Raw genomic sequence first — 72,089 nt, 5'->3', positions numbered from 1 at the left:
AAATTTGCTCTGATAACTTCACGCACGGGCGTGTTAAACCTGTTAGATACTTGTGCGGATGAATTCAGGGCAAATGGGTATTTGAACTTTATCTCAGTCTTTCTCCTTTTTTTTGGTTGTGATACCCTTTGATCATGCTACAAATAAGACAAATAATCAGACAAATACAGAAAAAATGCGACAGGCGATAGAGTATCTAGTTTGTCGTACCTTTTGTATTTTCAAAAAATGTGACAGACTAGTCTGTCGTACCTGTCGTATTTTTAAAAAATGCGACAGGCTAGTCTGTCGTACCTGTCGTATTTTCAAAAAATGCGACAGACGACAGATTATATAGTCTGTCGTACCTATCGTATTTTTAAAAATACGACGGGCAACATAGTATATTTTCAAATTTGCACCATCATAGTCTGTCCATCTATCATTAATGTCCATCTATTTGTATCATATAATCATCAAAATTGAGATCAATCTTTAATATTCATCTACTTGTATCATATAATCATCAAAATTGTTCCTACACTTAAATTGTTCCTACATCCATCCTCTTCGAAGAAAAACATTCATATAAATGTGTATTTCATATCATAACAAAATGAGATTAATGCACTTTTGACAGAATGTTGCAACAAAGCTTCTAAGGATATCACATCAAATGAGATTGGTCACTTTAAACAAGTTAAGGGGGTTAATAGACCTTTAGCCAAAAAAATGTAATTTCTACTTATATGGCTGTCACGTGGGACACACCCGACTGCTATGTCATATGTAAAATTAAGTCTTTTTGTTAAGCCCAAAATATACCTAAAATATCATTAATATTTACATCATTTTTATTACGAATTCGTGTTATTTATATCTGTTTAGATTACTTTTACTTTCGAATATCTTTCTTTCTTGCAAGGTACCAAAATATTTGGTAAAATCCAAATAGGAACGAAAAAGGATCAAAAACAGAAGAAAAACCCTTCAAAAGGAGTCAAAGACGACGTAAATCGAAAGCACCAAGTCGAAGACACGAACGAAAGCAAAGAACAAAGGAAGCCTGCCGGGCCGCGACAGAGGATCCCAAACCCGCGGCCGCGACACGCGCGGTACAACCAATTCTCCCCTTCGTCCGTTGCTCAAGCTCAGTGCTACGTCATTCACGGCCGCGGATACCTATCCTTGGTAAGTGCAGAAATTCACAAACAAGCATTTAACACATGCTGAAAATCCAAGAAACGCGTTCGTTCAAATGGATAAAGACGTCCTTTCACAGCGGAAACGACTCTTAACCAACAGACACGTCACTTCAAACTCAACCCTTCATAAAGAGTTGATGTTGAGAAGAAAAAATATTATGTTATGTAGTGTGTGTGAAATGTTATAATCAGAGCGTAGAACTTATGTCGAAGTTCTAAGTAAACACATTTCGAGAGTTAGAAATTAGATTCTGTACAAAAACAAGATGAGGTACACATATTGTTTATAGTTAAAAATGCAACTCAGTAGCGTTTAGACATTGTTCCAGTTTTAGTTTGCATCATGGTAGTGGCCGACCGAATCCCTATTACGAAGTTACAGCGAGAAGATTGAGTAAAGTGTTCGCCCCCGAGCCTGACAACCTCCTAAGGAAACCCAAGGAAGCGGAACCGATCAAGCCCTTCACTTGCACGCCCTCGAAGAACTCGATGCTCCTTATTCTCTGTAAACTTGTATCAATTTATTTTTCATCTAATAAAGTCCGTTCTATTCGAAAAATCATAATGCAGCACTTATGGTAACCAATCCAATATAAGTGAGGCTGGTGTTTTCATTAAAATGCACTTGAATTCAAAATCTTTACAAGGAAACTTTGTTGAACACTTAGGCAAATTATCATCTCGAAAGAGTTTTAATTTGAGTAAGGGCAACTATCCCGAAAGGGTTTTGTCGCGTTCAAAGCCAATTAATTAGAGGTTCTGTCATTTATTTCATCATCATAATCGATACAAAGTTTAAGTTGTTTTCTTTGCTTAATGCAAATGAACAAATTCATTCCTTTTTTCTAATAAGTTCTAAATGTTCCTGTTTTGTAAAATTCATCCTTAAAATCAGAAGATCTTTCTAACAATCGATTTATTCTAAATATAAAATCTTATTCCAGCATTTTCAAATACTCAAAGTTCACAAATTCAATCAAATAAATTTCATAAATTCAATTAATCCAATTTTCACTTTTCATTTATATTTTATAAATCTAACAAGTTCGAAATTAAAGATTCAAAAATAAGTTTTTTCGTTAAAAAACGTATCTCTGTGGGATCGATATTTTTATTACTACAAGTGAAACCGTGCACTTGCGGAAATCGCTCAACAAGTTTTTGGCGCCGTTGCCGGGGATACGCCAAAATTTTTGTCAAAATTTTTATTTTTCGCATTTTATTTTCGAATATAGGTTTATACATTATTTTTTATACAACTTTGATATTTTATTTATTTTCAGTTATCTAACATATTTGCTTTCAATTATTGTTTTGAAGGTAGTTTGGCTCGTGTTACAATTTCAAGTTGATGCGCAGTTCATGAAATTCGGGCACGCCACCAGACCCTTTTGATCCAAAAATTGAGAGAACACTTAAGAAAAACAAGAAAAACAACAAAAAAGACAAAACACCCTTAAAAACAAAAGTAGACCAGCCAGAAATTATGGCCGATCCACCGACACTTATGGATTATGCCAGGCCAGGAATGGCCGGTGTAACTAATAGTGTAGTTAGACCCCGTATAAACGCGAATCAATTTGAAATTAAGCCTGCTTTGCTTAATATGTTACAAAACAATGTAACGTTTTACGGATTGCCTAACGAAAACCCTAATGCACATTTGAAAAATTTCTTAGAAATTTGTGACACTTTTAAAATTACTGATGTAATAGCCGAAGCAATCAAACTTCGCCTCTTTCCTTTCACTTTGAAGGATAAGGCAAAAATTTGGTTAACTTCTATGCCTGCTGCAACATTTGAAACTTGGGACCAATTAGCCCAAGCATTTTTACAAAAATATTTTCCTTTAGCAAAAACCGCAAAGAGTCATCAAAGAGTTGACATCTTTTACACAAAATGATAATGAAACTCTTTATGAAGCTTGGGAACGTTTTAAAGAACTTCAACGTTTATGCCCACACCACCAATTGCCAGATGCACTTTTAATGCAGACATTCTATAATGGATTAAATCCTACGACTAGAGGTTCATTAGATGCCATGTCTGGAGGGTTATTTATGAAAAAGACATCCGCCCAAGCAAGAGAACTTTTGGAGGAAATGGCAATCAACAGCAGTATGTGGCCCGCAGAGCGTGGACATATACCAACGGCGAAACCATCATCCTCAGGTACATCACCGGTTAAAGGTATAATGAATCTTGATCCTGTAGCAATGTTACAAGCCCAATTTTCTGCCTTATCGCACAAAATTGATAAATTTATGGCACCGTGCGATTCTAATGATCCGATCCAGAGAGACATTGACTACGAAGGTATGAATGAGATTGAACAGGTAAATTTTGTCCAAGGACAAAACCAAACTAATAATCCATATTCTAATACTTATAATCCTGGATGGAGAAATCATCCTAACTTTAGCTGGAAAGATGGTAATAATAATAATAATGCAAATGCTAATCAGTATCGTGTAAATAATTATCAAAATCAAACAAGAGATACGATTAGCACTTTATCTTCAAAAATCGACAAATTTATTGATGTTATGAATGGAAAGGTAAGTAATCAAGACGATGGTTTTAAACGGATCGAAAATAAATTCGATCAGCTTATCAAAAACCAATCATCTAGCATCCATAATTTGGAGGTTCAAATTGGACAACTTGCTAAATCAATTCCATCCCGCAAAGAGATAAGTCTTCCCAGCCAAACGGAAGAAAATCCGAAAGAGCATGTTAAGGCTATCACTCTTCGTTCGGGGAAAAACTACTTAGGTCCGGAAATGCCCGGAAATTCAACTTTACCTGGAAATGATTTGCCAAAATCCAAAGAAGATACATTAAAACAAAAAGATACACCAATTGACTCTAATCCGAAACCTTTTGTACCAAAACCACCTTTTCCACACAGGGTCCGAAATAAGGACCATGATAAACAACTGTTATCATTTTTGGACAAACTTAAAAATTTGCATATAAATTTAACATTCATGGATGCAATTACGCAAATCCCTAACTATGGAAAATTCTTGAAAGATTTAATTTCAAAAAAGATTAGTTGGGAAGGAATTTCATCCATTTCTCTTTCTGAAGAATGTAGTTCGATAGTATCAAGCAAATTACCTACTAAACTCAAAGATCCCGGATGCTTTACCATTCCGTGTACATTGGGAAATATGGAATTCCCAAGTTGTCTTTGTGATTTAGGAGCTAGTATAAACTTGATGCCATTGTCTATTTTTGAAAAATTAGGTTTAGAAGAAGACATCAAATGTACCAATATGGTTTTGCAATTAGCGGATCAATCCACTAAAAGACCATATGGTATAATTGAAGACGTTTTGGTAAAAGTTGACAAATTTATTTTTCCTACTGATTTTGTTATCTTAGATTTTGTTTATGATGCTAATTGTCCGCTAATCTTTGGTAGACCGTTCATGAATACGGGACGTGCTCTAGTTGATGTGTCGGAAGGAAAAGTAGTTTTAAGAATAGGTGATGATAAGATCGAGTTCGATATGAATCAAGCAATGAAATATCCTATGGAGGATTTTTCTTGCATGAAACTTGATTTAATTGAGGAATGTGTTAATGACATTGTTCAAAGAGAAGAAATAATAGAACCTATAATGGGTGAAGAATTAGAAGATAAAGACCCAGAGCCTTTGATTCGAGAAGATGGACCAGTTCCGCCTTCAGTAATAGTTCCACCTAAATTAGAACTTAAAGAATTACCAAACCATTTGAGATACACTTTCCTAGGCGGAAGTGATACTCTACCTTTAATCATCTCTAAAAAATTAACAGAAAATCAAGAAGAAAAATTGAAAGAAGTTGTTAGAAATAGAATAGGAAGTATGGGATGGCAGATTTCAGATTAAAAAGGAATTAATCCTAGTATTGTAATGCATAGGATTCACTTAGAAGAAGATAAGCCACGTAAAGCGGATAGACAAAGACGTTTAAATCCGAACATGAAAGAAGTAGTCAAAAATGAGATTACTAAACTTTTAGACAATGGAATCATTTATCCTATTTCGGATAGTGAATGGGTTAGTCCAATCCATTGTGTACCCAAAAAGGGAGGTATAACTGTAGTAAGGAATGATGAAGGTGAATTAATACCTACACGAACCACCACCGGTTGGAGGGTTTGTATAGACTATAGGAACCTAAATAAGGCAACTAGGAAAGATCATTTTCCTTTACCTTTCATCGATCAAATGATCGAAAGGATAGCCGGTCATGCATTTTATTATTTTCTCGATGGTTATTCCGGATTCTTTCAAATATATATTTACCCGGATGACCAAGATAAAACAACCTTCACATGTCCTTATGGAACATTTGCATATAGAAGAATGCCTTTTGGTTTATGTAATGCACCCGCAACTTTTCAACGTTGCATGACTGCAATATTTAATGATTTCATCGAAGATATCATGGAAGTATTCATGTATGATTTTTCAGTTTATGGAGATTCTTTTGATGCATGTTTAAAAAACTTAGATAAAGTTCTTTCTCGATGCGAAGAAACGAATTTAGTCTTAAATTGGGAAAAATGTCATTTCATGGTCGACGAAGGAATTGTCTTAGGTCATAAAATATCTGAAAAAGGATTAGAAGTGGATAGAGCAAAAACTTCTGTAATAGAAAAATTACCCCCACCGACAACTGTCAAGGGAGTAAGATCTTTTCTAGGACATGCAGGTTTTTACAGAAGATTTATAAAAAACTTCTCTGTGATTTCCAAACCACTTACTAATTTACTTATGAAGGATTCAACCTTCGATTTTAATGAAGATTGCATTAAAGCTTTTGAAACATTGAAAACAGCCTTAGTCAGTGCACCCATAATTGCTAAACCCGATTGGGATTTACCTTTTGAAATTATGTGTGATGCAAGTGACCTAACAGTAGGATGTGTTTTAGGTCAAAGAAAAGATAAAAGATTACATGTTATTTATTATGCAAGTCACACATTGTCCGGTGCACAATTAAATTACACAACAACAGAAAAAGAGATGTTAGCCGTAGTATTTGCATGTGATAAGTTTAGGTCATACTTGTTAGGATCTAAAGTTATTATCTATACAGATCACGCAGCTTTACGTTATCTGTTTGCTAAGAAAGATGTAAAACCGCGTCTGATTAGATGGGTTTTGTTGTTACAAGAATTTGATATAGAAATTAGAGACAAAAAGGGAGTAGAAAACCTTATCGCCGATCATCTATCGAGACTAGAAGATGAAAACGGTCCTATAGGTGAAACTGTCGGTATACGAGATGATTTCCCCGATGAACATCTCTATCAAGTAGAAAGTATCATGTCACCATGGTATGCAGATTTTGCTAATTGTCTTGCAACCGATATTGTTCCGGAAGGATTATCTCCCCAACAGAGGAAGAAATTTTTCTTCGATATTAAACAATATTATTGGGAAGATCCCTTTCTATTTAAATCATGTGGTGACGGGATAATTAGGAGATGTGTTGGAGAAAATGAATATGAATCTATAATAACAGAATGTCATTCCAGCTCATATGGAGGACATAATGGAGTTAATAAAACGGTAGCTAAAATATTGGAATCTGGTTTCTATTGGCCGACAATGTTTAAAGACGTTGGTTCCTTTATTACTCGTTGTGATAAATGCCAAAGAACGGGTAACTTAGGAAGGAAAGATGAGATGCCCCTCACAAACGTGTTGGAAGTTGAAATCTTCGACATGTGGGGAATTGATTTCATGGGACCTTTTCCACCTTCCAATGGCAAAACTTACATATTAGTAGCCGTTGATTATGTTTCAAAGTGGGTTGAAGCAATTGCAACCCCTACGAATGATTCTAAAGTAGTTATTACTTTTCTTGACGATATATTTTGTAGATTCGGTTGTCCTAGGTACGTTGTTAGTGATGGCGGTACCCATTTCATAAATCGGAATTTCGATATGCTTATGAAAAAATATGGAGTACGCCACCGCGTGTCAACGCCATACCATCCTCAGTCGAATGGTCAGGCGGAGATCTCAAATAGAGAACTCAAATGGATTCTAGAGAAAACTGTTTCGTCATCAAGAAAAGATTGGTCACAAAAACTCAATAATGCGCTATGGGCATACCGTACTGCATTTAAATCACCAATAGGAATGACTCCATACCGCTTGGTGTATGGAAAAGCGTGTCATTTACCAGTTGAATTAGAACATAAAGCCTATTGGGCTATTAGAAAACTTAATTTTGATTTACAACAAGCAGGAAAGAAACGTTTGCTCGATTTGAATGAGTTAGATGAGTTACGTCATCTATCGTATGAAAATGCGAGGATTTATAAAGAAAAAGTGAAAAAATGGCACGATGCCAAGATTAAAGTCAAACACTTTAATGTTGGAGATAAGGTGCTGTTATTCAATTCACGGCTTCGTATATTTCCGAGAAAACTTAAGTCTAGATGGGACGGACCGTATTTAGTTGTTAAAACATTCGACTATGGTTCTTTGGAACTTGAGGAAACTAATGGTAAGCGTTTCAAAGTTAACGGTAATCGATGTAAAATCTATTACGAAAATATTTCCGAAATAGGAACTAGTTTCGTAACAAGATTTCCTGACATTTAAAATCATTTCATTTTTCTAAATATTAGTTTTATTATTTTTATTTTATTTTATTTTTATTATTGTTATTTTTATTTTTATTTTTGTTTTGTTTTAGATTATATCATTTTAGAATTTTAGATATAGAAATATATATTCGAGTCATGATTAATTTTTAGGAATTTCATAAAAATTAGAAAATTCAGTGATTCTCAGTTGAGAATTTGAGATTCTCAGTTGAGAATTCACATATATGAAACTCTTAATGAGGTAGAAATATTTCTGGACTTATAGAGAATTTCAAATTCTCAGTTGAGAATTTGGGTATGTTTAGCAGTCAGGAAAATTTCTGGACTTATAGAGGATTTCAGATTCTCAGTTGAGAATTCTGAATAAAACTTGAAAGGGAAATTTCTGAACTTACCGAGGATGAGGATTCTCGGTAGAGGATCAGGAGTTTAGAGTTTTGACAACTGATTTTCGCAGGAAAATCAGCGTGTCGCGACCGCGGGTCAGCATCCTCGGTCGCGACACGGGGAAATTTTGCCCAGATTGAACCTTTTCTCAGCAGTTGTAACTATTCAGAATGAAACACTAAGTTTCTTCAATTCTAAAAGGTTTGTTTCATGCCTTTTCACTTCGAAACAACACCTCTTTTCGTCCTAGGATCTTATAAATAGGTACTAGAGGTCCAGTTTTCTGTCACTTTCTTTTCATATCTATCAGAACTATCTCTGATTTTCTTACCATTCATAAAATCCAAACACTAAGTTCAAAACTTTTCTTCCTTACTCTTTCCAAACATCATGGTTTCCTCAAACACTTCATCTAAGAAAGTTATTGCTTCACGCAATAAACATGTGGATATATCAGAGCGTTATGGATGTAACTTTCCCATCTTCAATCACGATGAGGGAAGGCGCTTCCTGAAACTTCGATACACATTCTTTGTCGGAATGCTGTACATGGACGATTTTCTTAATGATCAATTAGGAATTAAGGAAGATATGAGTCGCTACATGGAGCGACTAGGATGGACCAGATTTGTCGATATGAAGTTTCCTATAATTGGAGACTGGGTATTAGAGTTTTTCTGCACGGTGCGTTTTGTTAACAAGCGTCGTGTGCGTCTCAGTTTTCGTCGGGATGGCAAAACTTTCACTTTTGGATATCCAGAACTACATGCTTGGTTTGGTTTTCCTTTGAAGGATGCTACCAAACGCCATCATGGAAGAGATATGACGTCCACTGATATTTGGCGAATGCTCACCGGCATCTGGCCTTTCAACAAAAACTTGCCTATAATAAGTCTTTCTATTCCAACTCTATGCTATATTTGCATAAGTTTCTGAGTCGCAGCCTGTTCGGTCGCACGTTCAGTAGTGTCGTCCAAGAATCTGATCTTTATGTCCTTGGCGATATATTTCAAGACAATGTGGTTGATTCTTCAAAAATTCTGATGGAGGGTCTTGTTGCCGCATCTAGATCCAAGGCTAAGAAGGTTGGGTTTGGGAATATCATTTGCGGAATAATTCTAGGGACCAAGGGCACTATTTCTGTTCCTTGGAGTGATGCTGAATCTTTCCCTATGCTAGACTACGAATTTTTAGAATTTGAGGGTCTAGTCAAGCGAGTTTTTCGATCCGAACCAAATTTTCTTTCTGCACCCGAACGACAAGCCTTCGTGCAGTTGAAAATAGATCGATTTAGGGCTAAGAAAATCCCGATTAAAAGGGACGAATTTTTAGCATAGTTTGTGTTTTATATTGTTTGTAAATATATGTACATAAATGTTAATAAATAAAAATTTCTCTTTGCATTATACTTTGTTTTTAGTTATGTGCTTACATTTTAATTTCGTAATTCTAGACCAATGAATCAATTAAATACAAACTTAATCCATTAATGACTAATTAAATGTTCATAATTAAATTTCAAATTCATTAAATAAAATTCATTTAACTTAAATTAATAAATGCACATAATTGCTTCAATTAATTTCAGTTCCAAACCTTTCATATTCATAACTTTAACATTCATTAATTGATACAATTTTTATTTTTATTTTTCCATTAATAAGGATAAACCTTTGGTTTTCCTTATCATTTAATGATTTTCATTTATTTTTTTAAGTTCAGATATCATTTTAAAGGAGTACAGGTTCCAAACTATCAAGAAATTAAATGAATTGAAGTTAGTATGCTGATTTTGGATAGCAACGAGAGGATCCGCGGCCGAGAATAAGAGGATTCTCGGTAACTTCAGCGAATTTGCTCCAATTTCAGGCAAAAATTCGCTGCCCAACTTGCCCCGCGGCCGCGAATGGTGAGATCCTCGGTAACTTCAGAAAAAATTACTCCAAATTCAGGCACAAAATTCGCTGCCCAGCGCGTTTCGCGACCGCGAATAGAGGATTCTCGGTAACTTCAGAATTTTCTTCGACAAATTTCAGAGATACAATTGGTTGAAAAACGCGATCCGCGACCGCGGATACCAATCCACGACCGCGACACGCGTACTTCAGGCACTCCAGGTCCGATTTTAGACCTATTTTTCCATTTTTCCTATACCTTTTCCTTTTCTATTTAACCTATACCTATTCTTCTTCCTACTCATCCTCTATTTACACCTTTTCATATTCAACCTCTAACTATATTAATTACTCTTCCTATTTCAACTCTACCTATTCCAATTCCTATTCCTACTCTAACTATTTAACTTGTTATTCCAACCCTATATATACCTATTACCTACACAATCCTTACATCACCTCCAATTTACCCAATCCCCTACTCTTGCCTCTTCCCAATACCTTACTTTTACTCTTCCCAATTTCATCATTACCCTTTTCACTCACCTACACCTTTCAACCTCAAGAATCCACAACACTTATACTTCATCTTCAACCTCAAGCTTTTCTCTCTTTTCATCTTTTTCATCTTTTTCTCTAAACCCTAACATTCATAACACATAAACACCACAACCATGCCTAGAGCAAAGCGTGTTGGACACAAGCCGGCTGTCACTGAGGCTAATCGCCTTCGGATTAGTTGCGGAGCTTATTTTGACATTCATTCTGAGGAAGAAGTTAGCCGTTTCAAGCACTTTTCAAACCCCAATCGTAAATTCGTGGATATGCAGTTTCTTGACTTTGATTCGGTAAGAAAGTTGAACTTCACTACACAAATTACTGCTTTTATTGAGACTTTGGGTTGGGAAACTTTTGCTTCTATGCGTTTTCCACAAATTGAAGAGTATGTGGTTGAGTTTTTGGTTACTTTAACAATGAACAAGAAGAGGACTGAAATTTCTTTTCGGAATAAGGGTATTACCTATACTGTTGATTATGAGGCTATGGGTAACATGTTTGGTTTCCCTATTAGTGACTTTTATGATAAGCCTCGGGATTTTGATAATAACTCTTTTTGGTAAACTCTGTCTGACCAAACTTCTTTTGATTCTAAGAACACTTCGAGCAAGTTGATTAAGGACAATTGTGTGTTCTTCTTTCACAAGTATTTGAGCTTTTCACTTTTTGGTCGTGTTGAGAGTTCCAAGATTCAAGTCCGGGATTTGTTTGTTTGGGATTGTTTGTTCAAGGGTTTGCGGGTGGATAGCATTGGAATGCTTTTTGATAATTTGTATCGTGCTTCGAGGGCTCATACCACTCAAGTCCCTCTCGGTAATTTGATCACCGCTATTGTTTTGGGAGCACGGGATGAATTGACTGATTTTGATATGTCCACCTACCATGGATATGTTCCGGTTTTGGACATTGCGGCTCTTGAGCGGGCTCATTTGTTGGTTTCTGCGGCTCCTCCTGTTTTTGTTTCGTATGCTACCCGTATTGCACATCTTCGTGGCACTATGGGTGGAGGTGCTTCTAGTTCTCATAATGTAGGTACCGATGAAGAAAGAGCGGAGGAAGGTGGAGAAGCTGCCCCACAAGCCCAAGCAACTCGAGACACTGATCCGGTAGATTTAAGGCGGATTTTGAACCAAATCAACGCAAATAATCGTCAAATGAATTTGAGAATTGATGATTTGGTGGAGAACAATATGGTGATGAATGACAACCTCAATACTTTGAGGTGTGAGCATCGTTCGACTCGGCATCGGATGCTTTCATTTTTCCGACGCCGGAACGTGGAGACATCACCAACACCTCCGGATTCCCCGCCGCATGTCTAGGTTTTATCTTTTATTTTTCTTATCTTATTTCAATTTCAGTTTCGTACATTTTTATATTTATTATGTTTCGTACAATTTAAGTTTTATTTTAATTTTATGATGAATGTTTTTGCTATATCTTTCGTTTATATCCGTTTGTTTTATCTTTAATGTTTTATCTCCATTTTGCACCAATGAGGACATGGTCCAATTTAAGTGTGGGAGGAGATATATACATATATCATTTTATGCAAACGAATGAATGAATGAATGTATGCAAATGAATGAATGTATGCATCACTTGTTTTTCACAAAACAAATGCAACACATATTGCAACACTTTTTCAACTATATTGCAACAATTGTTTTTATACATCCTATAAATTTTTTATAAATTAAACATAAGTTATACATTTTTCTTTTATGATTATTTTTACGTCATCATTATCAATAGAAATAATATTTCTATACGGGTAATATATTTTCAAATTTTTCACAAATCTTCGACACGATTTTAAGTAAAAATTGTCTCGAGTAAATGTATTTAAGTAAAAAAATTCTTTATTTTTAATCTCTATTTCATATCATGAAATTCATGATACAATAAATCTTATTTTAAATTTTCAATTAGGTTTATAGGCATTAAATTGAATTAACAATTTTTAACTCGGTTTTGATTTTGTCTTACATTAACACCAATTGAAGTTTTTAAGGAAACTATAGCAATAATACATGTTGAATTTTAAGTCAATATAGGATGAATGTGCTAATTTTTTTTTCCCAAGTTATAATCAATAAATCGTATTCTTAACTTTTGGCCACGATTGAGACCAACCTTATCACAGTGGAGGTATGAAAGGGAAGAAATAAAATAAGTAAAGCGTACTTTTGGCCACGGTTGCGACCACCCTTATCACAATCGAGGTATGAAAGGAACGTTTAAAATAAAAATTAAAGCGTGTTTAAAGTTTAAAGTAACGATTGCGTCCACCCATGGCATGGTCGGTACCTTTTAAGCGAACACAAAAACAATTGCATATAAAGTTACGATCGAGATCACCCTTATCACGGGCGTAACTAAGCAAATAAATTAAACTTAATACTTATATATAATAATTCAAGTTTGGGAAAGGAAATTTGGTGCTTTGAAATGCCTTGAGATGAAAGACTCAATAACATGTGTGCTTACATCGTCCCGAATACTTCAATTTAAAAATTGAAATACAAGACGAATGATTTATCGTATTTTTACTAAGTTAGTTTGATATTTTGCGTATAAATTTGCCATGCGAAGTTAGTCTTTTCAGCTTAACTAATTTAAAAGGTAAACACAAAGATATATGCTTTATTTTCATAAAGAGATTAGTTAAGGAATAAATTCAGTGAAATTTTGCTCGGGACTAGCAAAAGATTAAGTGTGGAGATTTGTTAAGCCCAAAATATACCTAAAATATCATTAATATTTACATCATTTTTATTACGAATTCGTGTTATTTATATCTGTTTAGATTACTTTTACTTTCGAATATCTTTCTTTCTTGCAAGGTACCAAAATATTTGGTAAAATCCAAATAGGAACGAAAAAGGATCAAAAACAAAAGAAAAACCCTTCAAAAGGAGTCAAAGACGACGTAAATCGAAAGCACCAAGTCGAAGACATGAAAGAAAGCAAAGAACAAAGGAAGCCTGCCGGGCCGCGACAGAGGATCCCAGACCCGCGGCCGCGACACGCGCGGTACAACCAATTCTCCCCTTCGTCCGTCGCTCAAGCTCAGTGCTACGTCATTCACGACCGCGGATACCTATCCTCGGTAAGTGCAGAAATTCACAAACAAGCATTTAACACATGCTGAAAATCCAAGAAACGCGTTCGTTCAAATGGATAAAGACGTCCTTTCACAGCGGACACGACTCTTAACCAACTGACACGTCACTTCAAACTCAACCCTTCATCACCTATAAATAAAGAGTTGATGTTGAGAAGAAAAAATATTATGTTATGTAGTGTGTGTGAAATGTTATAATCAGAGCGTAGAACTTATGTCGAAGTTCTAAGTAAACACATTTCGAGAGTTAGAAATTAGATTCTGTACAAAAACAAGATGAGGTACACATATTGTTTATAGTTAAAAATGCAACTCAGTAGCGTTTAGACATTGTTCCAGTTTTAGTTTGCATCATGGTAGTGGCCGACCGAATCCCTATTACGAAGTTACAGCGAGAAGATTGAGTAAAGTGTTCGCCCCCGAGCCTGACAACCTCCTAAGGAAACCCAAGGAAGCGGAACCGATCAAGCCCTTCACTTGCACGCCCTCGAAGAACTCGATGCTCCTTATTCTCTGTAAACTTGTATCAATTTATTTTTCATCTAATAAAGTCTGTTCTATTCGACAAATCATAATGCAACACTTATGGTAACCAATCCAATATAAGTGAGGCTGGTGTTTTCATTAAAATGCAGTTGAATTCAAAATCTTTACAAGGAAACTTTGTTGAACACTTAGGCAAATTATCATCTCGAAAGAGTTTTAATTTGAGTAAGGGCAACTATCCCGAAAGGGTTTTGTCGCGTTCAAAGCCAATTAATTAGAGGTTCCGTCATTTATTTCATCATCATAATCGATACAAAGTTTAAGTTGTTTTCTTTGCTTAATGCAAATGAACAAATTCATTCCTTTTTTCTAATAAGTTCTAAATGTTCCTGTTTTGTAAAATTCATCCTTAAAATCAGAAGATCTTTCTAACAATCGATTTATTCTAAATATAAAATCTTATTCCAGCATTTTCAAATACTCAAAGTTCACAAATTCAATCAAATAAATTTCATAAATTCAATTAATCCAATTTTCACTTTTCATTTACATTTTATAAATCTAACAAGTTCGAAATTAAAGATTCAAAAATAAGTTTTTTCGTTAAAAAACGTATCTCTGTGGGATCGATATTTTTATTACTACAAGCGAAACCGTACACTTGCGGAAATCGCTCAACACTTTTCCAATGCGATTGTCATGTTACTATTTCGGTGACTTTTTCTTTCTGAATTGACCATAATGACTTTAATGAAATAAAAGAAAAGTTCAATGACTTCATTGAAAGAAAATAAAGTTCAATGAGCTTTATGAAACAAAGTCCAAGCTTTAGTAACCATTGATACAATATATAGGGAATAAAACAGTAAGCAAAAGCCATTAGAAAAAGCATGAAAACAGTGTAATTGAAATAAGATATTCATGTAAGGTTAAATTTTCTTGTGTTGTGCTGAAATTGAAAGCCAAAAGACACAGGTTATTTTGAAATTGTTCTAAGAATTCCATTGTTCTATGCTCGTCTTGTTATATGCCTACTTGAAACATGACATTAATGATTCCAAACTTACTTCTTTTTTCCCCTGTACCTTTCACACTATAGGAATTAAATACTTAGCTTAGCCTTGCAATCTACAATATATACCCATTCGGTGATGAAATCTCGGGTTATAAATATCTCTTCTACTGCAATTGGGTGTTCCAGAATTCAGTTATTGCATAAATATGTTTGATTTAGTAGAAAAAGATATTATGCCTTCTGCTATATATATGCAATCTGAATTCTGCAGAGCCGATGATAGAAGTCATGGAAAAATATTACAACAAGTATAGGAACTACAGGCAAAGCAAGTGTGCTAATCACATTGAGAACAGTGAAGATACCTCAAATATGAAACCCAGGAATGCACATGATATCTAATATTCCAGCCAGAAGGCAAAAAAAAAACATAATGCACAGGTATCAAACATTCAAAAAGGTATTAAAAGAACAATGTGGTCAAATTTATAGCTTCATATATCTATTTGAGTGTCCAAAATCATCAGTTCAAAATCTAACCCTAAGATTGTGCCTATCATGAATCTTAAAAGTTGAAAAGAAATGAAAGATTTAAGATTGTTTACCTTTCGTTTGCTCCGAGATTCCTTTTTACCCTTACCCATGGTGGAAGGAGATTGCCGGAAAGAGGTTTGCCTTCTTCCTCCTCTTCCTTTCATCGTTCGACTTCTTCCTCCGCTTATGATTGCTTCTCCTCATCGATCGTCATCGTTCGATATGTTTAGGGCAATGATTTTAAAACCGGACCGGACCGGTTGAACCAGTTCAACCGTGAATCGGACAGGCAGCCGATCCAGTTATAACTATTTCGGGTCAATGATATTAACCCCTCAAAAACCAGAGCAAACCGGTGAACCGTTATCAAACCAACGAACCGGAATGACTCCGGTTTTTTTTATTTCTTGATGATTTAAGGGAACCAATTTATAGGAGACTAGTCCTTTGCTGTTTCTACAAACTTCCGATGTGGGATGTTGTTTTCCCCACATTCACGCGCATGGTTGTGAAGAATTGGGAAGTCTCCTCACTATGAAATGCATTTATTAATTAATTTAATAACCCTAACAAAATTATCTCATGGGCTGGGCCAAAGTAGTCTATAAATCTGTGTTTATATATATCTATTTTTTTAACAGTAATTATAACTCCCTTATGCTGATATTTATATAATAAACTGTTGCTATATTTACCTTTTTTTTTTTTTTTTTAGAAACTGTCAAACCATTTAATTTCAATGTAGGCAAATATATCCACGGATTGTTTTATTCAAGCAATTTAATTTTGCTTTATCAGTTTTATTATCTATTATTTTGCTAATCCAAAAACTAATAATTGAAGAACATTTATATATACTTTTAAGTATAAATATATTAATATTATACACATAACAGTGTACGTTAATAATTGGATACTAGTTTTTGACCCGTGCGATGCACGGATTCATCTTAATATATAAATATTAACAAATAATGAAGTGACACCTCAGCTCCATCGTTAATGTTTTATATTATATATAGATATGCACAAAATTAGAGAGATTTTAGGAATTAATTTAAATTATGTAGAACTTTTAGATATAGATATGCAGAGAATTAGAGAGATTTTATGGATTAATTTAAATTATGTAGAACTCTTAGATATAGTACGGATAAAATAATCTTTTTATAAATAAATATAATAATATAACTAAAATTAATATATTATATTCTATATTATATTTTTTATCAGTAAAAAAGGAGAAAGTGACACCTCAGCTCCATCGTTACTGTTTTATATTATATATAGATATGTAGAGAATTAGAGAGATTTTAGGGATTAATTTAAATTATGTAGAACTTTTAGATATAGTTATGCAGAGAATTAGAGAGATTTTAGGGATTAATTTAAATTATGTAGAACTCTTAGATATAGTATGGATAAAATAATCTTTTTATAAATAAATATAATAATATAATTAAAATTAATATATTATATATTATATTATGTTTTTTATCAGTAAAAAAGGAGGAAGTGACACATCAGCTTCATCGTTACTGTTTTATATTATATATAGATATGCAGAGAATTAGAGAGATTTTAGGGATTAATTTAGATTCTGTAGAACTTTTAGATATAGATATGTAGAGAATTAGAGAGATTTTAGAGATTAATTTAAATTCTATAGAACTCTTAGATATAGTACTGATAAAATAATCTTTTTATAAATAAATATAATAATATAACTAAAGTTAATATATTATATTCTATATTATATTTTTTATCAGTAAAAAAGGAGGAAGTGACACATCAGCTTCATCGTTACTGTTTTATATTATATATAGATATGCAGAGAATTAGAGAGATTTTAGGGATTAATTTAGATTCTGTAGAACTTTTAGATATAGATATGTAGAGAATTAGAGAGATTTTATGGATTAATTTAAATTCTGTAGAACTCTTAGATATAGTACTGATAAAATAATCTTTTTATAAATAAATATAATAATATAACTAAAGTTAATATATTATATTCTATATTATATTTTTTATCAGTAAAAAAGGAGGAAGTGACACCTCAGCTCCATCGTTACTGTTTTATATTATATATAGATATGCAGAGAATTAGAGAGATTTTAGGGATTAATTTAGATTCTGTAGAACTTTTAGATATAGATATGTAGAGAATTAGAGAGGTTTTAGGGATTAATTTAAATTCTGTAGAACTCTTAGATATAGTACTGATAAAATAATCTTTTTATAAATAAATATAATAATATAACTAAAGTTAATATATTATATTCTATATTATATTTTTTATCAGTAAAAAAGGAGGAATTGACACATCAGCTCCATCGTTACTGTTTTATATTATATATATAGAATATAGATATGTAGAGAATTAGAGAGATTTTAGGGATTAATTTAAATTATGTAGAACTTTTAGATATAGTTATGCAGAGAATTAGAGAGATTTTAGGGATTAATTTAAATTCTGTAGAACTCTTAGATATAGTACGGATAAAATAATCTTTTTATAAATAAATATAATAATATAATTAAAATCAATATATTATATATTATATTATATTATGTTTTTTATCAGTAAAAAAGGAGGAAGTGACACATCAGCTTCATCGTTACTGTTTTATATTATATATAGATATGCAGAGAATTAGAGAGATTTTAGGGATTAATTTAGATTCTGTAGAACTTTTAGATATAGATATATAGAGAATTAGAGAGATTTTAGGGATTAATTTAAATTCTGTAGAACTCTTAGATATAGTACTGATAAAATAATCTTTTTATAAAATAAATATAATAATATAACTAAAGTTAATATATTATATTCTATATTATATTTTTTATCAGTAAAAAAGGAGGAAGTGACACCTTAGCTCCATCGTTACTGTTTTATATTATATATAGATATGTAGAGAATTAGAGAGATTTTAGGGATTAATTTAAATTATGTAGAACTTTTAGATATAGTTATGTAGAGAATTAGAGAGATTTTAGGGATTAATTTAAATTCTGTAGAACTCTTAGATATAGTACGGATAAAATAATCTTTTTATAAATAAATATAATAATATAATTGCGGGTTTGGCAGTTCTTGGGCCATGGGTGCTCACCCCGCCCTAGTTCTGTCTCGTCCCAATTTCTATCAAAAAAAATATAATAATATAATTAAAATTAATATATTATATATTATATTATGTTTTTTATCAGTAAAAAAGGAGGACGTGACACATCAGCTTCATCGTTACTATTTTATATTATATATAGATATAGATATGCAGAGAATTAGAGAGATTTTAGGGATTAATTTTTTTTTTTTTTGGTAAGAAAGGAAAGGAAAAAAAACAAAACCAACAAAAAACCTACACCGGGATCAGTCTAGGAAGGCTGACTCCAATCCTATCCTCTAGGAGAGAAGGCAAAAGAAAAGAAGGAGGAACAGATAGGGTAGAAACACCTAACATTCTCCCATGCCCAGCAGCTGCTAAGCGATCCGCCACGCGGTTTTGCTCCCTAAAAATATGGGAGAAATTAAGATACTCAAAGGCAGGACGAAGCCTCAAAATAGCTTTGATGAGATTCTGGCTCTTCAGACAAACAGCCTGGCTATCTGAAATCCTGTTAATAGCCTCCAGATTATCAGATTCCACCGAGAGCTTTTTAACACCCATGCGAATGGCGAGTTTAATACCTGACAAGATACCCCAGAGCTCCGCAGAAAAGGAGGAGCCCGTCCCCAAGTTATGGGTAAACCCCGCCATCCAATTGCCACCAGCATCCCGAAGAACTCCTCCAGCAGCAATTCTGCCATTGCTAAGGCAGGAGCCATCAGTATTCAACTTAGCAAACCCTTCTCTAGGCTTACTCCAGCCAACTAGCAGGATCTCTTTGTCCGGGGAGGGGCGAACAAGAGAATCTCTTTCAAAGCTTTTAGTAATAACAAAGAGCTTCTTCGAGAAGAAAAACAGTAAATCAGGAATAAGGACAGCCTTACCCGCAAATAATTCTTCATTCCTCCACTTCCAGATTTGGTGACAAGTAATAGCAAAGAGGATGGCACCGTGCTCCATGTTGGCCAGCAAGTTCCCCTTGGCTCCTTGAGAGAACCAGTCCCCTTCAGAAAAGGCCATGAAGGAAGGGAGGATGTGATGAGGGAGGATCCCTTCCCAGATCTTCTTACTATTTGGGCAATCCCTCAAGGCATGGCACAAGGTTTCCACATTGCCTCTGCATCTACTACAGGCACTAGACTCAGTCAAGTGCCTTCTGTGCCTATCCGCATTCGTAAGGAGCCTGTCTTTGATACCCAGCCAAAGGAAGCTCCTGATACGGTAAGGGATCTTGAGGGACCATATGGACTTCCAAATCTCCAAGGGAGGATCAGCCCTATTAGGGGTAAAAGCTTCATAGGCCGATTTACAAGAATAAGTACCATTATTCGTCAAGGCCCAACAATGTCTATCCTTATCCTCCTCTTGATTGCTAATCTTCACTCCTCTAATGTTAAGAAGGGTCTCCAGACTAAAGAAAGAGTCGAACTTTGACCAGATCCAGTCTCCCTCCGAGTCCACCACATCAGCAATTTTCCAGGAAAGGAGATCAGCCGACGGAGGGGCATTACACACATCAATCAGCGGTTTATCACCAATCCAGGTGTCATACCAGAAGCTAATAGATCTACCATTACCCACCTCCAGGCCAATCCCCGTACAGAATTCAGCAAACACGGCACTGAGCCCTTTCCAGAGGAAGGAACAGCTAACAACCCTCTCCTTCGGGCCACCAAAGATTCTATCTTTCCGATACTTCCCGCACAAGAGACGGACCCAAAGAGAGGAGGGGCATTGCCACATTCTCCAAAGAAGTTTCATTAACAGGACTTTATTATTGTCCTTTGCCTGCCTAATACCAAGACCCCCCCTGTTTTTAGGCTGGCAAGCTTCCTTCCACGGGACCAGGTGAACCTTTCTCCCATCTCCAGACTCACCCCACAGGAAACGCCGATTTATCTTATCCAGGTCACTAAGGACAGGCTCAGGAAGCTTACAGGCCTGCATGATGTGGTTCGGAGCAGCGCAGTTAACTGACTGGATCAAGGTAAGGCGACCTGCAAGGGAAAGAGAATTAGCTTTCCAGCTAGCACACAAACCATTAGTTTTGTCCAAAATATCCTTGAAAGAGGCTTTGGAAACCCTGTCACTGTGAAGAGGAACCCCAAGATACTTCCCCAAAGAGTTCGTCAGAGGTATGCCAGAGAGCTCACTCAGTCTTCTGCATAAGCTATTGTCCATATTTTTGGAACAAAGCATACGGGACTTTTGGATGTTAACCTTCTGGCCAGAAGCCTCGCAAAAACAATCAAGGATATCCATAACTGTTTTAATTTGCTCCTCATTACCCTCAACGAAAAGCATGACGTCATCAGCAAAGAGTAAATGGGTAATAGGGGGCAATGTCTGTTGATAGAAACAGGGTGGAGAGTACCTTTGCACACCGCCTCTTGGATCAGGTGAGACAGTCTTTCCATGGCAATAACAAAGAGGAAGGGACTCATAGGATCTCCTTGACGAATTCCTCTGGAGGGAGAAAACTCATCCGACATGTCCCCATTGATCATGACCTGGAAAACAGGAGAGGAGATACACTTCTCAATCAAAATCCTCCAGTTCTCCGGGATGCCAGCTTTGGCTAAACTATCCAGAAGAAAGCTCCAGTTCAATCTATCATAGGCTTTCTCCAGATCCAGTTTGAGGGCCACAATCCCTTTCTTACCTTTCTTAATCTTCATAGAATGGACAACCTCCTGGGCAATAACAACGTTATCCATCAATTGTCTACCAGGAACAAAGCTCCCTTGGTTCTGGCTAATTATATCCGGAAGGATCTTCCGGATTCTATTAGCCACAATTTTAGTAATAGCTTTATACAAAACATTACAAAGACTGATGGGTCTCATCTGGAGGAAGGAGGAAGGCTTAACAACCTTAGGAATCAAGACAATGAGGGTTTTATTAATAGACCTGATATCGTTAGAGCCACCAAAAACACCTAACACAAAACTGTATATGCCCTCCTTAATAGTATCCCAGTGTTTATGATAGAAACTAGCGGGGATACCATCAATCCCAGGAGCCTTAGTGGACCCTATGCTAGAGAAGGCCAGATCAATCTCTTTAAGGTCAATAGGATGGAAAGCATCTTTAATAGCCTCCTCCCCCAAACGAGGAAAGGAAATACCAGAGTGGGCACTCTCCAAGTCCACAGCTTCCTCTCTAAACAGGTCCTTGTAGAAATCAAGGGCTGAGCGACGAATGTCTTCCTCCTCAAAAATCCACTCGCCACTAGCGTCCTTGATAGCATCAATCCTATTCCTCTGTCTCCTAATGATCGTAGAGAGATGAAAAAACCTGGTATTCCGATCCCTGTCTTGAATCCAGGCCTTCCTAGACTTCTGGAACCAAAGAAGCTCTTCCTGTCTAAGCACAGCTTCCAACTCGTTCTGGAGAGCTCTAAGGTGACCATTTAAGCTATGGTCGAAACGAGCCTCCAAGCAACGCTGAACGCCTTCCATCCTCCTCAAGAGTTTATTCTTCCTCCTGATAATATGGCCAAAGATGTCTTTATTCCAAACAACCACCTTCCTTCTGAATTCCTCAGCAGCGAGGAGAACATTAGAGTGGGGATGCCAATTGGTTTTCACGAAATTCCTAAAGTCGGGATGAGAATCCCAAGCCACAAGATATCTAAAGGGTCTGTTACCTTTCAGCCGGTTACCTTTGACCAAATTAATGAGGATAGGGCAATGGTCAGAATGACGGAATGGGAGATTCAGCACCTTGACCTCAGGAAACCTACAGATAGCCGCAATATTAGCATACACCTTATCCAACCTCACAAACAAGCTATTTCTTTTCCAGGTAAATTTGTGGCCAGCAGCACCCAGGTCTGAAAGCCCACACAGATCCATACTACGCTTGTGGTTAAGGCACCGGTTCACATAATGATTACCCCCTCCTCTCTGATCACTTAAAAGGGCAATATCATTAAAATCCCCGGCCACCAACCAAGCCTCCACCATGTTAGAGCTAATAGAATGAAGGATCTCCCACAACCTTGTACGATTAGAAAGAACAGGATCGGCATAAACAAAGGTAACAAAGAAATGTTTATTACCAGGGTAGCACACCTTACTATGAATGAACTGACAGTCCATACTAACAATATCAATATTAACAAGACCTGGCTTCCAAAAGAGCCAAATCCCCCCAGCCCGGCCAGTAGCCTCCGATCTGACACAATTCCAATTCTTAAACTTTCTAACCACCTCGTCTGCTTTGGCTCCACTGACCTTGGTCTCTAGAAGAACAAAACAGGAGGGGTTAAACTGTTTAATAAGATCATTAACATGAATGCGGGTTGCCTTGCTCGCCGCACCTCTAACATTCCAAACAAAGAAATCCATCATAAAGGAAGACTACTAACACAAGCCCAAACCCTAGATCAGGTATTTATTCGGGGCTCCTGAGAGCCTAGAGGAAGTCCCAGAAGGTCCCTTTTTAGCCCAAGAGTCTAACCCATTAAGGTTCTTCTTAGGTTTCACTTTAAGTTTCTTCATGTTCATCTTACTCACTCCTATAGCTTTTCCAATAGGAGCATCCACAGGAGGATTCAGAGAAACAGCCTTACTACTCGACCCTTCCCCTGTAGAAAGGTGAGACTGGGAGCTCCCTTTATCCTTAGCATCAGAGACAAAGAGGGGATTAATAGATTTACCCCGACTAGAAACAGGCTCGACCGATTCCAGACCAGGAATGCTCAAATCAATCTGTTCATTGGAAGGGTCCGATTCCCGACCTTCCTCCAGGGACAAGACACCGAACCTAGACCCCGAGCCAGAAGCTGAGACCACACCAGCCTCACTCCTCTTCTTGATATCCGGGGGTCTGACCTTGATCTCAGGGGCAATCTGGAGCGTAGTCATCTTCCGACTAATATCTGGCGGATGAATAGAACTAACATTAGCACTTGGCTTCCTTCTCACTGACCTCTTGGCCAGCATCCATGGCCCAAAACTCCTTTCTTCCCCCTGACTTTTCTCAGCTCCACCTATGATAGGTTGCATCAACTCCTCCGCCTCCTTCCTCTTCTTAGGACATCCCTCAAATGTATGGCCAAACATACCACATTCAAAACAGATATTATGTATACCTTCATATTCAATATGAAAAACCTTATTCTGAATACAGAATTGAGAAAGAAGAGGCTTAGCAAGATCAATATCAATACAGACCCTGGCAAACTTGCCTCTTACTGCCCCAATGGTAGTCTTATCGACATGGTGGACCTTACCAACCAGGCTACCAATCTTGTTAAGGAATCTATCACTATAGTATTCAAGAGGAATGCCTGGGAACCTAACCCAAGTAAGGATTCTGTTAACAGAGCAGTCATGGGGGTCAAAATTTGGGACCCAAGGTCTCAGAGCCAAAACATGATTGGAGATAATATACGGTCCACCATTGACCACCGCATTGTAATCCTCAGCCCTTGTGAATCTAATGACATAATAGTCATTATCAAGGTCAGTGATGGTAACCTTCCCTTTCTTAGCCCATTGAGCCTGAATCCTCTGGGCAAAGTAGTTGAAACTGATTCTTTTCCCCAAAACAGTGACAATTAATGCCAATTTCCACTTGGATCTCATGACCCGCTTGTCTTCTGAGGAAAGACGGATCCTAGGACACAAAGGGTTCTCAGGCTGACCATCCTCAGAATCGGAATCGGAGAGAAAATCCCCATCATCGTTCTCAAAAGTATCCTCCTCCATCATGGGTTCCTCCTCCACCACCCCTAACAACTTATCCCTCCAGGAGGGAGCTCCCCCATCCTTTTGATAACCTTGGGCATGCTGGCCCTGAGTAACCCGAGTGCCTGGGGATGAAACACCTTCCATAGTTTGTCCCGGAAGTAAAAGACTTAAGTCCCCCGGCACAAATGCCTGCGCTGCCTGCGTGGCCTGCGCGGCCAGCGCGGCCTGCGCAAGCCGCAAAGAATACCCTGCTTGCGCGGCCGGCACTCCCAGAGCACCAAGCGCAGGACGCGTCCCCCCCATCACAACGTTCTGCTCAACCCCACGGTCCACAGCCGAAAACATCGGACCTTCTCCTTCCCCAACGCCAGACGTGGCAGCCGCAGAACCCTCCCTTCCTTGATCCAGATCGGCCACCCCAACCACCGAAACAGGCACCGAATTAACCAGATCCGCCTCCCCACCATCAGCCCACTCCGATCTACTACGATCCCTGGACCGATCCCTCGGTCTTTCGTTACTCCGCCGTCTACCCCGAGGAGATCCTTCTGATCTCCCATCATCAGCCGCCCAAGCCTCCTCCTGTACCAGATCTGCACCCAGCCCGCGCCCCGCAACCGGACTCGCCAGATCCAACACCGGCCTTCTGCCCGCCTTCACCGACCAATCCACCCTTCCCTTCGTAGTCGCCTTCGTCATCGCCACAGAGAGAGAGAGAGAGAGAGAGAGAGAGAAAAGGAAAAAGACTCGTATTTGGAGGAGTCTATTTTATTAGATATAACTAATTGTGAGAGAGAGAGAGAAAAAAATTGAGTTATAAAATTGATCCTGTGTTTTAGAGAGAGAAGAGAGATCTGAAAGAGAGGAGATAGATCTAAAAGAGAGAAAAAGATCTAAAAGAGAGAAATAGATCTGAGAGAGAGAATATAGATCTCAAAATTCTCCATCTTCATAAAAATTCTTCACCATGACAACAGATCTGAGAGAGAGAAGATAGATCTGAAAAAGAGAAGATAGATCTAAAAGAGAGAGAAAGATCTAAAAGAGAAGAGATAGATCTCAAAACTCTCAATCTTCATAGATTTTAGGGATTAATAATATAACTAAAGTTAATATATTATATTCTATATTATATTTTTTATCAGTAAAAAAGGAGGAAGTGACACCTCAGCTCCATCGTTACTGTTTTATATTATATATAGATTATATTCTATATTATATTTTTTATCAGTAAAAAAGGAGGAAGTGACACCTCAGCTCCATCGTTACTGTTTTATATTATATATAGATTATTTGATTTTTTTTCAATTTAATAAGATTATTTATTTGATTGTTTTATTTAATTTAATGTTGATAAATTTGATTTATTGATAAATTGATATATTATGATTATAAATTGTGATTAATAATTTAATTTAATTTGTAATTATATTTCTCAAACTAATTTAATTATTTAATATTATATATATTAATTATGATGTCATCTGGTTCAACCAATCCGAGTTCCGGTTCGACGTCCGGTCCGGATTTTAAAACATTGGTTTAGGGCGTAATGGCAAACACAAGGGCAAATTTGTCCAAATATACTAAAACTGCCTAAATTTGTAAAAGGTTGGAGAACTGTACTAAAAAGGTAAATGAGTTTTGAAATAAGGCTAGTTTTGTAATTGTACCTAAAATGAATCCTAGGTGGAGATAAAATCAAACCCCATGATAAAATGCTTTAGAATAGAAATAATTAGTTAGATAGATAATTACAAATTTAAATGCAACAACAGAACTGAACACTTAGAACGAGTGAGTTTAACATTGAAATCAAAATCCTCAATTTTCTCAATTTTATTATTCAGATCAGATCAGATCCACAATGCTCACCATCACCATCACTTAGAACGAGTGAATTTAACATTTAAGAATTTTAATGATGAAATTTTTTAATTTGAAAATAATAAAAAAATGTAGTTCCATGACAAATGTGATATTAAAGAATTTTAATTCTAGAAAATTTTCAATTTGATGTTGTTAACGGTCAAATTTGATAATTTCAATAAAAAAAGTCATCGATTTGTAAATACCCATAAAAAAGAAAAAACTATAGTCCTTCCAATGATACTTTATGAGCAATGATTATTGTAAACAAATGATTCCAAAGACCCTTTTGACATTTGACAAAAACCCTAATCAATAATAGGAATGTGATTTGAAATGGTCTAAACTGGATGCTAATAGATTTAATTTAGGTTTAAAGTATTATTTGGTATAAATAATATTGGCGTATCGGCTCTGATTTATGATTTGATACATTTTATCTTTGACCTATCAATGTCTTTAAAAAAATGTGAATTGATTTAGATGGTGTTAAACATCCCATATTTAAATTGGAAAGCTATATGACTTCTTAAAATATGTGAAACAATTATCTCCCTTTCCTCTTGAGATACATTTTCGATGAATTAGGCTTTTATTACATAGTATGAGAATTGACACTATGAATTCCGAAATTAAATCCTAACTCTCTCTAATTCTAATATGGTATTTTTACATATTTGTCTCGGTTTGCCTAAACTCAGTTAGGCCCAAACCAATAGAATTTCTATTGGTAATTTATCCCACTTAGAAGATTCTATTTAATTTCTATTGTTAATTTTCAGAAGCTTAGGATATTAAAATAAGGCCGAAGAAAAAGTGGGTTGAAACACTAAAAGATATCAAAAAAAGAAATTATTAAATTGAGAATGAATTCTGTTATAATAATCATAAAAATGGTGGAAGTAAAACCGTATGATAGAATGCTTTAGAATAGAAATAGATAGTTAGAGCATCTCCAAGATACTCTTAGTTTGACTCTTAAGTTAAAATTTGAGAAGGAAGAATTAAAATGAGTTCCAACAGTCTCTTAGTGGCTTTACAAATCACTAAGAGTCTCTACATCCTCTCTATTAATTAGGATTGTAATCGAGCCGAGTCGAGCCGAGCCGAACTTTGACTTGTTCAAGCTCAGCTCGCTATAAAATTAACGAGCCCGAGTTGAGGTTTGGCTTGCTCAACGAGCTCAAGTCAAGATTCGAGCTTGTTTCGAGCCCAAAATCCTCTTTGGACTTGGTTTATTAAGAAAATTATCTAACCATGAATTTTTTGTGAATAAATCGTTAATTATATTTATGAAGTTTGCTCGCAAATAACTCTTTAATTGTGTACATAAACAAGCTCACAAGCAAAGTTTGTGAATAAATAAACAAGATGCTTACAAATAGTTCGTATATTACTCATTTATTATGTTTGTGAACGAACTCATCTAATAACAAATGAAATAATATTAAGTTTAGATATTTATGAACTAACACAAAATTATATAGTTTTTTACAAAACTAAAAGTTGTTCATAAATGTTCTAATCGAGCTGAGCTTTGCTCTGCTCAAGCTCGACTCGTTTACGAACCGAGCCAGTAAATCATACTCACAAGCGGCTCATTTACCAATCGAGTCGTGTAGAATCGAGCTTTTATCGAGCCGACCACCGAGCCGCTCATGAGCGGCTCGGTTCATTTACAACCCTACTATTAATAGAGAGTCTCTCTCCACCTCTTAGTGCCTCCTAACTTCATTTTTTATTAATAATTTTTTATTAAAGAGTTTTTGTCCTTTCACTACTGGTAAATATACAGTAGAACCTCTATATAGGAATACTCCATATTAGAATAACCTCTCAATTGTATACAAAAGTTTGGTCCCAAGTGCTGAGAGTCTTTGTTATACTAACCTCTATATAGGAATAACCTCCCAATATTTATACAAATAGTCCGGTCCCAAGTGTATTCCTATATAGAGGTTTTACTGTAACAACCATTAATAATTTTAATTATAAAATAAGAAATAAGGAGTAAATATAAGAAATATTATTAGAGATGATATATCTTAGTCACTCTTAAATCATTAAGAGTCAATTATTTATATTATTTTTAAAGAGCGTACTAAGAGTTTGGAGATGCCCTTAGCCTTGTTTGATAACACCATTTATCACTTAAATTAAAATATTAAGCATTTGTTTAATTTAAGTGTGTTTGATAAGAGTTGTTTCTTCTCCACCACTTAAATTAGTCAATTAAGTTAAAAATCGATCATTTAAAATTCAATACTTATTTTTTCAGCACTTAATTTTCAGTTTTATGAAACCGCGATAAAAATAGACTTAAATGCAACAATAAAACAATAAATTATTATTTTTAATTTTAATTCAGTTATGAAAAGTTACTTTTATTTATTTATAAATTATACATTTTATTTTTACAATTTATTCATGGGTTAATTAAAATAACTATCACGTGGTTTGGTTCGATTTACAAACCTTGATCTGTGGTATTTTTTTCTTTTTTGCAAACGTAACCCTGTGGTTTGCAAAATTTTGCATTTGAGTTCACTTTGTCAGAATTTGATCGATAACGACTTTGAAATGAAAATTTTCAAGAGTTAAATGATATTTTAAGTAACTTTAATTCTTCAACTTTTTAGGTTTGAGGTCATTTAGATGTTATTTTTTTTATGAGAGAGAAAGATAATGTTTAGAGAGAAAAAACTCAAAAAATGGTGATTTCGAAAGATTAAGAATATGGTTCCATAGTAAATATATATCAAACAAGTTTAATTCTTAAAAAATTTCATTTTGAGGTCGTTATCGGCCAAATTTGACCAAGTAAAAAAAACATGTAAAATTTTACAACCATAGGATTGTGTTTTAAAAAAAAAATAACACAGATACCACATCGCAAATCGACCAAATCATATGGTAGTTATTTGTAATTAACCCTTTATTTATTGCTTAATATAAAACATGATACTAATAACATAAAAATAAATTAAACATGTTTATATTTTTAATCCTTTTGATAGGATATTAAACTAGGGCAGAAGAAGAGTTAATTATTAATCTAGCCCATTTAAAGGGGTCTATTAACATATTTGACTCACTTTATTTCTATCTCACTAAATTAGATAGTTTTATGCACTTTGGACAAGAATACTCTTATTTCAATTTACATTCTTCCTCAGACTCTCAACGTCTTCTTTGTCATCCCAAACCGACGAAAACACGGTGGTTTATAGAGAGACGAGATTATGTTTTGTTCAACTTTTGAAGAATTAGTGCCTGCGGAAGAGGATTAGGATGGAAAGCTCAAAAATAATAAAAAAAAATCTAACAATTGAACTGCTGTGTTGTCGCATTTGTGACGAAATACGACAAATTTCGTCACAAATGCGACAACAATAGAGGAAAATGAATGAAATTGAAACGATGCCATTACAGATGAAGAACGACCAGTGAGAAAAGGAGGCGTATAAGCTAAAAACATATCATTTCTACGGGAAATTGAACATAATACTTCAATAATCTCAAAAATCGCTAACGATTGGTATCAGAAATTGAAAAAGATCAACCGAAGAAGAAGTTGAAATGAAGAAGAAGAACCATAAGAAGAAGAAGCAGACGAAGCGAAAGAAGAAGCGGGAACAGAAGCAGATGGATCGATAGAATAGAACTAAAGATAATTTTGTCCAAAATGGATGAAAATGTCTAATTTAGTTAGATATATAAATGAACCCTTTAGTTGGGCTAGATTTATAATTTGGCCACGGAGGAAGAATGGGTTGAAACAGTAAAATGATAAAATGAATCCTAAAAAAAGAAGAAGGTGGAGATAAAATCAAACCCCATGATAAAATCCTTTAGAATAGGAATAATTAGTTAGATAGATAATTATAAACTTAAATGCAACAACAGAATCCCCAATTTTCTCAGTTTTGTTATTCGGATCAGATCCACAATGCTCACCATCACCACCTCCAGACGCCTTCTTCTTTCTTCCTTTTCTCCATTTCATCATATTTCTCTCCTCCATACGAGTTACTCTGCCGCTGAGCTCAATGAACTTGTCTCTTCCTTCCATAAGCTTCTTCGCACCAAGCCCCGGCCATCCGTAATCGAGTTCAATAAATTGTCGTCTTCACTGGTGAGAAGATGAAACAATTTCAGACTGTCATTTCTTTGTCCAATCAGATGGAATTGGTGAGTGTTAAACCTGATTTATATACTTGTAACATCTTAATTAACTGCTTCTCCCATTTACAGCGTCTGGATTTGGGGTTTTCTATTCTGGCTAAAATTTTGAAGCTTGGTTTTGAGCCTAAAATTATAACCTTCAATACTTTAATCAATGCTTTATGTAGAGATGGAAAAATTGGTCATGCAGTAGATTTGTTTGATAAAATAGTAGCTATGAATCATCAACCTGATCTGCATACTTATACTTCAATTGTAAATGGTCTGTGTAAAATTGGAAAATTGCATGTGGCTATGGGTTTGCTTAAAACAATGAAGGAGAAAGGTTGTGAGCCTGATGTGGTGACATACAGTGCCATTATTGATGGTCTTTGCAAGTGTAACCAAGTTGATGAAGCATTTGATCTTTTCAAAGAGATTAAAAGTCAAGGAATTTTGCCTAATGTTGTCATTCACACTTCACTAATTCATGGTCTTTGCTATTCAAGGAAGTGGAAGGAAGCTTCGGTGTTGTTCGAAGAAATGTTGGATAGGAATATAGCACCGAATGCAGTGACTTTCAGTACATTAGTAGATGAACTTTGCAAAGATGGAATGATAATGAAAGCCCAATCTATTGTCATCAAACAGGTGTTGAGCCTAATGTCGTTACATATAGTTCATTAATAGATGGATATGACCTACATGAAAAAATGCATCTAGCAAGGAAAGTGTTTGATGTGATGATGAGAAAGGGTTGCAATCCTAATGTCCATACTTATAGCATCTTGATCAATTGGTATTGTAAGAAGAAATGTATTTACAAGGCAAAGCAACTTCTCTACAAAATGTCTTCTATAGGTTTAGTTCCTAACCATCATACTTATAGTTCTCTTATATATGGCTTATGTTATACAAGAAGGCATTGGGAAGCACTCAAATTTTTTAGAGATATGTGTGCAAGTGGCTACCTTCCGGATGTAGTTACATACTCAACTTTGCTACATGGTTTTTGTGAAAACGGGCATCTTGAAGTAGCATTCTCCTTATTTGATGAAGTGCAAGTGAGCAATTTAAAGCCTGATATAACCACGTACAATATCCTAATTGAAGGCATGTGCAAAGCTGGAAGATTTAAAGATGTAAAGAAATTGTTGTCTAGACTTTTTGTTGATCGGTTGCAGCCTACAATTCACACATATACTATAGTAATTGATGGACTTTGCAAGAAAGGATTTGTAGATGAAGCATACCAGGTCTTCAGAAATATGGAAAATGATGTTTTATCGCCAAATAATTGCTCTTATAATGTGATGATTCATGGATTTCTTCGGGGCAAGGATTTAGCCATGGCAGCGGAGCTTATTCGTGACATGCGTTGCAAGGGTTTCTCTGCAGATAACACCACATTGGTGTTGGTAGCTGAGAATAAGGCCATCTTGAAGTTACTATAAAAAGTCCTCATGCATATCATGGTGAGATGATGAGTTGAAATTTACATTTTTATTACATCAGCTTACAAATTATGTTCTACTGCGCTCAATACTCCAATGCAATTTATTCTAGTAGGAGTCATATATATAAGTATAAAGAGTCGGTCAGAATAGTCTACGACGAGATTGTGCTAGGGATAGAAATTCATGTGTTGGATGAGAAATTATTTTGAAGAACATGTATGATTATATAAGTTGTTCAATTTTGTTCATTGGGTTGTGCAATTAGTGATCTCTTATAGCACAGGCAACAACTTACAATTGAATTTGTGAAATTGCAATGTGAGAATAGAATCTGAGAGTATTACTGTAAATCAAAGTAGTTATTTACTGCTTAAAATTTTCTTTCACTTGCATGATAGTTTAGAATCTAGTGTTATTTTCAAGCTACGGAATGAGTTTATGATACTTATTTCACATGCATATGACTACATACATGATTTCAGATCCTGACTTGGCTTGATGTCTAAGCATTTGTTTGTGGACCTAATATTTGTAATGTTGCCATGGCTTGATGTCTAAGCATCATTGTTTCTGTTGAAATTGGTGGTGAGTCTCAATTTTATTGCTATGCTTGAAAATCTGAGATAGAAGCTTTTCAAAATATTCAGTAGATTAATCTTTTATTTTATTTTTTAAGTGAGTAAATGTAAAGTTGATGACTATTCCTTTTACATTTAAATTGAGGCATTATGTTGCTTGAGTTGAAACCTGCTTGACTCGAATGCTCTGTGTAGGATGAGTTATATTATATGACTCAGCCTATGAGAAATTCATTAATAGGTGGATAAAAACTTTTAAAATTGCACTGAAATAATCTTTAGCTCAAATAGTTATGGAAGTTTCTTTGGAAACCCTTTCACCCTTTGTGTTGTTTGTTATATGCATTCTTCTTATTGATAGTAGTGAGACTATTATTAACTTTTAGTTGCTGGAGAAAGGATAATCTTGTGCAGTCTGCTCTTTGTTGGCTAATTAGATATCATTTCTAACATTGTAGTGAGGAATGGTCCGACTGATTTCCTTATTGTGCCTTCTATATGCTCAATGTTCTTTCTGAAAATATAAACATCAATTGCAGGGTAAAGGGTATAGAGTAGATATTAGTTAAGGCTGTAGTATGTGAATTTTATTTATTGTCAACTTTTCCTTATTTTCTTTTTACGTTTTGTTATCGCATAATAAAAAAAGGTTCAATGCTTAGTGTCTTGAATGATAAACATAAGTTTAATTTCGGGATAAGGGTCAAATTTGCTCCTAAGGTTATTGGGGAAGATCAATCTTATCGTACAAAATTGTCCAATTTTTACCCCATAGTAGAAATTTTAGCTTTACTATACTCTCATGACACCCTTTTCTAAGTCAATGTAGACGAAAGTTAGTGACGAAATTCCTTAAAAAAGGGTAAATTTATGCTAGGATTTCGACCATGGAGAAAAATTGAGCCATTTTGTACTATGAGGACAAAACTGAGATTCTCTAATAACTTTAGCGGCAAGATCTGCTCCTATCCCCTTAATTTATTTAACTTCATTGATATGCTCTTCGTTCCTTCTTTCTTTTTCCAATTATTATGCAAATTACAATTGATCTTTTATTTATTTTGGACTGTCCTTGTTGAGCTGGAGGTAGCATTGTTGGAGCAATTTGTATTTTTATTTTGCTAGTTATTTTGTAGTAGTTTGATACATTAAGGACATATAAAATACGACTTTCATTATTTGTTGGCAATGAATGGGTAACTCTGTTTTGCTAGGCTCATACGAGTTAAAGATTTTGATCCTATTTACCTTGTGTATGCTTGTAGGTCGATAAAAAAAAATAGATCACCAGCAACTTTGTGGGTTAAATTTATGTACAGAAGGCAGGAGTGCTTGTTTTACTGTCTTTATGGTGATTTGAAAGCAGGCAAGTACATCAAAAAGCTAACTTCAGTAATTATTCACAGAGACCGGTTATCATAGGATTGGATTCCTGATCAGGAGTTGAGAGTGTAGCTCGACCTAAAGCGAGAGGGAGTTCAAGCAGAGGCATGATTGAAAACAGGTATCCAAAGGCGAGCAGAGGTTTCTTTCTCGAGTGTACTGAGGATCATCTCATGCATCAGTGATTTCGCTTAAGAAATTCAAGTGATGGGTTGTTTACATATTTGCAAATTAGGATATCATAGTTGCTTACCAATGAATTTTTGTTACTTTTTGTTACTGGTACTCCAATGTATGTTTAATACCAACCTAGTGCCTCTAGTCTGTATGAGTCAGAATTCTTTATACAGATCTACTTTCGTGTTTACTAAGCAATTGAACTTTCCAAATTGTGATTTCAAATATAGATGGAGATTATATTGTTTTTTCTTTGTTTAAAAAAATTCTAAATTAATGATATTGACTAACAAAATTTTCATGTGTATTCTTTTCAAAATTTAATTTTTGGTCTGTTTCCTTGCTTGGAATAAACAAATGGCTATAGTTGCAAATAAATGATCTGTAATTTTTATTTTTCTTATGAAGTCTTCAAAGGTTGTTTGAACTGGATTGTAGCTATGTTTGTGTTGCTAAATTTGATGAGTACTATATGGAATACTTAATTGTAGAAGTTTTATGCATCAGAAGTATGATTTGCACTAGAGTATCTCCACATGTTAGGGGATTTCTTCATTTGGAAGTTGATTTTAGCATCTGCTTGCACTAGCCTGTTGATCTAAAGATGTTGCTACAAACAACTGTTGCAACTCTCTTGCCTTAGTAGGGTATCACCATCATTTCCAATTGAAGTCGGTGTCTCTGAAGTTTCTTGCAGTTGCCTAAAAGTTTGAGAGGTTAGCAGATTTCTATGTTATATTATTTTTGAACAGAGTAAATATGAAGTTGATGCATGATTGGGTTATTTTGTATCAAGCAAACTATGTATGTTATTTTGAGTTGGATTTGTTTTGGCTTATAGTATTTTGAAGATGGTTTTGTTGGGATCATAGTTGTTAGGATCGTCACGAGTCGACTCGTATGATTCGATCGGATTCTTGATGATTTTGAGTCATATCTATGGTACGACTCGAGATCATCAAGAATCGGACATGATTCGGCTGAATCGGTGGTGAATCGGCCGAGTCTCGATTCATGACACCATTAAAAAAAAGAACTGTTTTTAATTTGTAAAAAACCAAAAAAAGTGTGTGCAGGAGAACTAAAACTATTTAATAAGCAGTTATGGAATACAAATAGATATAGAAGACTCTTGTTTAGATTTTGTAAATTCAAACCTTCCGTTTCTCTGTTCTTTCCTTTTCATTTTCTTTTCTCGTCTATTTATTTGTTCTTTTCAACTGTCCTCTATAATATTCTTTCGTTATCTTCGACTTTCTCTCTCTGGAAGAAGAAGATGATGGTTCTTTTGATGCTAATGAATTCTTTGGCGATTAGTTTTATTGGGATTGCATTAGATTTGAATTTTAGTGCTTGGTTCATAACTTGATATAATTTCTATAATATTAAAATTGTATTTTTAGATTAATATTTAAAGTTAAACATGGTTAATATTTTATTTTTTATAATATTTTAAATTTAATCCGAATCTTACGATTCGGTTTGATTCATGAGTCCCGATTCACAAAATGAGGATTTCGAGTCACGAGTGGAATCTTGATTTAACAACTATGATTGGAGCTCACTGTGTTTTCTATGGAAACATTGGAACATGTACCGTGAACTGAAATCCCCAAAACAAATGCCCCCTAATATAGTTTAATGTAGTATTCAATTTTTGGAACATAAGGGAAACCAGTTTACTTGTCTTATGCCCAAATCTGTAGAGAACAGGCGGGCTTTAGTGCTTATATTGCACCTTAGAGCTGGATGTGCTTTGGCTTGGCAATCTCATACCTCTGGTCCCTTTTTAATAAAAAAACTAATTTGTTAAAGGGACTCCCCTTCTGTTATTCCATGGTCTTGTTGAAGCTCTTTGTGCTCTTTGAGGCAAATGGATTGGTAGGTCTTCGTCACCTCCCAATTTATGACAATGCTTTCTGTGTGTTTAGTGGAAAAATATAGCAATTTAGTAGTATGTTAGAGCGGTTAGAATTAGTAAAGGGAATCAGCAGAAATAACATGGTACTGTTTGATGTTGATAAAAAGGATTAAAAAATGAGGGGTCATCATGTAGTGTATTATATTAGTCATATGATTGTTCTTAGTTGCATATATGTTTGTCGATGGCATTTTTTTTAGAACTGAGCGTCTTTTCATGGTATTTGCAACTTGTTGGAATTATCAAATACTATGTGTAGTTCGACTGTACTGAACTGAATATCTGTATGTGATTACACTATATATGTGTTCAGAACATAGTTCATTAAGGGGCAACTAGATCATTAACATTACATCCTAATTGGAATTTTCAACTTATCTTATGTTGTTTTTTCTGTTTAAGTTCCTATTTCCTCGAAAGTAATTCTAGAGCTTAGAGGTTCTCTCTTAATGACCCTCAATTAAACAGCACATATAGGTTCTATGGGTAGGAAATTGAAAAACACGGGCTTGTTTTACATTGAAATGTAAGTAGAAAACGTGTAACTCTATCGCAGACTTGGGATGGTAACACCGCTTAGTTATCATAACAGACTGTAACTTGTTTGTTCCGTCTTTTTAAAAGAGCATGCATAATCTTAATTGCAAACCTTGTACACTGGGTAAGATTATCACTGCTAGCTTTGGCTTTCTTGTATTTCTATACTTGTTTCTTTCTGTATACTCTGTTACATAAAAGAATTTATTTAAACTAATTTATGCTTTTTTATATATCCATTTCAAGTTCTAGTATCAAGTCTGATTTGATTGAAAAGAAGAAACTTTATTAATTCTCTTTTGATTTTTGTGAAGGTGTCCATTGACTTGATACAGCCATGTCCTTGTAAGATTCAAGAGCTTCAAGTGTTTCAACAATGGCTGCCACTTTAGGGTTCATACTTATGCACCTTAATGCTAGTAAGGCTGTTTGGTTTGCCCCCTTGACAGAATTCTGCCCGGGAAGCCTTGCATCCATCACGTACCCGCAATCTCCAGCTATTTGTCAGGTAAGGTTTAACCCAATCAATTAGACTTATTCATTGCTCTTCTTCCAGTTAATAGCTCTGGTACTACTACTCCAAAACTATACACATCACCTTTTGTTATCAGGTGTCGTGCAGTCATTCATTTACGGTTTAATAGAACTTAATAATTGCTCAATTTCGTCATTCAACTTGGCTTGTAGGATATTTATCCAAAAACAATGCTTGAGTTTGGTTCCGGTTAGGAAAGAGTAAACTAACAAGTTTAATTTAGGTGGGCTATTGATGAGTTTGAGGCTTCTTTCTCTTAGTCTTTATCCCTTTCTCTTAGTCATGATTATGTTTTATTGTATAATATTGTTGAATTTAATTTTAAAGAGATTTCAAGATTATATTGAAATTAACCTTAAGGAGAAATAGGATTTGTGGTTTAGATTCTATGTTTGTTTTACAAAAGAGAATATAATTGATAGACAGGCCTGAATTTTCTTCTAATCATCACAATCTAAAGGCATGCAAGTTGACCCCTAATAAAGTCCGCAATTAGACACGGGGTTTGATGGTCTCCCTTGTAGTTTCTTCGTGTGAGGACGTTTACTAGTGAATGCTTGGTTCCCAATTTAGAGATTTCTGGTGTTGGATGAACGGGCACATCAATTGAATCTATAAAATTTCTTATAACTTTCTTATAATTGCCTTATTTCAAACTTTTTCTTGTCATTATGTAACACGCTGGTCCAATACCATGTAGATATTGTCCGCTTTGGCCCAAATCCAACACTTTGGGCCTCACGGCTTTAAAACGCGTCTGCATGTATTGGATTCACATCTTACTAATAAGCCCCAATCACTCACTCTCCATTTCCGATGTGAGATTCAGTTCATTCCTGCCCACATCACCATTCCTTAGGGCCGCTCCTTGCTCAGGCCTTCTTACCCCGGCGCCACCCACTCTGGACCGGGTCGTTACACATTATGTTTTCTCTTGAGATGATGGCCTTACTTTAAGTTTTTGCTTGAACATTGCAATCTCTTATTATTTTTGTAATTGAGATTTGAATCCCTATATATTTGTATTTCAGGATTGAAATAATTAGTGCTTTTGATGGACTATAATATTATTTTACAATTATATTCTATGTTGACCAAAGAAGAAATTGCATTAAAATGGAAACGGAATTCAAGGTCAATAGATTTCTAGTATTCCTCTGTTTCATTTTAATTGTCTCTTAAGGTTTCTATACAAATATTAAGAAACCTATTAATTAGCCTAAAAAATAGTTAAACATTACCTTATTAGAGCATCTCCAACAGCCTCTTAAGTTGGCTCTTAAGTTAAAATTTGAGGAGGGAGAATGAAAATTCATCTCCAACAGCCTCTTAGTGGCTCCTTAAATCACTAAGAGCTTCTTCATCCTCTTTATTAATAGAGAGCATCTCTCTACCTCTTAGTGTCTCCTAACTTTATTTTTTATTAATAATTTATTATTGATGTGTCTCTTTCCTCACACTATTGGTAATGTAACAATAAAGAATAATCTTAATAATAAAATAATAAATAAGAAGTGAATATAAGAAGCATTGTTGGAGATGATATATCTTAGCTACTCTTAAAACATTAAGAGTCAATTATTTATATTATTTTTAGAGAGCTCACTAAGAGTCTCTTGGAGATGCTCTTACCCTCTTGCAATTAATGCTTAAATTTCTTTGCAAATTTGTTTCCTCTTATTATATAAGGACAAAGTTGGAAAACACACATTTAATGCTTATTGAAACGTGTAAAACGTCAAATAATTTGAAACAAAAATTTTTCCTCAAAACGACAATTATTATGAAACGGAGGGAGTACATCTAAAACCACAGGATGTTTTTAATTCTCATGTTTATTGGAATTCTTTTTTCAGTTCGACTCCAAATTGTTGGTAGTCCATAAAATTAGATTTTTTTTTTTTTTTTACAGGGGTTTGTTTACACTCCCGAGGTTAAATACATTTCCACATGTAAGCTATTGATTGGTTTTTGCCTTTTTTCCTTTGGAAATAGTAGTGTATCTTTGAAGTCCAGACTGTTTATTGGTCCATGTGTATAGTTGGTTAAACTTTATGTTAGATATTCAGGTTACTACAAGTGTTAAAGCTTATTAGCTTGATTTAGAGCAGACTCATTCCTTTGATTCGGTGTAGGCCCATTCTTTTATTCTATCTTATATCATTTGGTATCATTTGATTCTCGATCAAAAATTGATCAACCGTCGTTAGTAAACAACTGACCCGAATGGTATCTTATTAGTAATAGTTACAATCAATGTCAAAGACCCTCTGGACTTATAAAAGGGTTTTTAGTATTGGTCTTTTCTGTAGACCGATTGTAATATCATTGAGTTGGTCACCAACTCCCATAATGTATATAAATAAACAATTTTGAATTTAAAAATAAACATTATTAAATAATGATTGAATGTTAAATAAAAATATTCGAATTATTAATTTAGTTAACTAATTTAAATAGAAATTAAATAGAAAATGAAATAACAATATTAACAAGGGTTAAGTCCAAATACAAATTTTGTTGTTATACTGATTTGCAAATGAAGAATTGTGATTTTTTTTATTGTCAAAATGAAGACTGTGCTTGTTGATATTTTCAAATCGATGATTTTTGAGTTGCCATTGTCAAATTTGGCCATTAATGAACTCAATATGAATTTTCTTAGAATTTAATGATATTTTTAGCAACTTTAATACTTCAATTTTTTAGTTTTAAAGTCATTTAGTCATTGTTTGGAGAGGAGAGAGAAGGTTAAAAAAATAACTGATTTTGAAAAATAAAAAAAAATGTAGTTCCATCCAAATGTGCTACTAAATAATTTTAATTCTTAAAAAATTTCAATTTGATGTCGTTAACGGTCAAATTTGGCAATATCAATCTAAAAGTCATCGATTTGCAAATGTTGATAAACATAGTCCTCGTTTTTACAACAAAAAAGTAGCAGTTTGCGATGTTCGAATGCAAACCTATTAGAACTCCAGTAGATGTACACCTAAAGTTATGTTCCATTGAAGGAAAGGATTTGGAAGATGCTACCATATATAGATAATTAGTTGGAAGCTTGATTTATCTCACTCTAACGAGGTTAGATATATCATATGCAGTAAGCATGGTACGTCGATTTATGCAGAATCCGAAAAAGCCTCATTTAGAAGTTATTCGGAGAATTCTTTGATACCATGGACTATAGTATTTAATATAAGAAAGGAGGAAAGAGTGGGATATGTGGATATTGTGATGCTGATTATACTGGAGATAATGACACAAGACGTTCAACTACAGGTTACATGTTTAGTCTCGGATCAGGACCTATATCTTGGTGCAGCAAAAAAAAAAAAAAAACATACGGTGTCCTTTGTTGGTCCCGTGTGATTAGTTCCAAGGAGGGGTTATGAACTAATATAACTTTTTCGAATTTAATTAAGCCGTCTTAATATATTTTCTTGAGTTAGTTAACTCAGCTTTGGTCAGCACAACCAATTATAGTGTAAGACAGTTTTAGTCAGATGTTGACTAGAACTATTTTACGTATGAGTTGGGAATTGACACTATTGTGGTCAGCTTCCAACTCAGCACTCTTATTTACTCAGTGTCAGTTTAAACAATTTATATGCTAAGTAAATATGACAAGAAACACATACATATATATATTGAGAGAGTGTTAGAGATTACTCAGTACGACTTATCCTAGTTCGGCCTTTCCGCCTACATCCAGTCCCTAGAGTCCCTCCGGGCTTTTTAAATCCAATACTGAGCTCTTTAAAGGTGGAGCACAAACCGTTTACAAGGCAGTTGAATATGCAAGAGTACATTCCTCTATTCGTCTACTCAACTCCTACTAAGTGCTATAACCAAACACCTAGATTTCTCTACCACTAAGCACTCAACACCGAGTACTCAGTACAACACTCTCAATTTTACAATTGATACAAATTGTTCTTTTCGAATAAAGAACACTTTAGATGATTAAAGAAAATCAATCTAGCTTTTACACAAGAATAGAAATTTGGTGTAAGATCTCTTTTGGCTTTTGTGTGCTTTGTATGTATACTCTTTTTGTTCTTGTTGTGTTCAGCTTATGATCCAAGAATGATCATGTCCTTATATAGTTGAGGTCTGAAGCAGAAATGGTTTGAACTTTGGATTTTTCCGTTGATCCAAACGGCTCCTTTTTTAGACAAGTTTTGGTCAGCTTCAGTTTTGCAGGCCAATCCTGTCGTTCGAATTCCGCAGGCGTCAGGTTTGTCTTCTTCTTGCAGGTTTTTGACAAGACCATTTTAGTCTTGTTACTTTCCATCTTATTCTATGTAATTTGGAAACATTTGGTGTTTAATTGATGTTTTTGCTTCATATTTTGTTTTGGGAGAAAGTTTAGATGTTTGGTGAAAAATCTGGAAATTAGTGGCCTTTTGGAGCATTTTGGAGTATTTGCAAATCAGAGGCCAATTTCAGTTAATGCGTGGGCACGTCCTGTCTCAGCTGTAATTGAGAAACAGTAGCCAACTTCAGTTAAGGCGTGGGCACGTGGCTGGACGAATTTGGAAGAGATAAGAAGATATTTTCAGATTTGATTTTAGGATATTATCTTATTTAATTGTATTCTATTTTAGTTAGGATTTGAATATTTCTTATTATCTCTATTTAATCATTAATTAATTAGAGATTTAGTTTCTTTCCTTATCTCTTAAGGATATTTTAGTCTTTCTTCTTAGGGTTTTCCCCCTATAAATAGAAGGCTTAACATTCCTTAGAGAGGAGAATTAGGTTTTTCAGATTTTCATTTGTATTGTTGAATTGTTTTCATTATGAGTAGCTAAGTTTTATCTTCTGATTCAAGAGGGATTTCATTAGGTTGAAAGTTGTGAGGTTTCATGTATTAATTTCTTCAAGTATTAATTCAAGTTCTGATTTTCTTCTTCAATTCTTTTTATGATTATTGAATCGTATTCGATTTTCTATTGCTAAGTATTTATTCTTGATCCGTAATTGTCTTGAATGAATTACAACAAGTAGCAAAAATCGATCTTGAGTAATTGAGTTTTTGCTTGAGATTGATTGGGAAGAAAATTCGGCCAATTGCTATTGTTTGTCGGCGTTCCTCTCAATAGGAATTGATTTGATAGACTTTCTTAAGCGGTTATTGAGAAATTGGATATGCTTCATTCCCTTTTCTTAATAACTAGGTTGATTTAGATGCTTCATTTAAATTGATAAATTAAGGGAAAGTGAAAAAGTGAATTAGGTAATCCTCATACTCTTTAATCAAAGATTTAAATTTTAATTTGTTTATCATTTAAACCAAGGATCAACAAACACCCAATGAACCCAATCTCTTGAATCAGGCTCTCTCATTATTGAATTCCCATTTACTTTACTTGTTTAATTTGATTTAACCATCCATCAAAATCAAAACCCCCCTTTTTATTTTATTTGATCATTTGAATTGAGAGGTTAATTGTTCTCTTAGGATTCGACCTGGTCTTACTATTACTACAAATCAAATTGTAGTCCAATAGAGAAATCAGTAAACAAAACTATAAATCTATTTTGTCGGGCTTCGACAAACCCGCCAAAATTTGGCGCCGTTACCGGAGAACAATTTAGTTTCTTGATTCATTTTCCTTTGTTTTTGAACCTTTTTATGACCCGCACCTCCCGTGGAAGTGAACGAATATTTATTTCTGAAATAGAAAAAGAAATACGGAGGTTAAGAAAAGAAACAAAACAAAAGAGTGTTTATTCATCGTCTTTAGAAAATTTAGAAGAAATCAAAGAAAATTTTGTTTTTCAAAGTGAGGAAGAGACGATGGCTGGAAATAGAACATTAAGGGATTTAACAGCACCCAATTTAAATCGCCAATCATTTTGCATTGAGTTCCTAAATCTAGAGGTACCTTTTGAACTTAAATCTAGATTAATTCACTTACTCCCTTATTTTCATGGTCAAACGTGAAGATCCTCATAAACATTTGAAGGAATTTCATGTCGTTTGTTCCGGTTTGAAACCCAAACGAGTAACCGAAGAGCAAGTTAAACTACGAGCCTTTCCTTGTTCTTTAAAAGATAAGGCTAAGGATTGATTGTACTATCTTCCATCGGGATCTATCATGACATGGACCGAAATGCAAAGGTTATTTCTTGAGAAATTCTTTCCATCTTCACGTGCAGCGAATATTAGAAAGGAGATATGTGGAATTAGACAAGCTTCTAGAGAGACCTTATATGAATATTGGGAGAGGTTCAAGCAACTTTGCACTAGTTGCCAACTTCATCAAATATCTGAACAACTCCTAATCCAATATTTTTATGAAGGATTGGCTCCAATTGATAGAAGCATGATTGATGCAGCTAGTGGAGGAGCATTGGTGAATAAGACACCTGATGAGGCAAGACAATTAATCTCCACTATGGTTGAAAACTCCCAACAATTCGGAACAAGATCAAGCAAAATGACCCAACAAGTTAATGAGGTAAGTAATTCTAACATTGAAAATAAGTTTACTGAATTAGTTTCTTTGGTTCGTCAAATTGCTGCAGATAAAGTGCAACCCGAAAAGGTATGTGGAGTATGTTCAAATGTGGGACATCATACTGATGAGTGCCCATCATTACAAGAAGATTTCCAACAAGCAAATGCTATTGGAGGATTTCTAGGACAACCACAACGCAAATATGACCCTTATTCCAACACTTACAATTCAGGATAGGGTTCATCCAAATTTTAATTATGGAAATCAAGGAGGACAGCCAAGGTTGCAAAACCAGTCATATAATCGACCACCTCAAGTGCAAGGACCATCCAGACCTTCAACTTCTAACTCAGGTATGCCTTTAGAAGACATTGTTAAAAGCCTAGCTGAAAGTACTTTTAAATTTCAATAGAAAATGGAGGCAGAAATTCAGAATTTGGGAAGTCAAATGACTCAATTAGCTACCTCAGTTCATAAATTGGAGGCACAAAATTCTGGAAAATTTCCTTCCCAAACTATGGAGAACCCAAAGGAAAATGCTTCTCTAATCACATTGCAAAGTGGGAAGGAAGTTCAATCAACTCCACCTCCAAAAAGAGAAGAGAAACAAGAGGAGTCACCAATTGTACCCAAGGAAGATCCTAAGGTAAAATCTGCTCCTATTCCATTAATTCCATCTAAATTGGCCCCTTTTCCTTCAAGATTGGTGAAATCAAAAAAGGAAGAATATGAGAGAGAGGTATTGGAAACCTTTCGAAAGGTAGAGGTAAACATTCCACTCCTTGATGCTATCAAGCAAATTCCAAAGTATGCTAAATTTTTGAAGGAATTGTGCACAAATAAGAGAAAATTGAAAATTGATGAAAGAGTAAAAGTAGGGGAAAATGTTTCAGCTGTGATTAAAAAGAGTCTACCTACTAAATATAAGGACCCAGGCATGTTTACAATGCCTTGTGTTATTGGGAATAAACGAATTGAACATGCCATGATAGACTTAGGAGCATCAATAAATGTAATGCCTTATTCTATTTATAATGCTCTTAATTTGGGACCTTTGAAAGAAACTAGGGTAGTGATTCAATTAGCTGACCGTTCTAACTCTTATCCGGAAGGAGTTGTGGAAGATGTTTCGGTGCAGGTGAATGAATTGATTTTTCCGGTGGATTTCTATATTTTGAAGATGGAGAATGATACATTTGGAAATTCAGCACCTTTGTTACTTGGAAGGCCATTTATGAAAACAGCAAGAACAAAGATTGATGTTCATGAGGGTACTCTCTCCGTAGAATTTGACGGAGAGATTGTTAAATTTAATATTTTTGATGCCATGAAGTACCCAAAAAATTCAGATGTTGTTTATCATGTTGATGTAATTGACTCACTTGTGCAGGAAAATTTTCAAGCAAAAAATAGTCTAAGTGAGTTAGAAGAAGATGAACAAAGAAGTGATAATTCATTGAAGGAGGTGCAAAAAGGTATAGAAAAATTTGATATTGAAATACCTCATACTTACAAGAAAATGCTACCTTCAATTTTGCAGGCTCCAAGGCTTGAATTGAAAGATTTACTAGATCATTTGAAGTATGTCTATTTGGGAGAAGAGGAGACACTTCCGGTGATAATTGCAAAAGGTTTAAACACGGAGCAAGAAGAAAGTTTGATCAAAGTTCTCCAAGAGCATAAAAAGGCAATTGGGTGGACTTTAGCCGACATTAAAGGCATTAGCCCATCTGTTTGCATGCATCGAATTTTCTTAGAAGAAGATACAAAACCAGTGAGGGAGCCACAAAGAAAACTCAATCCGGTATTGAAAGAGGTAGTGTTGAAAGAGGTCATCAAGCTTTTGGATGAAGGGATAATCTATGCCATCTCATATAGAGCCCCGTTCATGTTGTGCCAAAGAAAACGGGAATCACAGTGGTAAGAAATCAAAATAATGAGTTGGTGCCTACAAGAGTGCAAAACGGATGGAGAATGTGTATTGATTTTCGAAGGCTAAATGCGGCTACTAGAAAGGACCATTTTCCTCTTCCTTTTATTGATCAAATGTTGGAAAGGTTGGCTAAAAACTTATTCTTTTGTTTTCTTGATGGTTTTTCAGGTTATTACCAATCGTTATTGCCAAAGAAGACCAAGAGAAGATGAAGTTTACATGCCCATTTGGAACATTTGCCTATCGAAGGATGCCATTTGAACTTTGCAATGCTCCGGGAACATTTCAACGTTGTATGATGAGTATATTTTCTGAATATAATGTTCTTTTACTTGTAAATTAATTATAATAAAATAAAAGTTAAGGATAAGTTTCATACCCAATTTCTAACCTAACCTACTGCTTTCTTTTTCTTCGACTTCTTGTGCAGCGGCGATTCAACAGCAATGGAAACTAACTGAGCTTTTTCTTTCCCGTTCTCGTTTCATCCCCGATCACCATAATAAGGGTTTAGCGGTTTTTCTTTCTCCTCTCTTCCCCTCTCTACCCTCCTTACAATCATGGGAAGGAAGCGCACCGCTAGAACAATGAAAATCGATGTTCCGTTCGCCCCTTCGCCACAAAAATCAGCAACACCGGAGGACCCATCTGAGGACATGATCGGAGCAGTCCCTTCTTCCAGTCACAAGCAGAAAGCCAAAGGAAACGGTTCTAAAATTCCTCCTACTAGCAGATCAAAAATGCAAAAAGGTAAGGCTATTCTTCCCCTTTGGAAAAAGCTCTTAAAGGTAACCTTTCTTTCTCAACTCAAGCTAGGAGAAATCGATATGCTTTGATTCAATCTAAAACTGTACTTTCTTGCAAGTATGTAGATTATGCTACTCTTGAATATTTTAGCTTAGTTGAGTCTTTTGAAGATTTGGTTGCTGATAGTTGTTGGAAAATTTACTTGTCAATTAATTGTCCTGCTTATATCGAGTTAACAAGAGAATTTTACACTACATTTCAGTTTGACAAACCTGCTAATTTTGATTTGGATAGTCCTAGGGTTATTCACTTTAGATTATTAGGACATGAATTTAAATATTCAGTTACTGAGTTCAATTTAGCCCTGGGTTTCATTGACAAAGCATTTGCTAAAACTGAAATTTATAAGCAGTCAGTTGTTGATTTTGGAAATTTCGAACCTGTTAATGCTTGGAAAGAATTGTCTTCGGATAAGAGTTTGTATAGGGCAAGTACAAATAAGGATTCTTACTTTATTGAACCTATGTGGAGATATGTTCATCGCTTGTTAGCGTTTAATTTTTCAGGTCGTAAGGATAGTTCAAGCTTATGTTCTAAAACTAAACTGTATTTTATTTGGTGTATGGTAAAAGGTATTAAGGTTAATTTGGGATGTTGGCTAGCTAACCAATTTCAGTCGGCTATAACTAATTCTCGCAATTTAATCCTTGGTTCAATTATCACTCACTTGGCCGTCAATTTAAAGTTGTTCAGTCTTGAGAAAAATGATTTACATATAGCCTGTGATATGAAACCTCTTAATATTGATTGTCTGTACAGGATGGGTTTAGTGTCTTCTGCGCAGGAACCTTCTGCTTTCTTCCCATCTGGAGATTATGGGAACCCAAGAAAATCGCCAAGCGGAAGCGAATGGATGAAAGTGACAATGTTTTTCAGGATGGTGAGCCTTCTTCGTCTTCGAGTTCGGATATTCAGAAACTATTGACTCAAAATCAAGAACTGAAGGATGAAATCAGGAAACTAACTCACATTGTGGAAGGGCTTTGTAGTTTTTTGGGTTTCGCTCCACCTCCTCCACCAACTCTTTGATCTGTTATCGGCATTGGCTCAGTTAAGGGACATTTTCTATATCTCTACCTTTATCTTTCTGAGTCGTTTGCTTGTGCATACATTGGGGACAATGTAGCTTTTAAGTGTGGGGATGGAAATCAGTGATTGTAACCAACGTCTGCATCAATTGCCTAAATGTTTCCAAAAAAAAAGTCAAAACAAGTTTTGGTACTCCATTTCTCTTTTATACATCTGTTTGGCATTGATTTTTAACGTGATATGCATTCTTCAAATTTAAGTTTTGATGAATGATGAAGGCAAGTATCAAAGTAGTTTTTCTTTAAAAAGTTGGGCATTTTTGCTATTTTCAACATTGGAATTGGATGAAAAAGTGCAAGATTTAACTCTATAACATATGTGAGCTTTTGAGCCTTTTGAGCAATTCATCACTTATTGCTCCATATTTCTTGTTGTGTGTTTAATCAAACATAACTTGCCCATTCTAGAATTTGCTCTTTGATGCATTTCAAGACCACATAGATGATTGTGTGCTTTCAAAATGATTTGGGTATTTAGGTATAGCCAATTTTGAATTCTTAAATAGCCTACCCTACACTTTTCCATTAGTTAGCCCTTTTGAGCCTCTAGCCTTTTTCTTTCATTAACACACCTCATTTCATCCATTTCCCTTTCACTTTTATCCTTCTAAATTACCCAGTTTTTTTGTAAGAATTGGTAAGTCGAATCCTTTCTCCGCAATTATCAACATTTTCAGTCAACTATTAGCATAGGTGGGGTAAACTTTTCACCACCCCCTTCTTTTAATGTTATGTTAAAAAGAAAAGAAAATAAACAAATAAATAAACAAACAAAGTTCATCCTACAAGAACTTGTTTCATTTTACTCTTCCTATATGAAGTGTCAAGCATTCAAACATCATTCAAATATCCTCATTATGCTTGAACACTTATTATCAGTAGCTTATTTCTTAAAGCTATCTCCTTATTTTAGTTGTGTCTTGTTACCTTAAAAAAGGACTGAATTGTCATTTTCGTTAATTGCAGACCCACGTTATTTACTTTGGCTTACTATTCTTACTTTCACCCAAAAATTCCTTTCTCTTCACACCCTTACCTAAGCCTCGTTACAACCTTGAACAAAGACCCGTTGATTGATTGCATACTTTCATTCCAAGTGGTGGCGATTTGATCTTTGAGCAAACTTATGGTAATGACATGTTTATGTTTTGATTCGAGTGCTTATTGATTACCCTAAACACTTTGAGTGAATAGAGTGAAATCCCCTTGTGAGAGAGTTAAATTGTGTGCTTTGATTCTAAGGAAAGTGTTGAAAGAAGTTAAATGCTTGTTTTCTCTATTAAAACCAAATGCTTAGATTACTTGCCTATGACTCATTCTTCTTAATGAAAATTCTTGATGCATACTCACTAGTGAGATCGTGTAGATAGTTCTTAATTGAGTTTTGGATGTTCTATATGCTTGAGGACAAGAATAGTTTAAGTGTGGGAAAGTTTGACAAGACCATTTTAGTCTTGTTACTTTCTATCTTATTCTATGTAATTTGGAAACATTTGGTATTTAATTGATGTTTTTGTTTCAGATTTTGTTTTGGGAGAAAGTTTAGATGTTTGGTGAAAAATCTGGAAATTAGTGGCCTTTTGGAGCATTTTGGAGTATTTGCAAATCAGAGGCCAATTTCAGTTAAGGCGTGGGCACGTCCTATCTCAGCTGTAATTGAGAAACAGTAGCCAACTTCAGTTAAGGCGTGGGCACGTGGCTGGACGAATTTGGAAGAGATAAGAAGATATTTTCAGATTTGATTTTGGGATATTATCTTATTTAATTTTATTCTATTTTAGTTAGGATTTGAATATTTCTTATTATCTCTATTTAATCATTAATTAATTAATTAGAGATTTAGCTTATTTCCTTATCTCTTAAGGATATTTTAGTCTTTCTTCTTAGGGTTTTCCCCTTATAAATGAATTAAGTTTTTTAGATTTTCATTTGTATTGTTGAATTGTTTTCATTATGAGTAGCTAAGTTTTATCTTCTGATTCAAGAGGGATTTCATTAGGTTGAAAGTTGTGAGGTTTCATGTATTAATTTCTTCAAGTATTAATTCAAGTTCTGATTTTCTTCTTCAATTCTTTTTTATGATTATTGAATCGTATTCGATCTTCTATTGCTAAGTATTTATTCTTGATCCGTAATTGTTTTGAATGAATTATAACAAGTAGCAAAAATCGATCTTGAGTAATTGAGTTTTTGCTTGAGATTGATTGGGAAGAAAATTCAGCCAATTGCTATTGTTTGTCGACGTTCCTCTCAATAGGAATTGATTTGATAGACTTTCTTAATCCTAATGCGGTTATTGAGAAATTGGATATGTTTCATTCCTTTTTCTTAATAACTAGGTTGATTTAGATGCTTCATTTAAATTGATAAATTAAGGAAAAGTGAAAGAGTGAATTAGGTAATCCTCATACTCTTTAATCAAAGATTTGAAGTTTAATTTGTTTATCATTTAAACCAAGGATCAACAAACACCCAATGAACCCAATCTCTTGAATCAGGCTCTCTCATTTTTGAATTCCCATTTACTTTACTTGTTTAATTTGATTTAACCATCCATCAAAATCAAAACTCCCCTTTTTATTTTATTTCATCATTTGAATTGAGAGGTTAATTGTTCTCTTGGGATTCTGTTGGTCCCTTGTAAGGTTGCAAATATAGTTCCAAGGGGGGGGGGGTTAGGAACTATTTAACCTTTAGTAATTTGATTAGGGCAGATTTCTTTTCTTTGAGAAAAGATTATATAACAGCGGCGCTTAGCAATCAGCAAGACACTAGCTTAGTCAACTAGTGACTAGGTCAACTTCGTTGCTTAGGTCAGGAAATAGCACTTAGAGTCTATTCCTGAACTAACTCGTTGGTAGCGCACAACTCAGCTTGACCTCTTTTACTTGGTCAGTTTTAGTTTGTTTTAAGCAAGCAATATATTAAGGAGTTAAGGGTTAGAAATACTTCACTCAGCGGAGTTATCCAGGTTCGGCTTCTTCTAAGCCTACGTCCTGTCCACGGAACACGTTCCAAGATTTCCAATTCACTACTGAGCACTTTAAAGGTAGAGACTCGAAAACCCTTTACAAATCAGAAGCTGAGTATAACAAGAGTACCTTCCTCTATACCTCTACTCACTTCTATTCTAATTCACTAAGTACTAAAACCGAGTACTCCAGCGTCTCCTTTCTATTCCTAAAAATGATTAAGATTTGTCCTAAACAACAATTGCTAGAACACCTTAGATGATTGAGGATCAATCACTCTAGACTTTTACACAAATGAATAAGCTTGTAGTGTAAGAATTTGCTTTGCTTTTGATGGAGAACTTTTGTACACGTTTGATCAGCGTAACGGATTTTGCTTAAAGTTCTCTACAGAATGTGGATTCTGAATGCTCTATTTATAGAGAGCTGTGAGAGCTTCTGGTTATTTTGAATTTCGAAATAACCGTTGGAGGGAAACAGCTACAGGTCGCTTTCACTCAGTCTGCACAGCAGTTCTCTTAGCCAATCAGATTCCAGCATCTTCTGTTCTTCGGTCAGTGTGACAGTATGTTCCTCCATTTTAGGTAACGTCAACCAGACAGCTTGCTGCGTCTTCTGATCTTTACTAATAGAGGAAATACTTTGTCTGGAAGCTGCTTTGTGGTCAGTCGCTGTCTTGTACGTTTTGTCGAGACATCTCAGCAGCTTCATGCCGAAGTTGTCTACGTGGATCTTCTCGATCCTTCTTTGCTCAGCATGCGTTTCATCACTTCAACGGCAGCGTTTTGAAATACGCGGGCTGAGTGATCTTGGGCTTGTTTGACTTGGGCCTTGACTTCCATATAGGGCTTGAGCCTTATGATCTTTATGTCTTATAATAAATTATAAACTCAACATTGAACAAACACATTAGTAACAATAAATCAAAGCATTTAAACTTAGTGTGTTGTAGAATATTTTATTTCACTTAATTAATTTTGTCAAATCAAAATCCTGTGGAAAGGTGTTTCAACAAACTCCCCCATTTTGATGTTGGCAAAATTAATCAGCAAGGAACTCAGTGTTGAGCTCCCCCATGATAGTTGACCTTTTTGATTAAGTGAACTCCCCCGTAAGGGCTGAGCTACTGACTTAGTTTTATTCTAAACATTCTAAGGTTTAATTGAATAAGTCTAAGATCAGTTTTCAGGAATAGGTCAGCTTATGGGTCATATTCTATTTTACTCAGTATTCAGGGGAAGTAATGTATAGTGACAGAGCACTGAGTAATTTATTTGTTCAATGGTTTATTTTAGACAAGTTCAAACATTAATTTTTACGCAGCATGCATTCAGATAATACTTAGCATTTGAAAGATGAATAACAAGAGATATGATAGAGAGATGCAAGTATATTATATTAGATAACATAGATAGTCAGCATACAAAATATATGTAAGAAGAAGAAAGAAATAAACTAAGTATTGACTAAGTTGTAATGAGCTATCTATTTCTTCTTCTTCTTTTGCTGACTGCCTTCAGCTTGAGTTCTTCGCTGATCTTTCTTCTCCCCCGTTTTGCCAGCACCAGGTGGAGGCAATTTGAAGGAATCTAAGAGAACGGCTTTAGTGAGCTTAGCTGAGAAGACATTTAAGCGATCAGCACTTTCGTCTAACCCATCAAAGATAGGAGCACCGTTGCTTAGGACCTCAGGACTGATACGAATGTCAGCAGCACTGAGCATACTGAGTACATAGGCTTGTCCTTTTCCCAGCCATGTGATTGTGTCTGTCAGCGCAGCGAAGGAGTTATGGAAGGTTTTTAGAAGTGACGTGTCATAGTGCTCACGCAGAAGATTCGTATGTCTGACATGGTCAAAAAATTTCTGGGAAGTGGTCAGTATCTCATCCTGTTTGAGCTGATCGGTGTCCATTTCCTCTTTGTGAAGGTTTAGTAGACGAACGACCTCACTTAGTTGCTCCATTGAGCATTGAGATGTGTTTACAAGCTGAGCATTTGTCTTGTTCTGTTCAGTGTGAAGCTGAGCAAACAACATCTTTAACTCAGAGGAAGTGGCGAGATTGGGATTCACAACTGACAGGTTCTGGATCTGGGTAGATAGAGTAGTGAGGCATTGAACAGTAGTCAGCTGGATCTCTGCCAGTTTAGCAATTGAATCCTGCCTAGCGTGCTGTGCTTGCGAAGATAGGAGAATACTTAGCAGGTCTTTAAGTTCCTTAACTTCATGGAGAAGTTGAGTTACTTGAGAAGGCTGAGTAGAGTCAATGGGAGAAATGGCAGCAGTAGGAGGAGTTGAGTGTTGAATGTCTCGAATCAGGGCCTGCACTGAGTCAATGATTCTTTGACTGGACTCAGTGACATTTGTTGTGGCATAAGAGAAATCAGTTTGACCAGGTGAAGAAGAGGTTGTTGGGTCAGGGACTGTAGTTAGTGTTGGGTTCTGCTCAAGTGTTTGTTGTCCAGATATTTGGTGAGCAGGGTCAGCTTCAGTGGAATGGTCAGGTTGGATAGGTTCAGAGCTGACGGGTGCTATTGGTTCATCGTGAGTTGGCTCGGTTTGGATTGGTTGATTTACAGGGTTAGGTTGTTCGGCATGTTCCTATGTAGAAACAGAGGCTTGTTTTTCTAATGCCTGGGAAGGTTGAGGAGATGGTGCAGAAGAAACTGGCTTCCTAAAGAAGGTCATCTTTACCTTGGAAGGGTCATGTACTGGTGCGCTGACTGGTTGGTCTAAAATTGTTGCCTTTACAAGTCTTCTTCTTCTTGGCAGTCGTACAGGAGGAGGGTCAGCCTGATTTACATCAACTTGAGATGGAGAACCTTGTGTGTTTTGATCAGCAGGTGGCTGGTCAGTTTGTTCTTGATGTTGTTCAATTCCATCGGCTGACTCAGTAGTAGCCTGGTCAGCTTGATTATTTTCACTGGCTGTCCTTTCAGAGTCAGCGTCCTTCGCTTGCTCCTGTGCATTCCCTTCATCCTCAGTATCATCGTGTTCAAGCTCTTCCTCGAGTTGAGCGACGAAGTGTTCGTCCAGGTCTACCTCATCATCTTGTTGCTCAGTTTCTTCAGCATGATGCTGAGCAAAGTGTGAGTCCGCAGTGACAATAAAGTCAAGTGGGAGAGCTTGGATGGGTGAGAGGGCAGAAGTCTTTTTCTTCTTCTGATGAGGATCAGTTGTATCCTCAGGTGCAGGCTCATCTTGCCTGCAGAGCTGTTCAGCTGACTGAGCTTTGTCTTGGTGTGACTCAGCAGCTGATTTGGTCTTTTTGGACTTTGGCTCAGCTTCTTTAGATGGAGTACCAGTAGGCTTCCTTTTTCAAGTCGCTGGAGCTTTTGTCCGTTTTCCTTTTGCTGGAACGATTACTTCAGTAGGTAGCACATCCTCAGCTTGCCCTTCTGGCTGCTCAATAAATTTCCCTTTCGTCAATGGTTGGTTGAATTTAAGGGCACGCAGTGCTGCTGTTGTGATCTCAGATCCTTTCATGTAGGTTTCTCCTCGTAGGTCAACCTGGTGGTCAACTAAGATTTTGGTGATTAGGGAGCCTAGCCTTAGATTGTTTGTGCTACGAAGGAATCCACCTATTAGAAACATTGGCATGTTGATTGGTTTGTAGGTCAGCATGTGCCAGATAAAGCACATCTCGAAGTGAGACACTGAGCTGGTGCAGTGGATCTTCTGGTAGATCAGATGAACCAGCAGGAAGTGGGCCATCTTCTGATGCTGACCCATGGATGAACTGGATACTTCTCTAATGTACCCAGTAGGCTTACAGAAGGTTTCATCATAGTAGATGTCCTCCTGGTCACCAGTTTTTCTTAACTCAGCACCTTCAGTTTTGAGGCTGAGTAGGGATCCCAAGTACGTTGGGTTGATGAAGATGTTTTTTCCTCTGACTTCGGTGACTAAGTAGTCATGGTCTCTTACGTCAGCTTTGAGGTTATGGTAGAATTCCATAACCAAGTCAGGGTAGGTGGGAAAACGCAAGGAGAACAACTCGGTCCAGCCGTTGTTCTTTATCCAATCACAGAACGGTTGTTCTGAGTCGATGAAGGTCTGAGATACCCATCGTGAAGGTTCTACTTTCCATTCTCGTACATTCTCGAATACGCGAATGTACTGCCTAGGTTTAGCTGGTTTTCCCTGAGGTTGAGTGGCTTGTTCTTCACCAACAGCTTTGGATGGTGAAGGCTGAGTTGATGGATCACTGTTAGATGGTTCATCGGTGGGGTTCTTGGAACGACCGGCACCGGAGATGTTGAAAGAGGGTTTTGTCATCTTGGGAAGTTCTGAAGTTCGTAGGTGCTTAAGGAAATTCTGAAGTTCGTAGGTGCGCGTAAAGAGAAGGTAGTGGGGAAATACCCACTATTTATAGATTTGTAATTTAGGGTTCCGTTTGAATTTAGGTTGGTTTTGCCCTTGGGTTGTCCAATCGGCAGAGACCCTGACATCTATGAAACTTTTAAGACGTATTCGGCGCATGCGCAGTACAGGTGTCATTGCGGTGTGGTGGCATTAAATGTTAATAATTACTTTTACTCATCGTGCGTTGTTATAAACGTTTCATATTCTGAGTAGTCAGTTTTGTTCAACGGATAGTTATAGAGGTTAGTTACTCGGCATGAGATAACTCACTCAGTGTGCATTAGTTACTGTGCATGTGATTTGGATAGATATTCTTTAAAAACACTCAGCATGTTAACATTCATTCAGCATGCATTATATCACATTTTTATTTAGGAATTTAAGACAGTGGATTAAACATACCAATGGCTTCTCTCAGTATGCTGAATTGCTCTCGTGCTAGAGGCTTTGTAAAGATATCAGCAAGCTGCTCATCTGTTGGTACATAAGTCAGCTTGATTTCTTCCTTGAGTACATGATCTCTGATGAAGTGATGTCTTATGCTGACATGCTTCATCCTGCTGTGCTGATTTGGGTTCTTTGAGAGGTCAATTGCACTTTTGTTGTCACATTTGACTTCAATTGTCTTTGTTTGAACACCATAATCTTCAAGCTGTTGCTTAATCCATAGGACTTGAGCAACACAGCTTCCAGCAGTAATGTACTCAGCTTCAGTTATGGACAGGGCTACTGACGCCTGCTTCTTGCTGAACCAAGATACAAGACAGCTTCCTAGGAAATGGCATCCTCCAAAGGTGCTTTTTCTTTCCAGCTTGTCCCGTCCATAGTCAGCGTCAGTGTATCCAATGAGTGTAAAGTCATGAGTATTTGGATACCACAAACCTGCATTTACTGAGCTTTGCAAATATCTAAGGATCCTTTTTACAGCTATGTAATGGGATTCCTTAGGGTTAGCCTGATATCTAGCACAATAACATACTGAGAACTGAATGTCCAGCCTACTTGCTGTTAAGTAAAGTAAAGAGCCAATCATACCTCGGTACAACTTGCTGTCTACTGACTTACCATTCTCATCAGCACAGAGGACAGTGTTAGTGCCCATAGGAGTGGATATTGGCTTACAATGTTCTAGTTCATATTTCTTCAATATCTCCTTGGCATATTTAGCTTGACTGATAAATATGCCATTCTTTCCTTGTTTAATTTGAAGTCCAAGGAAGAAGTTGAGTTCTCCCATCATTGACATTTCGAATTCAGTCTGCATTTGCTTGCTAAATTCCTTGCATATAGATTCATTAGTAGCACCAAATATGATGTCATCTACATATATTTGTGCCAGCAGGGTATCTTTACCCTTTCTCTTAATGAATAAGGTTGTATCAGCTTGACCCCTAACATAGTTTCTAGTCAGTAAGAAGTTGGTCAGCCTCTCATACCAAGCACGTGGTGCTTGCTTGAGGCCATACAGAACCTTTTTGAGTTTGTAAACGTGGTTCGGGAACTTAGGATCCTCAAACCCTGGAGGCTGATTGACATAGACCTCCTCGTTTATTACTCCATTAAGAAATGCACTTTTAACATCCATTTGAAACAGTTTAAAATTCATATAAGACGCATATGCACACAAAATCCTAATTGCTTCTAGCCTTGCCACTGGAGCAAAGGTCTCACCATAGTCAATACCTTCTTGCTGACTGTAGCCCTGAGCTACAAGTCTTGCCTTGTTTCTGACTACGTTTCCTTGTTCATCCAGCTTGTTCCTGAAGACCCATCTCGTTCCAATGGTCTTTTGGCTCCTTGGATGTGGCACTAGCTCCCATACATTATTCCTTCTGAATTGGTCGAGTTCCTCTTGCATGGCATTCATCTAGAATTCGTCATGCTCAGCTTCAGCAAAGTTCTTTGGCTCCTGAACTGAGACAAAAGCAACATTTCCGAGATACTTCCTGAGTTGATTCCTTGTCATCAGGGTATTTCCAGCTGAGTCTAGAATTGCATTTTCTGAATGCCCTCTTCGGACTCTTATCTCCTTGGGTAGATTTGTGTCTTGTTCTATCTGTGTTTCAACATTCTCTGCAGAAGTAGATAGGTTAGTGAAAGTAATTTTAGGTTCACTCTTACTCTTGGTCAGCCGTTTTGTGAAGGACTCAGTAGCTGGTTCTTGATCAGCAGGTGCTGAGTTTGGTTCATCTTCTACCAGCGGCTGGTATCTTCCTGCAGGGTCAGTTTCATCGAATTGCACATGTATAGATTCTTCTAATACTTGAGTTCTCTTATTAAAAACTCTGTATGCTTTGCTGTTTGTTGAGTAGCCTAGAAAGATAGCCTCATCAGCTTTTGAGTCAAATTTGGCTAAGCTATCTTTGGTATTTAAAATGAAACATCTACAGCCAAAGGCACGAAAGTATCCAATGTTGGGCTTTCGTCCTTTCCAAAGTTCATAAGGGGTTTTCTTAAGTATAGGTCTAACTAGAGCCCTATTCAGAATATAGCATGCTGTGTTAACAGCTTCTCCCCAAAAATACTTTGGAAGCCTATGCTCATCCAGCATTGTCCTGGCAATCTCAACCAGAGTTCTGTTCTTCCTTTCAACAACCCCATTTTGCTGAGGCGTTCTAGGAGCAGAGAAGTTGTGGTCAATGCCGCTGGCTTCACAGAATTCAACAAACTTTTGGTTTTTGAATTCTCCACCGTTATCACTACGGATATGAGCTAATTTTAGGCCTTTTTCATTTTCAATTTTTCTAACCAAATTTGAAAAAGTCTCAAAGGTCTCATCCTTGCTGGTCAGCAAGATAACCCACGTATACCGAGAGAAGTCATCTACAATGACCAAGGGAAATCTTCTTCCACCCAGACTCAGCGGCTGGACTGGACCAAAGAGATCCAAGTGTAGTAACTCTAACGGACGTTTAGTTGAGACAATGTTTTTGCTATGAAAAGATTGTTTGGTTTGTTTTCCAGCTTGGCAAGCATGGCAAGCATGGCATAGTTGATCTTTTTGAAATTTAAGTTCAGGCAGTCCCTCAACCAATTTCTTTCTTGCTAATTTGGCCAGGAGGTCCATGCTTACATGACCAAGTCTCATGTGCCATAGCCAGGAATTTTCTTCCTTTGTGACTAAGCATACAGTTTTTGAAAACTTCTTTTCTAAGTTCAGCATAAAGACGTTATCTATCCGAGGGGCAGTTAAAATCAACTCGTTTGTTTTTCCCTCATATATTTTACATCCAGTATCATCAAATATAACTTTTCTCCCATTATCACATAGCTGAGCTACGCTGAGTAAGTTATATTTGAGTCCGCTGACTAGGGAGACAGATTCAATAGTGGGATTACCTCCAACGGTGCCTGATCCTACTATCTTACCCTTTTTGTTGTCTCCAAAACTTACGCTTCCTCCTCGTTTACGTTCAAACGTGATGAATTGAGTTTCATCACCCGTCATATGCCTTGAGCATGCGCTGTCAATATACCACATTTTTTACTTCTCGGCACATCTCAGGCTTACCTGCATTGTGATCAGTTTCCTTTAGGTACCTAATTCTTTTTGGGTCCTGACTTGTTAGGTTAAACAGGTAAAGCATCATATTTTATTTTGTGGCGACATATATTGATAGTATGGCCACTTTTTCCACAGAAGTCACAACTGACTTTCTGTTTAGGATTCTTTACTGACTTGTCAGCACCCCAGTGCTGAGCGTGCCAGCACACCTTAGTGGTGTATCCTAACTTCCCACAAAAGTCACACTGGACTCTTCGCTGGGGATTTCGTCTCTGCTGAGTACCTTGGTACTGAGTACCTTGATACTGAGTTCTTAGAGGAGAATTGTTTTTGTTTGGAACCTTTAATTGGTTCTGAATGGTTGTGACATCCTTCCTCAGTTTCTTGGAAACTGACTGGACTTTAGAGACAAACTCATGAATGGTTTTCATATTTTCATGCAAAACTGAGTTGTCTTGAAGAAGGTATCTGAGGTCACTCAGTTTGACCTCCTCCACCTCATCACAGCGCCGGCTGAGTGTTTTAATCTTTTTGTTACACTTTTTGACAAATGTATAAAGATCACTCAGGGCATTAGCCATTTCATTTCTAAGTTGAGAGAGTGAGATTACCTCATTAGATTGCTCTTCATTATCTGACTCATCAGATTGGTCAGCATGCTCGGAAATGCATGGTTCAGCAAGTTCGTCAGCCATGAAACATATCTTTGCTGACTCTGTGGCCTCAGCTTCAGTTGATGAAGAATCATCACTGTCACTCCATGTTGCCACCATTGCCTTCTTCCCATTCTTTTTGTCATTCCTTAGAGTTGGGCAGCTTGACTTGATGTGTCCGGTTTGATGGCACTCAAAGCATGTAATGGGCTTTGAGTTGTCCTTCTTGAATTTGTTGTCACTTGAGTCAGCCTTGTACTTGTCAAATTTTCTATAAGGCTTTTTGGAGTATTTGTCATTCCTTTTGAACAGCCTCTTCATTTTCCTCATGAACATAGCCATCTCCTCATCGTCAGTTGAGCCGTCATCAGTTGAGTCAGATTTCATGACAAGTGATTTTTGCTTCTTGTCTTCGGATTTTTCCTTCACCTCGAAATTCTTCATGGATATCTCATGGGTCAGCAGTGAACCGATGAGTTCATCATATTTATAGGTGGTTAAATCCTGAGCTTCTTCAACAGCTGTCTTCTTGGCTTGCCAGTCCTTAGGAAGACTTCTGAGAATCTTCTTGACTTGTTCTTCCTCAGTGAAGATTTTTCCAAGTCGTTTGAGCTCATTTATGATGTTGGTGAATCTTGCATTCATCTCAGAAATCCCCTCATCATTGTTCATTTCGAACAGCTCATACAATCTCATTTGCTGGTTGACCTTGGACTCCTTCACCTTGTTGGTTCCTTCGTAGGTCACCTCCAGCTTCTTCTAGATCTCCTGTGCTGACTCACAACCTGATATTTTGTTGTATTCTGCAGCATCCAGCGCACAGTGAAGCATATTTATAGCCGAAGCATGATTTTGTAACTTCTTGAGATCATCCTCTGTCCATTCAACCTCAGCTTTAACAACTGACTGGCCATCCACAACTTTCACAGGTACAAACGGGCCTTGGACTATAGATATCCAGGCACTCATGTTTGTAGCTTGAATGAAGTTTTTCATCCTATTCTTCCAAAAGGTATAGTTTGGCCCGAAGAATAGGGGAGGCCTAGTAATGGACAGCCCCTTAGGTAATATCTGAGTTGTCTGGTTTCCAGGGAGAAACCGAGTGCTATTTTCACCCATGGTATGGATCAACTCAAGGTTGTTAGACCTTTAGTAATGAGCTTTTAAGCTCTGATATCACTTGTTGGTCCCTTGTAAGGTTGCAAATATAGTTCCAAGGTGGGGGTTAAGAACTATTTGACCTTTAGTAATTTGATTAGGGCAGATTTCTTTTCTTTGAGAAAAGATTATATAACAGCGGCGCTTAGCAATCAGCAAGACACTGGCTTAGTCAACTAGTGACTAGGTCAGCTTCGTTGCTTAGGTCAGGAAATAGCACTTAGAGTCTATTCCTGAACTAACTCGTTGGTAGCGCACAACTCAGCTTGACCTCTTTTACTTGGTCAGTTTTAGTTTGTTTTAAGCAAGCAATATATTAAGGAGTTAAGGGTTAGAAATACTTCACTCAGCGGAGTTATCCAGGTTCGGCTTCTTCTAAGCCTACGTCCTGTCCCCGGAACACGTTCCAAGATTTCCAATTCACTACTGAGCTCTTTAAAGGTAGAGACTCGAAAACCCTTTACAAATCAGAAGCTGAGTATAACAAGAGTACCTTCCTCTATACCTCTACTCACTTCTATTCTAATTCACTAAGTACTAAAACCGAGTACTCAGCGTCTCCTTTATATTCCTAGAAATGATTAAGATTTGTCCTAAACAACAATTGCTAGAACACCTTAGATGATTGAGGATCAATCACTCTAGACTTTTACACAAATGAATAAGCTTGTAGTGTAAGAATTTGCTTTGCTTTTGATGGACAACTTTTGTACACGTTTGATCAGCGTAACGACTTTTGCTCAAAGTTCTCTACAGAATGTGGATTCTGAATGCTCTATTTATAGAGAGCTGTGAGAGCTTCTGGTTATTTCGGCTACAGGTCGCTTTCACTCAGTCTGCACAGCAGTTCTCTTAGCCAATCAGATTCCAGCATCTTCTGTTCTTCGGTCAGTGTGACAGTATGTTCCTCCATTTTAGGTAACGTCAACCAGACAGCTTGCTGCGTCTTCTGATCTTTACTAATAGAGGAAATACTTTGTCTGGAAGCTGCTTTGTGGTCAGTCGCTGTCTTGTACGTTTTGTCGAGACAGCTCAGCAGCTTCATGCCGAAGTTGTCTACGTGGATCTTCTCGATCCTTCTTTGCTCAGCATGCGTTTCATCACTTCAACGGCAGCGTTTTGAAATACGCGGGCTGAGTGATCTTGGGCTTGTTTGACCTGGGCCTTGACTTCCATATAGGGCTTGAGCCTTATGATCTTTATGTCTTATAATAAATTATAAACTCAACATTGAACAAACACATTAGTAACAATAAATCAAAGCATTTAAACTTAGTGTGTTGTAGAATATTTTATTTCACTTAATTAATTTTTTCAAATCAAAATCCTGTGGAAAGGTGTTTCAACAGATTCGACCTGGTCTTACTATTACTACAAATCAAATTGTAGTCCAATAGAGAAATCAGTAAACAAAACTATAAATCTATTATGTCGGGCTTCGACAAACCCGCCAGATTCGTCTTTTTGTGCCAGTTTGTCTTTTTAACAAAAGAACAGTTGACACATGTATCTCTGATGCTCGTAAAGTATATAGCATTTAATAGGACAAGTGTATCCTATCGCAACAAGTAATATTGTGCTAAGCACGAGATCGAACCACAAAGACTATTTGTTACAACTAGTAAATCTGCCTAGAATGATCTAATTGTTTAGAGGGTTGGATAAATGTTGGGTTTTTTAATAACAAACTAATTGAATTAAAAGCAATTAAGATAACAAAATAAAGGGAACAATTGACAGGGTGGAAGGTGAATTAATGGATGGCACAACCTAGGCTGAGGAATCCTTTGATTAAACCCTATGTATGGGTTTAGGGAGTTCAGGTTTATGTTTTACCAATGATTGAAGGTAATTGTCCTAAGTGAAAGACTAATTTGATCAGAATTGTCCTTCCTATTCACATGCATTCGGGTGACGGCTTGATTAGGAATATACCCTAGGTCATGCAAAGCATTAGGTTTATTGACAACTAAGGCTAAAGCCGTAGCCCAGCCACAAAGCCTCGTTCCTAGTGGTCTCTAGTGAAGTCAGGTTTATACAAATTCAGTATAGACAATTCCGTGGTCAAGTTCTCATCTATCTATAATCCTATTTAATGTCAGGGTCACAGGCATTAGGCACATTATATACATAAACAGGCTAGTTGATCATTATCAATGTTCATTCTAGCATAAATCTTGTTCCTAACAATTTCTAGGCATTAAGCATGCATAAACTGATCAATCAAAGGTCCTAGATCCCTAATCATACATATTCATACAACCAATTTCATCCCCATCCCAAATTGGATGGAGATCGGTTCATAGACAAACCAATCATAGCAAAAAGGATAATAGGAACAACGGAAAAGGCTTCAATTAAATATAATCGCAAAAGATAAAAGGGAAAGAGATAGAAATCCAAAACCCGTTTTGCCGATTCCAATTACAGAAATAGAAGATGAGGAACTTCTCCCATCAATTGTTCTTGAAAGAAATAACAAAACAGAAATAAACCTAATCTAGAAAGCAAGAAGATAAAAAGCTAAAAATTCTACATTACGACGGCTCTTAAGGAATTCGTCTCCCGAATAATGAAGATTAGCTCCCTATTTATAAAGTTAGGGAGAAAACCTAATGTATCCGGGGGTACAAAGGTCGTTTTCTATATTAAAAGGGCCTTTTTGGGCATAATAATTCGACATTCCAGCAAGGGAGAGGCGTTTTTGCGCCTCTCCCGCCTCGTCTCGTCGAGACAGATAGTGTCTCGTCGAGACGAGGACCTATCTCGTCGAGACACTTATGTGTCTCGCCGAGACGCTTTTGTGTCTCGCCGAGACGCTTTTGTGTCTCGTCGAGACAAGTGCCAAAATGGGGTAGAACTCTGGTTTTTATCCATTTTGGTCCCTGGGCTTCCGAAATATGCTCTAATGGTCCCTGACGAGTCCCAAAAGTGCTCCGACGGTCCCTGAATTGTCCGAAATTGCTCCAAAAGGCTCGGTCTGGTTCGGGAATGCTCAAATAGTCCTAAAAACACCTGAAAATACAGAAAACGCCATAAATAATGGAAAATACGTAATTTGACTAAAAACTACCAAATTAACATCTAAATTAACTAAAGACTAAGCTAAAACAATCTAAATTAATCCTAAAAACCCTATATAAATGGGAGCTATCAACCTCCCCACACTTGAATCTTGCTTGTCCCCAAGCAAGATAGAATTCAAAACATAGAAAAATCAACAAATAGCTCCCTTACAAAAACAAGAATCTACTACACTTTATTATTCACAACAATTCAGACTACTCATTTTGCAATTAAAAACATAATGAACCTCAGGCGAGACTCCAAAACTGATTAATTTGGTTTTATCAATCAACACTTCATGAAAATGAAAGAAGAGAACTAAAATTGATAGCTCACAAGTGATCACTCTAACGCTCAAGTGTTTGGGTAAAAATTTTGTATTTGTAAACGCTCTACATGTTATTGCACAAAGTGGTCACGTTGGGATTGCATCATCCATCCGGTCAAAATTAATGCATTAAAATTAAACAAAATCATAGGTCTTTAAGGGTTGTAACATTGGCTAAGGGTTAGGGTAGGAAAAAGGGAATTTATAGGCAAAAAGTTAATGACTCAAATAGTTAAAAATTTTGCAAAAATGACATTTTTCGCATTATGGAGCTATAAACCACCTCCTCACACTTAAAATCTTGCTTGTCCTCAAGCAAGTCAGAATCCAAAAGGGACACGTTCTCCGCTATGAAGGATTCGGGAAGCAACTAAAAATATAAACACGCATTTTATCCTTTCCTCTATTTTATTGTTCTTTTTTTTGAAATGGTTTTTAACCATTTTTTTTAATAGAGGGGATAAAGAGTGAAAATCAAATGGGTAAAGGTTGCTTCGTCTATTAAAAATACAACCTTTTAATGATTGCTAGCGAGAATTTGAAGGATAGGTGTGTCTAATGATTTATCAAAACTAAATTGAGTCAATTAACTTGGGTGAGAAAGGATATTTAAGAAGGCTAAGGTTTGTAACATGGTTGATCAAAGAAAAGGGGAAATATAGGATCAAATGGGCTTATCTAGTGGAATTGTTAAGGGATTTTGGCTAAACAAAGAATAGGCTAAATTCACAAAGGGCTATACCTAGGCTGCCTAATCATGTCAAGTTTAATAAAAACACAAAATTCAACCAGTATTGGATGCAATTCCTATGAGCACAATGACAATAAATGTAATCCTACACCTAAGAGATCAATTGTTCCTAATCATGAGTCTAAGATATTGATCTTTATGGCTCTAACTCACAATTGAAGGGTTATTTGTATCAATCTTAGCCTCAACTAACGTTCTGTTCCATGTCAATTTTAGGCAAATAATACTCTTTGGAGACTCAAACGTTGTTCAAGATTTTTCTCATGCATCAATTTCGTTTAGAATGTACAAATATTTAAGCGCATTGTCAACTGTATTGCGGGATAGCTAAATGTATCAAATTCAACTGCCTAGGATTCTTTTTATTCCTAGAATCAAAACAAAAGGCAAACAAAAACAGAAAGCATGAAATCCTAAAATTAAAACAAAAACATAACAAATTAATGGCAAGAATTTAAAGCCATGCTATCCTATTATCTCCTCCCCACACTTACACATGCATTTACTTCATAAAATCCATAAAAGCAAAACATAAAGTGCAGAAAAGAAATATGATAGAAAAACTCCCTCAGGGGTGGCTGTCACTCCAACCCCGAATGTCCGATGCTAAGCTTTGAAATCCAAACGAATGTCATAGAAATCAATTTAGCGTTGGCGAGTGTTTTGCTTATAGGGTCCTGCCATTAGGAAAAAAAAGAAAGAAATAAGCATAAAAAGAAAACAACGAAAGAGAAAAAGAAAAAAAAATTAATGATTTTTTTATACAAATCTAAACAATCATTTCAACCTATTCAATTTACGCAGATTATAATCGAATTAGTCCCGTCAACATTTTCACCAAAAACTTGATGGTATTGTTGTCGGGTATTTCGAAATATAATCTAATTATAAATAAAATAGTTCCAAGCAAATTTAATTTAATTATAAACAAAATAGTCCCCGGCAACAACGCCAAAAACTTGATGGTAGTGTTGTCGGGTATTTCGAAAATTAAATCTAGTTATAAACAAAATAGTCCCCGGCAACGGCGCCAAAAACTTGATGGTGTTGTTGTCGGGTATTTTGAAATATAATCTAATTATAAACACATTGGTCTAGGCAAATTTAATCTAATTATAAACAAAATAGTCCCCGACAACGGCGCCAAAAACTTGATGGTGTTGTTGTCGGGTATTTTGAAATATAATCTAATTATAATCACATTGGTCCAGGCAAATTTAATCTAATTATAATCAAAATAGTCCTCGGCAACGGCGCCAAAAACTTGATGCTCGTAAAGTATATAACATTTAATAGGATAAGTGTATCCTATCGCAACAAGTAATATTGTGCTAAGCACGAGATCGAACCACAAAGACTATTTGTTACAACTAGTAAATCTGCCTAGAATGATCTAATTGTTTAGAGGGTTGGATAAATGTTGGGTTTTTTAATAACAAACTAATTGAATTAAAAGCAATTAAGATAACAAAATAAAGGGAACAATTGACAGGGTGGAAGGTGAATTAATGGATGGCACAACCTAGGCTGAGGAATCCTTTGATTAAACCCTATGTATGGGTTTAGGGAGTTCAGGTTTATGTTTTACCAATGATTGAAGGTAATTGTCCTAAGTGAAAGACTAATTTGATCAGAATTGTCCTTCCTATTCACATGCATTCGGGTGACGGCTTGATTAGGAATATACCCTAGGTCATGCAAAGTATTAGGTTTATTGACAACTAAGGCTAAAGCCGTAGCCCAGCCACAAAGCCTCATTCCTAGTGGTCTCTAGTGAAGTCAGGTTTATACAAATTCAGTATAGACAATTTCGTGGTCAGGTTCTCATCTATCTATAATCCTATTTAATGTCAGGCACATGCATTAGGTACATTATATACATAAACAGGCTAGTTGATCATTATCAATGTTCATTCTAGCATAAATCTTGTTCTTAACAATTTCTAGGCATTAAGCATGCATAAACTTATCAATCAAAGGTCCTAGATCCCTAATCATACATATTCATACAACCAATTTCATCCCCATCCCAAATTGGATGGAGATCGGTTCATAGACAAACCAATCATAGCAAAAAGGATAATAGGAACAACGGAAAAAGCTTCAATTAAATATAATCGCAAAAGATAAAAGGGAAAGAGATAGAAATCCAAAACCCGTTTTGCCGATTCCAATTACAGAAATAGAAGATGAGGAACTTCTCCCATCAATTGTTCTTGAAAGAAATAACAAAACAGAAATAAATCTAATCTAGAAAGCAAGAAGATAAAAAGCTAAAAATTCTACTTTACGACGGCTCTTAAGGAATCCGTCTCCCGAATAATGAAGATTAGCTCCCTATTTATAGAGTTAGGGAGAAAACCTAATGTCTCCGGGGGTACAAAGGTCGTTTTCTAAATTAAAAGGGGCTTTTTGGGCATAATAATTCGACATTCCAGCAAGGGAGAGGCGTTTTTGCGCCTCTCCTGCCTCGTCTCGTCGAGACGAGGACCTGTCTCATCGAGACACTTATGTGTCTCACCGAGACAGGCCTTGTCTCGCCGAGACGCTTTTGTGTCTCGTCGAGACAAGTGCCAAAATGGGGCAGAACTCTGGTTTTTATCCGTTTTGGTCCATGGGCTTCTGAAATATGCTCTAATGGTCCCTGGCGAGTCCCATTAGTGCTCCGATGGTCCCTGAATTGTCCGAAATTGCTCTAAAAGGCTCGGTCTGGTTCGGGAATGCTCAAATAGTCCTAAAAACACTTGAAAATACAGAAAACGCCATAAATAATGGAAAATACGTAATTTGACTAAAAACTACCAAATTAACATCTAAATTAACTAAAGACTAAGCTAAAACAATCTAAATTAATCCTAAAAACCCTATATAAATGGGAGCTATCAATCTCAAAATTGGCTTTTGTGTAATTCCAAGGTTTCTATTATTGGTGCAGACAGTTGTCGGAGCTTGTCTTTTAGCAAACAGATCATTCATGTTGTCCTGAAGATCACTCAGCTTGTCTTTGATGGCCGTTGTGTGTGATTATTTGCTAATGCATATACTGAGTTCTCTTTTACTCAGCTTCCATGGTCAGCTTCGTTCTGCAAGACATAGTTCCCAAGGAGACTTTTCTGCTTCTGATACTGAGTTTCGTTCCACTCAGCTTCGTTGGTTATCTTGATCTTTAAGCTTCTGTTCTGAAGATAACTTATCTTCTTTCACGCTGAGTTTCACTCCACTCAACTTGTGCTATGATCTTATGCTGACTTCGTCCTGTCTTACTTTTTATTTCTATTTGTATTTATATTTATACTCAACATTGAACAAACATATTAGTACAATTAAATCAAAGCACTTAAATTTAATTGTCCCTTAATCATAGATTAACTTAAATAATTTTATCAAATCAAAATCATGTGGAAAGGTGTTTCAACAAACTCCCCCATTTTGATGTTGGCAAAATATTTAATTGATGGAACTCAGCATTGAGATTCCCCATGATTGAAATTCTTTTTATGCTTCTGAAATCACTCCCCCGTAAGGGTTGCATCTATTGACTTAACTTAACTCTAAACCTTCTAAGATTCAATTGAGTAAAATTAAGGCATGCTTATACTGACTTAGTTCATTTCTAGACCTTCCAAGATCTAATTCAGATGAGCCTAGGTCAGCTTTCAGAAGAGGTCAATATGTGAAATATGTTTTGACTCAGTTTTGATACATGGTTAGTTTGATATCAGAGTTATGTGAAACCTTTTTCAAAGCAAATGTATCAAGTCTAATATATACTGAGTATATTCCTTTTCTTTTGTTTGTTTGTTCAATTTAGACAGATCAGCATGAAGCACAATACGTAAGTAAGCATCACATGAAATCAATCAATTTGGAATAAAAGATGCATGATTTTATAGATAGTTAGCAAGACAAAATACGCATACAAGTCAAGAATAAACCCTAGCAAATCTAGCCAGACTATTTCTTCCTATTGATTTGGGTAGAGTTGACTTTGCCTTTTCCCTTTTGCTGCTGACTACCAGATGCTTCTCCTGTGTGCTGAGTTCTATCAGCTTGGTCTTTCTCCCCCTTTTTGCCACCATCGGGCGGAGGAGGAACGAAGGTGTCGTTGAGAGCAGCATGAGTTAATCTCACGGAATAAGCCTTAAGCCTTTTCGTGCTTTCTCTTAGACCATCAAAAACTGGCATACCATCGTCCAAGGTATCACGGGGAATTTGAATAGAGGCACTACTAAGTATATATTCCTGGGATTTCCCAATTCATCTGATTGTGTCAGTCAGCTGGGAGTAAGCTTGATGGTACATCTTGAGCAAAGTCGAGTCATAGAACTGACGTTGAGCATTCGTATGGCGCACATGTGTGAATATGGCTTAGGAATAGTTCAGGATATCATTTGTTTTGACCAAGTCAGTATCCATCTCTGCTTTACTCAGGTTGAGTAGACGGACAACTTCGCTTATTGATGGCGTAGGATCTAGGTGTGTAGAGTTTTTCTTATGACGATTTAAATGTGTATTGCGGTGAATGTGCTATGTCTATGGATGTGGTCTTTATAAATTGCTCTTGACTCTACTTAGACGCTACGACTATTTAGGGGCAAGTGTACCCCATCATATCAAGTAATAATCCGGTTAAGACTGGGTATCGAATCCATGGGATTTGTAATTACAAGTATTAGACGACTCGGTTTCGTATGTTATTTAAGCGGTAATTACTTTGGGGTTAAGTGAGACACAACTACACACTATTCCTCAGTATTAACAACACAAATTTATGTAGCTAAAACTCTATGAAGTGGGGTGAATATGATAAGTTATAACAATGATAAATAATGACCCTAAATGTATACGGATAATAGTTTACTCTTGCAAAGACGACCAAGTGTAGTAGAACCGACCCGTGAAGCACTTAGACTTCGTGATTCGTAGTCAAGGCATGTCTAATGCGGGGGAATTAGAAACTAGTGATAACCCACGAAGCCCAAAACGGGTTATACTCATTTCGTAAGCCCAGCCCATATTAAAGCCCCATGGGCTAAGATTGGACGGGACCCGAATGAAGGAAGCGGGCGCAGCGAGTAAACCGCCCCTAATTCCTAAGCGGAGCGACAAGACTCCCACTCAGAACCACGTTCGTTGCCATGAAAACCACGAAAGGGACATGGCCTAAAAAGGGGGAACTGCCCTCAGAACGTGGCCCACTAAGGAGTAACCGCCCTCGGCGGTTACCCAAAAATACCTATAAAAGGCCTTAAGAATAAGGGAGAAGGTATGTTCACATTTTTTCCCACAGAGCTATTGCTAAATTATAGACTCATTCTTACAAAAACTGACTTGATCGTCGGAGAGTTTTCCCGGAGATCCTGTCTCCGGTTTTGTTTTGCAGGTAACTCCGGCAAAGAACATCAAAGCGGATCCAGCAAGTTATCATTGGTGCGGTGAACGTGGACCTTTTTTACCAACATTTGGTTAAAGGTACATGAAGAACATGTCAGAACCATCACGAACGACCGGCGTTACCACTAGATCAACCAGTATGAACTCCAGGGGACCACGGACTGCGAATTCGCAACCTGCAAATACACAGCCTGTGGTGCCTAGCTCATCGGGTCCTTCGGGACAATTGAGTCCGTTATTGGAGGTCCAAGTGCAAACTGAGATGGAAATGTCCAATAGTTATTTCGTACAGATGGCTGGACAAGTCTTGGCTTCGAACATGAGCCAGGCGGCTGGAGATCGAATGATTAATTTACTAACGGCCCTCGCCGAACACAATACCGTCGTGGCGGCTGCTCCTTAAGAACCTGTGGTTATCTCAACACAATCACCGACTATCCCTGTCATGTCGGCCCTCCCGCAGCCATCTCAGGCACCAAATCAAGTGGGCCAGAGTAGTCGAACAAACCCACACAGCCACCCGAGCAACTACTCGCACCCAGATCTCATTACGACGATACATCCGACCTGGCAGCCATCCCAACCGTTGCCAGGAGTGCAAGGCACTCTTCCGCCACAGCAAGTGGAACCTTTTCCTCCCAGACATTCGGAGTTGATGACTCCTGGGCGAGAGCACACATGGAACTTTGATCCTATAACGGGACAGCGGTTAGTCCCCTAACAGGCACACGTCTCAACACCGATGGGCGGATGGATGCCACCCAGAATTCACCAGTAGCGGATGGAAGAAGTCCGGCGAATACCCGATATTGACTTAGAAGATCAATTACGAAGCATGATGGAGCGAATGGGGTACTCGCCTAGGCCGAGAGCGGAGATCCAGAGCGATTCACCTTTTGCCCCTTCGTTACGGGAATTCATTCCAGATCATAGAATCAAAGCGCCTGCCATACCAAAATACTATGGGGATCCAAATTCTGACCCTGAGGCTCATGTCAGGAACTACAGAGAGTTAATGGATGTTGCAGGGGCAAGCGAAAGCATAATTTGCAGGTTATTCTCGACAACTTTGGGCGGTGCGGCATCTGATTGGTTTCGATCTTTACCGGCAGAATCTATTCACAATTGGCAACAATATAGTCGGGATTTCTGTGCGAAGTTCGTGGGCTGTAAAGCAGCAGATGTGACAGATAGGCAGCTGAAGGAGATCAAACAGAGGAACTATAATTCCCTAAGGGAATTTGTGGTCGCCTTTAACGATATTCTGGTGCGATTGCAGAACCCAGATATCGTGAGTATTCGCAACATTATGGCGGATGGAACCACAGATTGGAGCATGCGGCAAGAAATCATCCGTAACAAGCAACGCACTGTAGCCGAGCTCATGAAGATAGCAAAGGAATTCATGGAAGTGGATGATGTCAACAGGGAACATAGGGCCCAAAACTCAGCGAGAAAGAGATGCCGCTAGAACCACTTCGGACAGTCGGCGTCAGACCCAGTCCAAAAGTAATTTTGTTCGAAGAGGTGATCGTCCCTTTCAAAGTGGAGGATATCACACACCACTAAACACGACTCGCCAGGAGGTGTTACTTTGGATCGAAAAGAGCCCCCTGAAGAAGGATGTGCGGTTCCCCGAGGTAAAAGGTCGAACCAGTTTGGGGCGACATCCTAACAAATATTGCAGGTTCCACAGGTTGAATGGCCATGACACGGATGATTGCTACGAACTGAAGAAGGAAATAGAAAAACTGATCGAGAGAGGCAAGCTGAATCAATTTGTAAGAAAAGATACAGCTGATGAGAAAACAACGCTCCCGCATGAGGGAGAAACACGGCCAGAAAAGAAGCAGAAGAAAGGGGTGATAAACGTGATAGCAGGCGGAATCTACGAGCCTCCAACAAAAAGAACTCGCCGTGAACGGCGAAAGAGCAATAGACATAGGGGGGATGCCCTCAATTACTCATTTGCGAGAATCACGGAGCCACATGCGGATGCCCTGGTGATCACGATGGCCGTTGAAGGATGGGACGTCAAACGGGTCCTTATCGACACAGGCAGTTCTTGCAATGTCATTACCCGGACAGCATTCAACAAGCTGGGAATCAACGACGAGCGGGTGGAACACACCTTCATGGATGTGACTGGTTTTGGGGGTCAATCCTCCCAAACAAGTGGGCAGGTGGTGTTGGAGGCAGAAATGGGCGATAAGAATCTAAAATGGCGAGGTGATTTAGAATTCGCAATTGTTGATCTCCCACTGGCCTACAACATAATTCTGGGATGGCCATTCCTGTCGGAGACGGAGTCGCTCATCTCAATGAAGCATTTAACGTTACATTTGCCAACACACCAAG

At 36.6% G+C, this 72,089-nt stretch overlaps 1 long non-coding RNA gene and 1 other non-coding gene across 4 annotated transcripts; one reads left to right on the top strand and one right to left on the bottom strand.

Annotated features, from left to right (window-relative positions):
- Positions 1-3,049: 3,049 nt before the first annotated feature.
- Positions 3,050-3,156, bottom strand: LOC136207600 (small nucleolar RNA R71). The gene has a single exon (XR_010676733.1). It is a non-coding gene; the product is annotated as a small nucleolar RNA R71 (small nucleolar RNA).
- Positions 3,157-31,343: 28,187 nt separating this feature from the next.
- On the top strand, positions 31,344-39,400 carry LOC136206851 (uncharacterized). Of its 3 annotated transcripts, none has more exons than XR_010676459.1 (4): positions 31,344-32,131; positions 33,957-34,195; positions 34,841-34,967; positions 37,024-39,400. It is a non-coding gene; the product is annotated as an uncharacterized lncRNA (long non-coding RNA). The 3 variants fall into 3 exon arrangements; XR_010676460.1 differs by having other exon boundaries at positions 34,759-34,967; XR_010676458.1 differs by lacking the exons at positions 34,841-34,967; positions 37,024-39,400 and having other exon boundaries at positions 33,957-34,498.
- The last annotated feature ends 32,689 nt before the right edge of the window (positions 39,401-72,089 follow it).

Source organism: Euphorbia lathyris, chromosome 9 (genome assembly GCF_963576675.1).
Source record: "Euphorbia lathyris chromosome 9, ddEupLath1.1, whole genome shotgun sequence".
NCBI lineage: Eukaryota > Viridiplantae > Streptophyta > Magnoliopsida > Malpighiales > Euphorbiaceae > Euphorbia > Euphorbia lathyris.
This window is presented reverse-complemented; position numbering and strand designations above follow the sequence as displayed.